Raw genomic sequence first — 72,089 nt, forward strand, 5'->3', positions numbered from 1 at the left:
CTGGCCATACACTTGTATTATGACGGCATGCAAAACTGAATGTCTCTAAAGGCCTTCTGTTTGGCATGTCGGCATTGAATTAGGTTGTGGATTCCATGAGAATGGAATCCCTTACGCAGTTCACTTAAAGGGTTTCTACCACTTGGATTTGACATAATTAGGTGTCAGACACTAGCGCTCCGCTAGTGTCTGCTCTGCCAAACTATCCTGCTATAATAGATTTTGGGGCAGCCGTTTACCTAAAAAAATAACTTTTATTAATATGCTAATGACCCTCTAGGTGCTATGGGGGCGTCATTAGCACCTAGAGGATCGGTCTACCTTCTCAAGATGCCGCCGCTCAGCGCCTCCCTCCAGCCCGCCCATCTGCTTCGGAATGCAGCAAACGGACGACTTCACGCGCATGCGCCGTGCGCGGCTGTATTCGGCGCATGCGCAGTGAATGTCCGACCGCTTCCCTGCTCAGATATCTCCACTGCGCCTGCGCCGATGACGTCATCGGCGCAGGCGCAGTGGAGATATCTGAGCAGGGAAGCGGTCGGACATTCACTGCGCATGCGCCGAATACAGCCGCGCACGGCGCATGCGCGTGAAGTCGTCCGTTTGCTGCATTCCGAAGCAGATGGGCGGGCTGGAGGGAGGCGCTGAGCGGCGGCATCTTGAGAAGGTAGACCGATCCTGTAGGTGCTAATGAAGCCCCCATAGCACCTAGAGGGTCATTAGCATATTAATAAAAGTTATTTTTTTAGGTAAACGGCTGCCCCAAAATCTATTATAGCAGGATAGTTTGGCAGAGCAGACACTAGCGGAGCGCTAGTGTCTGACACCTAATTATGTCAAATCCAAGTGGTAGAAACCCTTTAAACCCTGAATCCGAACTCGAACCTGCCAAAAAGCAGGTTCACTCAACTCAAATTTAGGTCAAAGCATATTCATGTTGTTAGAAGGTCCCAGTTAAAGTCCAGACCTAAATCCCATAGAGAATCTGTGGCAAGACTTGAAAATTGCTGTTCACACATGCTCTCCATCCAAAGTGCCGTGCCCCGGGCACACCTCACCAGATTTATACCCACCAGGGCATCTCTGCGGCTGTGTACATAGACAGCTCATCCATCTCTGCAGCTCCAAGATGCACATTTCGGTAACACTCGTTCAAGCCCAGTAGACGGAGAGAATATTCCGCCTGCATGGCCAGGAGCGTCACTGATCACTTCTATCTGGCTGGTTATATCTGCTGTACAAAAGAAATAAATGAGTTTATGGTATTTTACTCTATCGGTCCTGCATAAATGTCCAGTGATATTCGGAGAGCAGTGTTTAGTTATCTATTGTATTTTTTTCTAATCTATCTCATATCTATCTATCTATCTCTATATCTATCTATCTATCTCTATATCTATCTATCTATCTATCTATCTATCTATCTATCTATCTCATATCTATCTATCTATCTCATATCTATCTATCTCTCATATCTAGCTATCAAATCAAATCAGATTTATTGGCAGGACTAAATACATTTTAGCATTGCCAAAGCAAGTGGGAAATAATTGGGTAGGGTTGGGGGTGGGGACACGTCCAGGGTGGGGGTATAGGAGTCCATGGTATATCAGGCTCCTCTCAGTCTATGGCAGGCAGTAATATATTGTGCTGCTATGGCCATTGTGTTCTCCTCTTCCCCCAGCAGTATGGAGAGTCTCTCTTCCTCCTCCATGGAGGTGAAGTCTGGGCAGAGATCAGACAGTCTCCTGAAATGAGTCTCCCTCACTGCTGAGTATTTGGGGCACCGCAGCAGGAAATGAGCCTCATCCTCCACGGTCTCCTGGTCGCACTGCTGGCACAGTCTGCTCTCCCTGGGCATGTACCTCTGTCGATGATGCCCGGATTCAATGAGCAGGCTGTGGGCGCTCAGTCTGTACCGGCTCAGGATCTGTCGGTCTTTTGGATTGGGGAGTTTCTCCAGATATGGGGCCAGTTTGTACTCCCTCTGCAGGCTCTGGTATACTGTCAGCTTCTGGGATGTTCTTATGTCATTTTTCCAGACGGTAATATACTCCTCTTTGTACTTGTGTATCGTCCTCTGGATTTCGCCCTTTGTCAGGCTATATTGGTTGGTGGCTTGGGCAGGCTGGGTTTGGGTGACTTGTTGCAGGGTGCTTTGTTTTTCTGGGGCTTCTTGGTGTAGCAAGGCTTTGTGATGGTAGGAGCTGGGACTGCTGCTATGAAGATGGGATCTGAATGATAGCGCCCTCTTCTGTACAGCAAAGTAGAGTGGGAATCTGCCCAGTTCTGCTCGACAGGCGCTGTTTGAGGTACCCCTGTGGACCTGGAGAAAGTGTTTGCAGAGTTCTAGGTGGAATTGTTCTGTTGGCCCATAGTCCCACTTTGCCCAGTCTGGGTATATGTCTGGGCCCCAGACTTCGCTGCCATACAGGAGGATTGGGGCGATGATGGTGTCAAGGATTTTAAGCCAGATGGTCACTGGTGCTTTAAGGTGATACAGGCGCCTTCTGATGGCATAGAAGGTTTTGCTCGGCTTGTCTTTCAGTATTTCCATGGCTTTCTTAAAACTCTCTCATTGGCTGATTTCTAGGCCCAGGTAGGTGTAGCTGTCTGTTTCTGAAATTGGACAGTTGTTTAGCAGGAAGGGAGGACGCCCGGCTGCTTTTCGATTTCTTTTCTGGAACACCATGATGTTGGTTTTCTTTGGATTGATGGGCAGTGCCCACGTGTTACTGAACTTCTCCAGGATTTTCAGGTTATCATGGAGACCTTTCTCAGTTGGCGATAGTAGCAGAAGATCATCTGCATAAAGGAGAAATTTCACCTCAGTGTCATGGAGGGTGAGACCAGGTGCTGTGGAGGACTCCAGAGCCGTCGCCAGCTCATTGATGTAAATGTTAAAAAGGGTTGGACTGAGGCTGCAGCCCTGTCTGACTCCTCGGCTCTGCTGGAAATAAGCCGTTCTCCTCCCATTTACCTTCACGCTGCATCTGTTCTCAGTGTAGGAGCTTCTGATGACATCATATGTTTTTCCTCCTATTCCGCTTTCAAGAAGTTTCAGGAATAGGCCCGGATGCCACACTGACTCAAAGGCCTTCTTAAAGTCCACAAAGCAGGCATAGATCTTTCCATGCTTTGTATTGTGGACATGGCTATTGATGAGGCTGTGCAGGGTGTAGATGTGGTCTGTGGTGCGGTGGTTTGGTATGAAGCCTGCTTGGCTTCTGCTGAGGATGTTGTGCTGGGTGAGGAAGCTGAGGATACTGCTGAGTTTTCCCAGGTTGCTGCTGACACATATCCCTCTATAGTTGGCTGGGTCATACCTGTCTCCGCCCTTGTGTATGGGGGTGATGATGCCCTGGTTCCAGCTCTGGGGGAAGTATCCGTCACTCAGCACAACATTGTAGAGTTTTACTAATGCAGCCTGGATATCTGGCGGGCTGTATTTGATCATTTCTGGAAGAATCCCATCTGGGCCGCTGGCTTTTTTACTCTTTATCATTGAGATCCTCTCTGTTATCTCCTGCAGCATGATCGGTGTGTCTAGAGGGTTTTGGAAATCTTTGATTTTTTCCTCCATATCCTTCAGCTTTTTCGTGATTTCTTTTTGTTCTGGGCTTTGATCCTCCCTCGAAATGGCTTTGTACAGGTCCTTGAAGTACTGGAGCCAGATGTTGCCGTTTTGTATGTGGAGGTTGGTGTTCTTGCTGGTTTTGTCCATCTGCTTCCATAGTTCCCAGAAGCAGTTGTCCTGGAGAGCGTCTTGGAGTTGGAGGAGCTTGGTTGAGATGTTGCCTTGCTTTTTCTTTCTGAGGGTATTTTTGTATTGCCTTTGTATGTTGTTGTAGGCTTCCCTCAGACTGGGGTTGTTCGGATCTTGGTGTTTCCAATTTGAGGCCATTCTTAGCGCCTTCCTTATATCTTTACACTCCCGGTCAAACCAGCTGTTGGGTTGTTGCTTTTTTGGCCTTCTGTTGCATCTTTTGAGGTCAGACATTTCTGCCATGGTGCAAAGTATATTATTAAAGTCCCTTACCGCGAGATTTACTCCTTCTGGATTCAGCTCATACACTTTCCTATGGAAGTTATGGAGCATCTCCTGGATCTCTGTGCTGTTTATGGTCTCCATATACTTTGGAGCTGACATCTTGGACCATTTAAAAGATGGAGGTAGGTTAAAGAGGCCGGTCTGCTGAGATGTTTGTGCCGGTAGTTTACTTGTGGATTTTATGTATAGGAGCAGTTGGTTGTGGTCTGACAGGTGTGTCTGTGGGGTGACTATGAAGCTACTAACATTTTTGGGGTCCATATCTGTGATGGCATAGTCTACCACACTGTTGCCTACATGGGAGTTTAGGGTATATCTACCAAGAGAGTCTCCCTTGGTGCGGCCATTGAGAATATGGCTTCGACATAAGTTCAGCAATGTTCTGCCACTTTTGTTTACTGTGCTGTCATAGCTATTCCTCTCGGTGTGTACTGAGCTGTCACAGTCAGTGTCTGCTCCGAATATATAGACATTTCCGTCAGTTGTCAGGTAGTCTTTCTCTCTCCCTGTTCTTGCATTGAGGTCTCCAAAGATCAGAACATTGCCCAGGGCCTGAAAATGGGCGGCTTCCCTCTGTAGGATCTCAAAGCTGTCGAGATTGAAGTATGGAGACTCTGGTGGAGCTATGTATGCTGCACAGAGGTAGACGTCAGCTGGAGAGGTGAGGATGGAGCGGGCTATCCTTACCCAGATGTGTCTCCTCTCTTTACTGGTCTGATCTGCTCATGGAGCTCCTCTTTATACCAGACTAATATTCCTCTTGAGCTCCGGCCCAGCTTGACGTTTTTGTTTTTTAGAGCAGGGACAGAGATCTCCCTGTATCCGATGGGCACCATGGATTTAGTCTCTGTTTTAGTCCACGTTTCTAGGAGGATCTGTATGTCAATGTTTTTTAGTCTTTGGGTAAAGTCTGGATCGTGTGTCTTACATCTGAAGGCTGAAGCGTTCAGGCCCTGAATGTTCCAGCTACTGACAATAAGAGATGTAATTTTTTGTCCGTATACCTTGTAATGAGCTGCCCTGTGTAGGACAAGCTGGATTATAGACTGGTGGCCATATTCTAGCAGTTTGGTCCAGTCAGTGTTCTGTACAGAGTGCTGAGCAGGGTCTTTATCTCCTCAATGTCTTTGCTCTGCATTACTTTATGTGAGGCAGGTGGATTCCTCCATGGTTTGTGCCTCTGATGGCCATATTTTGGGGAAAGGGCACCATTCCCAGTTTGTTGAGGAGAGTATGAGGTTTCAGGTCTATTTGTTGTTGTTGACTTTTCCATAGGCTTTTGTCTTGTGTGGGGACTGGGCTGGGGGTCTCTGTTGAGCACTATGTCTTTGAATTCTTTGGCTAGAAGGCTGACTACTTGGTTATTGAGGTGTTTATTGTCATAAAGGTGATGATGGTTTATGGAGGGGTGTTGTGCCAGGGTGATGTCTGGCATGGCGCTGATTTTAGCTGCCAGCTCTGTGTTGATGCTCTGGATGATGTGTTCAGGGATGTCCTTTCTTGGGAGCAGAGATGACAGGATGATTTTACAGCTGGGGAACTTCTGCTGGGAACCTCTGCTAGCTGGCTCAGTTGTCCTGCTATCTGCTGGTGCTGGTCCTGGAGGTTATTGGTGCCCGTGTGTATGATAATGTGGTTGGGTTTGATGAAATATGGATTATTGATGATGGCTGCTGCTTGTTCGATAGTATAGCAGCGAATTTTACTGACTCTTTTTCCTGGGAAAAGTTGCTTTGTGTTCAAGTATTTACCATTGGAGTCTATAATCAGAACAGTATCAGGGCACTGTGGCTTACTGCTCATGTCCGTGTCCAGCCTGCTGCTCGGGCTTCTTGTAGGAAGCTGCTGTGTTAGGATTCTGGTAATGGTCGGCTCTGTTGTTGGGGTCTGTTGTGGTTGTGTTTTGGGGGTTGTCAGCTCTGGCCCCTCTTTTATTACTCTGCTGTTCTTTGCTTTGCTTTGCTCTCATCTTCTCATTCTATCTCATATCTATATATCTATCTCTATATCTATCTCTCTATCTCATATCTATCTCACTATCTATCTATCTCATATCTATCTATCTCTCTATCTCATATCTATCTATCTCACTATCTATCTCATATCTATCTCTCTCTATCTCATATCTATCTCTCTCTATCTCATATCTATCTATATATCTGTCTGTCTATCTCATATCTATCTCACTATCTATCTAGCTCATATCTGTCTATCTATCTCATATCTATCTATCTCACTATGTATCTGTCTATCTCATATCTATCTCTCTATATATCTCATATCTATCTAGCTATCTCTCTATCTCATATCTATCTCACTATCTCTCTATCTATCTATATCTCACTATCTATCTGTCTATATATATATATATATATATATATATATATATATCTCATCTATCTTTGTGCTGATGTATTCTATTGAGATTCCTTCATAGCAACTTCCATAGAGATCAGTCCACTGAGAGGTGGCATCGTCTCCAGCAAGTGGCTAGTGCCTACTAATATAAGAACAATTAGGGGTGTGCCTTTTAGCAGCTGGACATTGATATTAATTATCATTCATGACTATCTCAGAGCTTTCCCCTACTGGCTTTAGGTGATAAAGATTTTTGCTAATCCCAGCAATGAGTTTTTGGCTCTATACACAAATGAATTTGGCCCTGCTGTTTTTTTTTTTTTTTTTACACTAAATAATATTGGTATAAGTACCGTGTTACAGTGGTTTTTTTGCCAGATGTCCTTGTGGTTCTTTAGTGGCAAGAAAAAGTAGTGCTGTTAAAAGTCTTTAAAAAACCCACAAAGAGCTACAGCATGCTGCATTGTTGACAAGATGCCAGAAACAAAAATGCCAGTAGCACAAAAACAAGTTTGTCCTGCATTTTATATTTCCCATAGATCTTCAGCTGTAACAGTTGGAGCTGTTGTTTTTACAAAAAATACACCCAAAAAATGCCACTAAAAAACACGCAGAAAACCCCCAGCAAAAATCTGTGTGTTAAAGCATCTTTAGGGAGTCTACATCAAAAAGCCAAACGGACATGGAGATCATAGTTTTAAATGGCTGAAGCTAAGTGCACTTTCATTGACTGAGGAGTAGTATAATGAAATGCCATTTCACTCATTAGACATGAAAGTGCTGTAAGCTGCAGTCGTTTAGACCCTCACCAACATTGACACTGTTTTTGGTTGCATCCCAAATGCACAACAGACATGGTGAGCCCAGAACATGTCCACACCAGGTGCATGGTGAGCCCAGAACATGTCCACACCAGGTGCATGGTGAGCCCAGAACATGTCAACACCACGGTGGATGGTGAGCCCAGAACATGTCCACACCACAGTGGATGGTGAGCCCAGAACATGTCCACACCACGGTGGATGGTGAGCCCAGAACATGTCCACACCACGGTGGATGGTGAGCCCAGAACATGTCCATACCACGGTGGATGGTGAGCCCAGAACATGTCCACACCAGGTGGATGGTGAGCCCAGAACGTGTCCACACCACGGTGGATGGTGAGCCCAGAACATATCCACACCACGGTGGATGGTGAGCCCAGAACATGTCCACACCACGGTGGATGGTGAGCCCAGAATATGTCCACACCAGGTGGATGGTGAGCCCAGAACATGTCCACGACAGGTGGATGGTATGGTTATGGAAACTATACAGGAAAGATTCTGATTTCCACTTTTCTGAAGGCACTAAAACATCCCATCAAAAACTGTATCAAATGTATTTTATGTAATAAAATATTGATGTTCATATTTAGGTGAATTGGTAATCCGAAGAGTTATAATTATAAATGATTGTGCACAGCAAGGCAGGAAAACGTATACTGCAATGTATGGCCACTGACTAATGTAAAAAGCTAGCCTGTGTATACAGTTATTAGCCATGTTGTATTTCCAGGATTAATTTAATTATCGAACAACTACAGTGCTGTCTGCCAATCCAAAATGTTAATAAACCTCAAACTTGAATATTTAAAATGCAAAAGTGAAGTTTGTCCTTCATAGAATTTCTGTTCAGAATTATTGGGCAACTACAGTGGTTTGAAAAAACATTCGTACCCCTTGAACCTTTCCACATTACGCCCACAAACTTAAATGTATTTTATTGGGATATAATTGTTCTTATATTAGTAGGCACTAGCCACTTGCTGGAGACGATGCCACTTCTCAGTGGACTTATCTCTATAGGAAGTTGCTATGAAGGAATCTCAATAGAATACATCAGCACAAAGATAGATAGATAGATAGATAGATAGATAGATAGATAGATAGATAGATAGATATGAGATAGATAGATATGAGATAGATAGATATTAAATAGATAGATATGAGATAGATAGATAGATAGATAGATAGATAGATAGATAGATAGATAGATAGATATAGAGGCAGGGCAGAGTGCTGGTTGCAGAGTGCCATTACATTTGTGTTTTTGCGTTTGTATGTGTATTTTGCCATAGCAATCTGCACCTGCTAGGGGTTGTGCTGACTGAACCCACACATTTTTTTCTTTGTGATATAGATATGAGATAGATAAATATGAGATAGATAGATAGATAGATATTAGATAGATAGATAGATAGATAGATAGATAGATAGATAGATATGAGATAGATAGATAGATAGATAGATAGATAGATATGAGCTAGAGAGATAGATAGATATGAGCTTGCTAGATAGATATGAGATAGATATGAGATAGACAGCTAGATAGATAGATATGAGATAGATAGATAGATAGATAGATAGATAGATAGATAGATAGATATGAGATAGATAGATAGATAGATATGAGATAGATAGATAGAGAGATAGATATGAGATAGAGATAGATAGAGAGATAGATAGATATGAGATAGATAGATAGATAGATAGATAGATAGATAGATAGAAGATAGAGAGATAGATATATAGATATTAGATAGATAGATAGATATTAGATAGATAGATAGATAGATAGATAGATATATGGATGATAGATAGATAGATAGATATGAGATAGATTAGAAAAGAATACAATAGCTAACTACACACTGCTCTCCGAATATCACTGGACATTTTTGCAGGACCGATAGAGTAAAATACCATAAACTCCTGCCTTCCTCTTGCACAGCAGATATCACCAGCCAGATAGAAGTGATCAGTGACGCTCCGGCCATGCAGGCGGAATATTCTCTCCGTCTACTGGGCTTGAACGAGTGTTACCGAAATGTGCATCTTGGAGCTGCAGAGATGGGTGAGCTGTCTATGTACACAGCCGCGGCAGAGATGCCCTGGTGGGTATAAATCTGGTGAGGTGTGCCCGGGGCACGGCACTATACTACAGCACACCAGCCTGACTGCTCCCCTGACAGCGATCGTTACATTATCGTGCCCTATGGCACACTGCCCACGCATGGCACAACCTAATCATATCCAACAGGTTCTATAGAACTGGGGCTACATAACGCTGCATTGTCAACCCGATACTTGGGGAAAGCAGCAATTAAAGTATTAACTAAGATCCATCTGCTGCTCAGCTCCATGCGCAGCCTCTCCTTTGTCTGCCGCCCAGGAAAACTAGCGATCCACAAAGTGAGAGGCTGGAAAAAGACACCTCTCTGTCTAGTGTACTGCACCCAAGTGCTGCTCCTGTTACCCTGACGGTGCCCCAAGAGCTGACAACTGCCGAGCACACCGAGGCAGGGATAGAGAGGGCATCTGAGTCACTAACTGACTGTAAGATTGTACAGCGGTGACATGGTAGGAAATTGTAACCAGAGGTAACTATTATAGATAGATATGAGATAGATAGGAAATAGATAGAGGATATATACATAGATAACTAGATGATAAATAGCTAGATAGATAGATATGAAATGAATAGATAGATAGATCGATGACAGATAGAAGATAGATAGGAAATAGATAGATATGAGCTAGATATATATCAGATAGATAATAGATATGAGATAGATAGATTAGATAAATTGATACAATTATCTATCTCTAATTATCAAGCTACCTATGTATCTGTCTGTCTTTTTGTCTATCTCCTATCTGTCTATCTATTATATCTAATCTATTCTCTCTATCTGTCTATCTAGTATCTCTCTATCTATAATATCTAATCTATTCTCTCGATCTGTCTATCAGGTATCTCTATCTATAATATCTAATCTATTCTCTCTATCTGTCTATCAGGTACCTCTCTATCTATTATATCTAATATATTCTCTCTATGTCTATCTAGTATCTCTCTATCTATTATATCTAATCTATTCTCTCTGTCTATCTATTATATCTAATCTATTCTCTCTGTCTATCTAGTATCTCTCTATCTATTATATCTAATCTATTCTCTCTGTCTATCTAGTATCTATCTATTATATCTAATCTATTCTCTCTGTCTATCTAGTATCTGTCTATCTATTATATCTAATCTATTCTCTCTGTCTATCTAGTATCTCTCTATCTATAATATCTAATCTATTCTCTCTATCTGTCTATCAGGTATCTCTATCTATAATATCTAATCTATTCTCTCTATCTGTCTATCAGGTACCTCTCTATCTATTATATCTAATATATTCTCTCTATGTCTATCTAGTATCTCTCTATCTATTATATCTAATATATTCTCTCTGTCTATCTATTATATCTAATCTATTCTCTCTGTCTATCTAGTATCTCTCTATCTATTATATCTAATCTATTCTCTCTGTCTATCTAGTATCTATCTATTATATCTAATCTATTCTCTCTGTCTATCTAGTATCTGTCTATCTATTATATCTAATCTATTCTCTCTGTCTATCTATTATCTCTCTATCTATTATATCTAATCTATTCTCTCTGTCTATCTAGTATCTCTCTATCTATTATATCTAATCTATTCTCTCTATCTATCTACATATCTATCTTTCTATGTATCTCCTATCTGTATCTCTGTCCTCATCTCGAGCCATCTGTAGGATGAAGGCAGTAGTATCAGGGCAGATGCTGCTATGTACAGGTACCCATCTGTGGGTCATTTTAGTATCTGCAGTGCAGGTGGGCATCCTCTATGGCAGTCTATAATTAGTCCAGCAGTGGGGGTGCGGGTGACAGTGAGCTGGCACAGATAGGCTGATTGATCTGTGTGCAGAGCAGGGCAGGCCAGGAGACTGTCCTCTGAGGAGGAGAGGTAGGTGTCCCCGGTGCTCTACCTGCTGGATGATGTCATGTGAAGGCAAGAAGAACATTGCTGGCCCTGGAGTGAGCAGAGAGGAGGGGGACGCCCCCATCCCCCTCCTTCCCTGGGCGGGGGACTCTCATCTCCAATAAATGTAGTCGCCTACCACGAAAAAAAAAAAAAAGGAAAAAAGAAAAGGAGGAAAACTTTTTTTTTCCTGTTGACTGTTGGAAACGAATTGAGCAATTATCTAGTTTACCTTCTCCTCTTGGAAGTTAACGATTGGCGAGATCTTTGCTGCGTTATTGACACAACACTTCCTATTGAGCGGCCTGCCAGCGATACGCAGGCGGTTTGGTGTCACTGCTGCCCCATCTCATGGATTGGCACCTGGCCACTAGGCTGCTCCTAGTCAGCTTCTGCATCACCAAGATGATGACTGCCCCACTCTCTGCAGCTCAATGACAAGCAAGGAAGGTGGCGTCTTGGGAAGGAGACAAGTCTTTGAGCAGGTAAGACATGGACAATAGTCTGCAGCACAGAGGAACTAAAGTCCTACCAGCCAGAGCCAACATGATCAGCAACCCCAAGCCCCTGGCCTTCTCCATCGAGAGGATAATGTCAAGGACTCCAGAGCCCAGATGTCTCCCAGTGCCAGGGTTACTGCAGGGGAAGGGGGAGCAGAAGCAAGCCCTTCACCTCAGCTCCTCGTCCATCCCCTGCATGATCCCATTTGTACCGGTGACTTATGAACATTGCCCTAAACTAGGGATGACTGAGCTGAGGAAGAGCCACCAGGAGACCACGCCAGCCTTCAGCTGCAATGAGCTGCTAAACTGCACTGTGGCTTTAAAAGGAGACTTTCCCCCTCTGCACCAGTACAAGCTGGTCCGACCACGAGTGGTCAACCACTCTTCCTTCCATGCCATGGGAGCAGCTCTGTGTTACTTCAACAGAGGCGATGCCCCCTGCCACCCAGCTGCCAGCATCAACATCCACCCGGTGGCCTCCTATTTCCTGGGCTCCCCCCTGCACCAGCCTCAGAAGTCCTACCTGGCAGAGAGGAACAAACTAGCGGTGCCCGCCGTGGAGAAGTATGCTTCAGGGGTCACCTTCAAGGACCTGTCCCAGGCGCACTTCCAGCACTACATGAAGGAGAGCGGCCAGGCCCTGGCCGACAAGATCGCTTACAAATCGTCGGGCAAGTTCGGCAGCGTTTCTCCCAAGCCCAAGGTGTTCACCTGCGAGGTCTGCGGCAAGGCAAGTACCGAACCTGCAGGGTGCCCACCACCTGGCTGCCCTCCTCCCCCCCTAAACCTGCTTCTCTTCTCTCCTCTAAAGGTCTTCAACGCACACTACAACTTAACCCGACACATGCCGGTGCACACTGGGGCCAGACCGTTTGTCTGCAAGATTTGTGGCAAAGGATTCCGCCAAGCCAGTACCCTGTGCCGACATAAGATCATCCACACACAGGTACAAGTCACCAGCCACACCACCACACGGGCAGGTTTTCTGATGCGGTTTTTAAAGCCCAAATTAGAAGTGGATCAAGGACAGCTACCATTTCTCCTCGTTTTGGCTTCAAAAATTTGCATCGAAAAACCCGAACGTGTGGCCATACCCTAAGAGACAAATGGTTACTGAAAAAAAGGCTCAATAAAAAAAAGAAAAATCCACTATGCGTTTTTACAATATGCGCGGCTTGTTCAAAACATATCTTGTATAAAAAGTCATTACAAATAATAATAATAATGATAATAATAATAATGCAATTGATAATTATTATTATTATTAACATTATTAATATATCATCTACCCGCCCCATGTAAACAGTAAATGCCCTTATTATGAGGCGGCACCTGACAGATGAATAGATGATCGTTCAGACAATGCTGGATAATATACCAAGCATTAGTGCGGTAATAGCTAACCACTGTAAAGTGTCTACATGAGAATGAGAAGTCATTGCTCTTACATTAAATACCGACTTCCTTGGGTGAAGATATTGAGGAATGTAAATTCATTCTTTTTTTGATTACTGCATTTTTTTTTTTTTTTTTAGGAGTTTATTCTTTTTAGTATTGGATGAATAGCCTGGTGAATATATGAAATAATAAAGTAAATTATAGCGCACAGCTGGAGGAATAGAATAGGATGATTATCTAATAAATATGATATATACTGCCATAAAGAATAATTATAGTAATAATGATAATAATACGTATTCTTTTTGTTTTCATATTATAATTGTTGTTTTTATTTTTATTATTATTATTATTATTACTATTAATAATAATAATAATAATAATCATCATCATCCCTTTCTAGAATCAAATATTAAGAAACCATTTGGGGAAATCTGTGACACGATCTAGTTATCATGGATAGAAAAGGGCGATTCTAATGTTCGCCATTTTCCAGTGTTTTTGCCGCCGTTTTTGATGCACTTTCTTGTACAAACTGCAGCAGAATGTTATTTTCTTGCGCCATTCATTGCGCTTTTGTGTGTCCTGCAGGAAAAGCCGCATAAATGTAACCAGTGCGGGAAGGCGTTTAACAGGAGCTCCACGCTGAACACGCACACCCGCATCCACGCGGGGTACAAGCCTTTTGTGTGCGAATTCTGCGGGAAGGGCTTTCATCAGAAAGGTACTGTACCTCTCCTGGTGGGGGGTTTATATGTTTGTTGGAATGCTGTGAGGATGATGGGTCTATAATGCGCTGTTAGGAGTAGTAATCATCAGGAATTAGTCTGGAGAGGGTAATGATCACTTGAAGTGAATGGCGCTCTTCTCCTGCTCTCAGGGAACTACAAGAACCACAAGCTCACCCACAGCGGGGAGAAGCAGTTCAAGTGCACCATCTGTAACAAGGCTTTCCACCAGGTCTACAACCTGACCTTCCACATGCACACCCACAACGACAAGAAGCCCTTCACCTGCCCGACCTGCGGCAAGGGCTTCTGCAGGAACTTCGACCTGAAGAAACACGTGCGCAAGCTGCACGACTCCAGCGCTGGAGGGCCACCAGGAGGGCACGAGGACCTGCTGCCACCACCCAGGGACCAGCCTCCCAGAAACCACAGCCCAGACCTCCAGAAGGCCATGTACTGACACTTCTAGCTGCTCGAGGCTTGCCCGTGGACTGTGGCCGCCAGGCTGACCCGACTACACCTGCTCTGCAATATGTCGGTGGCCCGGGTTAGTGCATGCACCTGTTATTACTATGATTTGAGTATTACAATGGTTTGTGCTTGGACTCCTGCCTTGGTGTGTTCCGTGTAGGTGGCACCAGAGGTAATGACTCTGCCCTATTTATTATATGAATATGCTGTATTATTATTTATTGTACATACACAGAAGAGTCTATCCCCTCGTGTTGTCCACAGGACTGACTCCCCTTCTGCTGCTGTCGTGCAGGGTGCACCTCTCCTCTGTATTGGTGATGAGCCCATGTATCATGATGATGCCTTTTATTCTTGCCAGTGAAATAAATGCGTTCCTTGTGGTTCTGACTATACCGGAGGTTTCCAGCAGTCGTGTGTGTACGCATCCCTAATATGTGTAGTGGATGGGAAGGGGGAATCAGCAATCTGCTCCGCACCCGCTGATGGAGGGTACTTGCCAAAACAGAGAAACGAGTGGCGTTCATTAGGAAGGGTAATTAGCAGCTTCTTCAGAGGCATTGTGAGCTGCTGGATTCCTGCATCCGGGAGCCAAACTCCAGAACCGCCGAGGAGGGGTCTGGGCATCCGCATAGTGTACACGGCGGCTAGAGGGACCTGCTCAAGGTGCCCGACAACAGCGGTACTCAGACCGCTATCTATCTGATTGCATCTGGAAGACAATATCTTCATAATATATACTGCTTCTGGAGAAGGCTTCGCATCACAAGCTGCCACAATGTTCTATCCCACATTGCTCGTTCAACTTCAAAACTTCTCTCTGTCCACAGAAAAACATACAGAGATATGACTGGAAGAACGGTCTGTCTGTCTATCTATCTATCTATCTATCTATCTATCTATCTATCTATCTAATATCTATCTAATATCTATCTATCTATTTATCTATCTAATATCTATCTATCTAATATCTATCTATCTATCTATCTATCTATCTAATATCTATCTAATACCTATCTATCTAATACCTATCTATCTATCTATCTATCTATCTATCTATCTATCTATCTCATATCTATCTATTTATCTTATATCTATCTATCTCATATATATCTATCTAATATCTATCTATTATCTATCTAATATCTATCTATCTAATATCTATCTATCTCATATATAGCTATCTAATATCTATATATCTATCTAATGTCTATCTATCTATATAATATCTATCTATCTATATAATATCTATATAATATCTATCTATATAATATCTATCTATCTTATATCTATCAAATAGTTATATACCTATCATCTCTATTCTCTTATATCTCTCTATCTATCTATCTATCTATCTAATATCTATTTATTTATCTATGTAATATATATCTATCTATCTCATATCTATCTATCTATCTATCTATCTATCTATCTATCTCTCATATCTATATATTTCTATATCTAATTCTCTATCTAATTTCATGCCACTAGTTTTTAATTGTCATAATTAGGGACAATGACTGTAGATGCGATAGTTGATAGATATAAATATGTAGAATAATTATATATAGATAGGATAGCTATATATAGTCTATGACTATTGCTTACAGCGCAATGGAGACACACACTGCAATCAGCAAGTAGCAGATGGGAGTTTGTCATGAATAAGTTTCACCCCGCAGTCGCTGTCTGTCCGTCTTTCTTCCGTCATATACTGCACAGGTCTGCACCATGTATAGCTGGTAGGACTGCCATCTACTGAATAGTAATTAAGCATCGGCTCACTGACATTATTACTGCTGTAATTAGTTATCTTTTCTGGACTTAAAATATTAACATTTTTCAAACTAGAGGTTATACTGTAAATAATAGTCATATATTATCTATCTTTCTTATATCTATGTAATATCTATCTATCTATCTATCTATCTGATATCTATTTATCTATTCGTCAATCTTATATCTGTGTAATATCTATATATTTTATATATATGTATTATCTATCTATCTAATATCTATTTATCTTATAGCTGTGTAATATCTATCTATCTAATCTATCTATCTATTCATCTATCTTATATCTGTGTAATATCTATCTATCTAATATCTATTTATCTTATATCTGTGTAATATCTATCTAATATCTATTTATCTTATATCTGTGTAATATCTATCTAATATCTATTTATCTTATATCTGTGTAATATCTATATATTTTATATCTATGTAATATCTATCTACCTAATATCTGTGTAATATCTATCTATCTAATATCTATCTAATATCTATTTATCTTATATCTGTGTAATATCTATCTATCGCTCCATCTATCTTATATCTATGTAATATCTATCTATCTGATATCTATCTATTCATCTATCTTATATCTGTGTAATATCTATCTATCTATCTATCTAATATCTAGCTAGCTAGTATCTATCTCATATCTATCTTTCGATCTATCTGATATCCATCCACCCATTCATCTCATCTATGGCACAAGGCATTGAGAGAGCAGACTGCCGGAGATGGTGCCATGTCTGCACCATGATACAAATGTTCTCTTAGAGGGGCAGGAGACAATGAGGACGCACTGACCTGCTGGGAGGAGTAGAAGAGCACTTAACACCTTAGGTATGTTCAGGTCAATGCCATTGCTTGTAAGTTTAAACAATACAAAACTTGGAAACTCTTAAAACAACAAATACAGTAAAAAGGAAGAAAGGAGGCCCACGCGGCAGATGCCATATCTGGGCTCTCTCACTGTGCTTCACCGCCCGCTACTATCGGAGAGCTCACTGTCCGTTATACCAGGTGGCAAACTCCTCCCGGCTACAAACCCGAGTCAGTGGTAGAAGAAGAACGGGCAATGCCCAGCTCCTGACTGAGATCGGGTAGTAGTGGATGTGACAGAGGGAACTGGAGAGGGAACAGACGGCTCAGCACCCCAGCCAGGGACAAAGGGGCAGAACACCCTCATCACACATGAGAGGAGGAGCAGAAAAGGATCACTGCTAATTGCCAATTAATGAGGAGCTGCTCCTTCCCTGATACTACACCACTTCTTAATAGGGCTCGTCAGTCTCCAGCCATTGTCCTTTTCATGTCCCCCACCTGTTCTTGCTGCACAGCTGGACCTGGGACTTGTCCTCCTCTCCCAGGAGAACCTGGGCTGCTGCTAATGAGCACTGCCCAAATCACTGGGGTCTGTGGGCAGCAGCCCAGTGTTACAGGTGTGATCCGTGCACAGACACACGTACATATATGTGCACACAGCAGCCCAGTGTTACAGGTGTGATCCGTGCACAGACACACGTACATATATGTGCACACAGCAGCCCAGTGTACAGGTGTGATCCGTGCACAGACACACGTACATATATGTGCACACAGCAGCCCAGTGTTACAGGTGTGATCCGTGCACAGACACACGTACATATATGTGCACACAGCAGCCCAGTGTCACAGGTGTGATCCGTGCACAGACACACGTACATATATGTGCACACAGCAGCCCAGTGTCACAGGTGTGATCCGTGCACAGACACACGTACATATATGTGCACACAGCAGCCCAGTGTCACAGGTGTGATCCGTGCACAGACACACGTACATATATGTGCACACAGCAGCCCAGTGTCACAGGTGTGATCCGTGCACAGACACACGTACATATATGTGCACACAGCAGCCCAGTGTCACAGGTGTGATCCGTGCACAGACACACGTACATATATGTGCACACAGCAGCCCAGTGTTACAGGTGTGATCCGTGCACAGACACACGTACATATATGTGCACACAGCAGCCCAGTGTTACAGGTGTGATCCGTGCACAGACACACGTACATATATGTGCACACAGCAGCCCAGTGTTACAGGTGTGATCCGTGCACAGACACACGTACATATATGTGCACACAGCAGCAGAGCAATGTATAGACATGTGTGTAGGTCCTGAGATAAGACTGAACAGGAGTGAATAGGGTCTGGAGATTATATATATATTTATACACACAGTCCTTTGCTGTAGGTATAATAGGATGAGGAGATAGTTGTAGGTGTCCCTTGCACTTGACATTCGTTTCAATTAATTACACTCCACTTTTTTTCAACATTTTCTTGCCTTTGTGAAAGGGTAATAAATGATTGGAAATGTGATGTGCATACACCAGTTCATGTATAACAGTGACGGGCAGGGGGGGGGATTCAGTAGTACGACATTTACAACATTTACTACATACAATTTCTTGGTTGCTTCAATTTGGTTTTGCTATAAGGACATATCAAGTGCGGTAATGTCAGTCACGGTTAGTTCTGATCGATCTATCTATTCAATATCTAGTTATCTATCTATTCAATATCTAGTTATCTATCTATTCAATATCTAGTTATCTATCTATCTATCTATTCAATATCTAGTTATCTATCTATCTATCTATCTATCCAATATCTAGTTATCTATCTAACTATCTATTCAATACCTAGTTATCTATCTATCTATTCAATATCTAGTTATCTATCTAACTATCTATTCAATATCTAGTTATCTATCTAACTATCTATTCAATATCTAGTTATCTATCTATCTATCTATTCAATATCTAGTTATCTATCTATCTATTCAATATCTAGTTATCTATTCAATATCTAGTTATCTATTCAATATTAGTTATCTATCTATTCAATATCTAGTTATCTATCTATTCAATATTTAGTTATCTATCTATTCAATATCTAGTTATCTATCTATCTATTCAATATCTAGTTATCTATCTATCTATTCAATATCTAGTTATCTATCTATCTATTCAATTTCTAGTTATCTATCTATTCAATATCTAGTTATCTATCTATTCAATATCTATCTATCTATCTATCTATTTAATATCTAGTTATCTATCTATTCAATATCTAGTTATCTATCTATCTATTCAATATCTATATATTCAATATCTATCTATCTATCTATCTATCTATTCAATATCTATCTATTTAATATCTAGTTATCTATCTATCTATTCAATATCTATCTATCTATCTATCTATCCAATATCTATCTATTCAATATCTATCTATCTATTCAATATCTAGTTATCTATCTATTCAATATCTATCTATTCAGTATCTATCTATTCAATATCTAGTTATCTATCTATTCAATATCTATCTATTCAGTATCTATCCATCTATCTAATATCTATCCATCTATCTAATATCTATCTATATCTATTATCTATCTTATCTTATCTATCTAATATCTATCTTATCTTATCTATCTAATATCTATCATCTATCTATCTAATATCTATCCATCTATCTAATATCTATCCATCTATCTAATATCTATCCATCTATCTAATATCTATCTATCTATCTATCTATCTATCTATCTATATATATATATATATATATATATATATAGCAAAAGGATGAGGCAGCACTCCAACTTCAGGTGAAAACCGTGGATCCTTTATTCCCTTGTTTAGATATATATATATTTCTATCTATCTCTATCTATTATCTATCTATTTATTCAATATCTATCTATCTATCTATCTATCGATGAAGATATTTTAGAAATGTATAGAGGACCTGACTTGGCCACTATGTCAGGGATTTTCTGAGAACTGCATGCAGAAATCGTCATCTATTACCATTGGGCACAAATGAAATGCAGCAAGTGAAGGACAAGTTTAGCTCTGCTACATGTTGCTTTCCTCTGTAAGGCCAGATGTTGTATGGATGCAGGGTTGTCAGCATGGGCAGATCTAATAGTTATGATAGGACAGTGCACACTTAGTGTCACAGATCCCAGACTGGAGGAGTTTACAGTAACATACATATAAGGAAATCACTATTCCATGCTATATACAATTTTCCATAATTTTCGGCTGCCTCATTGGGATTGGTCAGATTTCTGTTTGTAAGAAAATAAATGTAGGGCATGCCATATGGCACCCCCTGAGGTAATGTATACTGGTTATAAAAAGAGACATAACATTTTCATGTTTGCCATTAAATACATGTAATGGGAGCACCTAGAGCTTTGAAATCTGATCACTACTTAGTAAATCAATATTCTCCATGGACGCTAACAGTGTGTTGTAGTATCTTACCTCCATTTTACAACTAATCTATAGGGGCTTTATTATCAAGCAGCATGCACACATATCTAGTGAAAGTATATCCAGGTGTCAACACAAAACAATGCAAAACAAGGCCTAGAGAGAATACATAATGAATCTACAAGAAGCCACATCGGGACACATTTTGTAGACACTGACATTCAGCAGCCCACCCAAAGCCCCACTAGGCTCTAATTAGTTCACGCGCTTTTGCAATTGCAGCGCTATCAATATTGTAAAGTCAAAGTTACAGGCTCCACCTAGTGGCAGAAAGTGTAATAGCATGCTAGAGTAAAGAACCCAAGTTTGTCTGAATACTGTATTTTGTCAAGGAAAAGACAGACAGATTAATCCTCTGCACCATATGGTCAGGGCAGCACACGTGGCGCTCAGTGGCACTGTAATTGCATAGTGGTTCTGTGTTGGAACATGTACTCCCATCTTTACTTCACTTTCATGCAGTTACTAGTGATCTCCCAGGTTCCCTTAAGTGTAGGCAAGTTTGTTATGTGCTTTATTATCAGGGCCCCTTCAACAGTATTATATGTTATATACAGTGACATGGCATAGAGTATATACGTGTAGGAAACGGACAGAGCGGCTGACAGGCCGTCTGAGAGAGCGACCTTGACTAGCCACAGGAGTTGGGGTTGCGTGGACGGAGGTGTTTGAGAAGAGGTTGCACCACTGCATGCATACCAGTTGTTTTGGTGCAAATCGTGCCAAAAAGATGGCATATTTTCATTATCAAACCTGCCACAATGTATATTTAAAGTTCAAGTTAGCAGAGGCAAGGCCCCCAGTGCAAGATCGGTATCATGCACTTCACTTACCACCTGTCATTCATAATTTTGGTGTCTTGTATGAAAGACATCAGGGCCATGGTGCGAGGGTGCGAGGGCTACCTCTGCACCACCTATGCTCCCTGTACTTTATGGGACCTTTATGAAGGCTGGCATACCACAGAGCTGCGCGCTGCACAGTCAAAACTACTGCTCTATAAATGTGGCAAATGTTGGGAATTTTTGTGAACTAAAGTAAATGGCACTTTGAAAATATATTTCGGATTCAGAAATTTGGGAAATTCATAAATGTAGGTTTTCAAGAATGTTTGATGGCTAAAGCTCTGAATAAGTGATTGAATAAAAGAAAATGATTGGGTACAGGGGGTCTGTAGAGTTCAGGTCGGAGAAACAGAACAAGAGGAAATGTTTCCATTATACCTTATCTTGGTGTAGGATTCGTTCTGGTTTTGGCTCACAGTCACTCATGGAAATCACTGACCGAACACTGACGTATTTGAAAAACCAGAGATAAACTGAGTTTTGTAGTCATGACATAATGATAGTGATGGATTGTTTAATGCATTAAAATGTAAAAGTATTTGCTTAAAGAATGCACTTTTTTTTTTTTTTTTTACATTTTATACTAAAAGAAAATGAGAAGATACACTTGGGGACATTTATAGGACACAATGGATGCTAATTTTAGAAAATTTGTAAAATTGTAGAAATACTAATCACTGTATGGTCCAATTTAATATTATAGACAAACTTTATTTTACATCACTTTTTCTATATAAATAGTTGTTAAGGGCAATCCAAACTGTCCCAGGTGTAAAGAAGGGGATGTAGGCTTTCTGCATATTCTTAGTATTATTTTTGGAGTGCTCCTAATATTTAGGTATTTTGCAACCTATTGATCAATGTCAAATGATGTAATAGAAGATAAGTACACGTTACTTGGCCCTCTGGGGTGCGCCATGTCAATTAGTCTTTCACTCCAAGTAGGATTTCTCTTACGAGATGGTTGAGGATTGTAAGGGTTTAGCTGTCTAACTCTGGAAAACTGGTTGAAGGAAAGTGAATTTCTCTCTTACTTATAATCAGTATTCAAACTTGATAAATATGGGAGTGCAGGTTTTAAAATAATAGAGTCTATATTTTTTTTCCATGTCTGGACCTAACGGATGAGGAGATATGATATTTATTGTATATTGTGTATGAACTGTATCATATTTTCAGCACAGTAAAATGCAGGTATAAAAAAATGCTACTATAAATGCAGAAATACACAAATGCGCCATTAAAAACCTATGTTAGCACTGGTGACTGGTAATAACAAAATCACTACAATCACCAAAGGCTTGAAACTTGTAACTATTCAGTTAACCAGTAAATGATATATTTGATATTTCTATTTCTAGGCTTTTATCAGTGGATAAGAGGTGATAGCGCTCGATTGCTTTTTATCCTTATTAAGAAATGAGTTGAACTCTAGTCCCACTTCATTTTCACCAACTCCATTTCACATTGACAGCGAACAGGTAATATGCTGCATTAAGATAAAAATACATTTATTTTTATTATTTTTTTGCTCACGACCAAATTGACAATTTTTATGATTTTTAAATAGAATTATGTTTTTATATTTATTTGGTATATACTTAGTGTTTCTTTATATATATTTTTTTACTAGATTTTTATACATAAATGCATAAAAACAGTATATAAAATGCAGTGCTATATCAGAAATACATGGGTAGGTGTTTCACAACACTGCTAAGTTTTTCTCCAGAAGTGAAAACTCTCTTGTAAGTAAATTAAAAACTTGTAAGGAGACTGCAGCACTCACTTGTCTTCTGTAATCCAAACTTTATTCACCAACTTAGTGCAACGTTTCGACTGTCATGGTCTTTTGTGCTCGTCATGGTCAGTTAATGAATAAAGTTTATATTATAAAAGACAAGTAAGTTCTGCGGTCTCCTTACATGTTTTGCGTACTGCCGGGGGAGCTTCAGACTGGCACCCAACACTGCTGGCACCACCACCAAAAGGTTGTATTTACCTTATTTTTCTATCATTGTGCTGCTACACAATTTTTTTTTTCTATTGTAAGTAAATAAGACATTTGAATACAAAATTATTAAAGACAGGGGTGTACATAAAAATCATTGGGCCCTATAGCAAGAATCTGAATTGGGCCCCCATGCCTCATCCTCAGCCCTTCCCACTACCTATTCCTGGCCTGCTTGCTGCTGTGTGTTATGTAGTGTGATATCAGGGCTGGACTAGGATTACAAAACAGCCCCGACTCGCAAACCATGCCAACCACATATGATATTGCATAAAAATAATGGTGCAAAATGCACACTGCGGAGATGAATTTAGCTTTACTTGGGCATGATCCTATGTAAGACATCAATACAAAAAAGAAAAGTGGAACACAAAAATGCCTAATTACATGGTCAAGGACATACGTTACCCTCCCCAATAGCAACTCATGCCATGATAAAGCTCCAAATACTGCCATACAGCCCAAAATACCTCCACACAGTATAAGATGCCAGCATGCATCCCAAAATACCTCCCCAACTTCATCATATTAATACTACATTGCAGCACAAAATATCTCCCCTACAGCACCATGTAAATAGCACCATGAAGTACCAAATACCCAGCCTTACTGCCTCTTGATAACCCCTCCCCCACTGGCAGCAGCACTGTCCCCATTTAAATCTCTCACCTCTGGTTGGGACTTGTAGGATAGAAGCAGTGAGGCTGGAGCTGGAGGGAGATAGCCTTCTGGTAGAAGGCAGAATGAGGTGCATAAAAGGAGGTGTGACATCACAGGTCACATGTTGCTGATGGTCAGACAGTAAGAGGTATAATAGATGCAGCATGTACAGATACAAACAGGTGAAACTAAAAAAATTAGAATATTGTACAAAAGTTCATTTATTTCAGTAATGCAACTTAAAAGGTGAAACTAATATATTAGATAGACTCATTACATGCAAAGCGAGATATTTCAAGCCTTTATTTTCTATAATTGGGATGATTATGGCTTACAGCTTATGAAAACCCCAAAGTCATAATCTCAGAAAATTAGAATATTGTAAAAAGGTTCAATATTCTAGGCTCAAAGTGTCACACTCTAGTCAGCTAATTAATCCATAACACCTGCAAAGGAGTCCTGAGCCTTTAAATTGTCTCAGTCTGGTTCAGTAGGAATCACAATCATGGGAAAGACTGCTGACCTGACAGTTGTGCAGAAAACCATCATTGACACTCTCCAAAGCCTCAAAGGTAAGTTAAATGTTCCCAAAGTGCAGTAGCAAAGCACATTAAGGCCCCTTTCACATGGGCGAGAATTCCATGCGTGTGTAATGCGTGAGGTGAACGCATTGCACCCACACTGATTCCGGACCCTTTAACTTCACTAGGGCTGTTCAGATAAGCAGTGATTTTCACGCATCACTTGTGCGTTGCGTGAAAATCGCAGCATGTTTTATATTCTGCAATTTTTTACACAACGCAGGCCCCATAGAAATGAATGGGTCTGTGTGAAAATCGCAAGCATCCGCAAGCAAGTGCAGATGCGGTGCGATATTCACGCATGGTTGCTAAGGAGATGATGTAAGTAAATTGATAAAAGTCAATTTACTGTATTATTTTCCCTTATAACATGGTTATAAGGGAAAATATTAGCATTCTTAATACAGGGGTTAAAAAAAAAAGTTAACTCACCTCGTCCTGTTGTTTGCGCAGCCGGCATCTTCTTCTTTCTTCTTCTTTCAGGACCTGCAAAAGGACCTTTGATGACGTAATCTGAGTGCGGTGACGTCAGCGCAGGTCCTGCTGAATGAAGATAGAAGATTACGTCATCAAAGGTCCTTTGGCAGGTCCTGAAAGAAGAAGATGCGCGAACAACAGGATGAGGCCCCATGCACACGGCCGTGTTTCACGGCCGTGTGCGGACCGTGGAACCGCGGCCTGGATCCCTCCTGAGAGCAGGAGCGCACGGCGTCACTGGTTGCTATGACGCCGTGCGCTCCCTGCTGCCGCCGCAATACAGTAATACACTGGTATGATCTATGCCAGTGTATTATTGTACTGTGCCGGCAGCAGGGAGCGCACGGCGTCATAGCAACCAGTGACGCCGTGCGCTCCTGCTCTCAGGAGGGATCCAGGCCGCGGTTCCACGGCCCGCACACGGCCGTGTGCATGGGGCCTGAGGTGAGTAATTTTTTTTTGTTTTTAACCCCCAAAGCCACATTTTAGTAAGCATTCTGTATTAAGAATGCTATTATTTTCCATTATAATCATGTTATAAAGGAAAATAATAAAATATACAGAACACCTAACCCAAACCCGAACTTCAGTGAAGAAGTCCGGGTTCGGGTCTGGGTAGCACAGTCAGTTTTTTATCGCGCGCGTGCAAAACGCATTGCACCCACACAATAAAAACTGAACATTGGAACGCAATCGCAGTCAAAACTGACTGCAATTGTGTACCTACTTGCACGATTTTCCCTGATCGCAGACACAATGCATCCGGACCTAATCCGAACATGCTCGTCTGCATGGGGCCTAATAGAAAGTTATGTGAAAGGGACAAGTATGGAAAAAAAACAACAACCAACATCAGAAGCGTCTTACCTGGGCTAAAGAAAAAAAGAACCGGTCTTTTGCTCAGTGGTCCAAAGTCCTCTTTTCTGATGAGAGCAACTTTTGCATCTCATTTGGAAACCAAGGACCCAGCGTCTGGAGGAAGAATGGAGAGGCACACAATGCAAGATGCTTGAAGTCCAGTGTGAAGTTTCCACAGTCCGTGTTGATTTGGGGAGCCATGTCATCTGCTGGTGTTGGTCCACGGTGCTTCAATAAGTCCAGAGTCAACTCAGTCGTCTACCAGGAAATTTTGGAGCACTTCATGCTTCCTTCCGCAGTCGAGCTTTATGGAGATGGTGACTTCATTTTCCAGCAGGACTTGGCACCTGCTCACACTGTCAAAAGCACCAAAACCTGGTTTAATGACCATGGGATTACTGTGCTTGATTGGCCAGCAAACTCGCCTGACCTGAACCCCATAGAGAATTAATGGGGCATTGCCAAGAGAAAGATGAGACATGAGACCAAACAATGCAGAAGAGCTGAAGGCTGCTATTGAAGCATCCTGGTCTTCCATAACACCTCAGCAGTGCCATAGGCTGATAGCATCCATGCCATGACGCATAGAGGGGCCCAAACCAAGTACTGAGTACATATGCATGATTATACTTTTCAGAGATCCTACATTTTTCTATTTAACATCCTTTTTATATTGATTTCATGTAATATTCTTATTTTCTGAGATTGTGAATTTGCGGTTTTCATAAACTGTAAACCATAATCATCCAAATTATACCAAATAAAGGCTTGAAATATCTCGCTTTGCATGTAATGAGTCTCTCATATGTTAGTTTCACCTTTTAAGTTGCATTACTGAAATAAATGAACTTTTGCACGATATTCAAATTTTTCAAGTTTCACCTGTAGTATATACAGCAGTGTACTGATATGTGAGATACGAAGTATAATAGATGTAGTATATACAGATATATTGTCGTATACACAGAAGTATACTGATATATAAGATACGAGGTATTATAGAGTGTGTACAGATATATAGTGTACACAGCAGCCCACTGGTATGTGAGATACAAGGTATAAATGACACCTCGTACCTCGCATATCATTACACTACTGCATATATTACATGTCTGTAGCAACTGCATCAATTATACCATGTACATCACATATCAGTACACTGCTGTGTATACTATATATCTGTATGCACTGCATCTATTATACTTTGTATGTCTTATATCAGTACGCTGCTGGATATATACTATACATTTGTACCCACTGCATCTATTAAGCTAATGCAAACCCTGCCCATAAGTGGTTGTTCCCAGGAGGGGTTAGGGCGTTCCCAGGGGCAGGGCCTATATGCCCTGATTTTACCAACTGAAACGCTGGTACAATGTGTATAGCTAGATGTATGTGGTCAGTTACACTTTATGGTTATTGTGTGAGCTACATGAGGTAGCGGTGGTTGTAACTGTCTGCAGTACTACATATGAGGGAGATATGAGGCACTCTTACAATGTGGCCCCTTTGAGGTATGAGAATCAATGAGGCATAAGGGACTACTGAGTAAAAAAGGGAATGGGAGGCAAATAAAGATAAAAGGGGAAGATCTCCTTTTACCACTCCATTCTAGTCGCAATGGAGAGCTTATCTTGCAGTTCTTCTCTGTGCTGTTCTGGGTTGAAGGCCTGTATTAAATGTAATTGAGGGTGGGGTCTTTCATACACCACGGGCTCCCCTCCCCTAGCGGCCCCTAATAGCTGCCTCCATTGGAGGTACGCCACTGATTAAAGCCTCAAACTCTTACAGCCTGCTTAGTACAAGTATGTTTGTGTTTAAACTCCATCCATGGTAGGGACCTTGTGATGTCACATGGTCATGTGACATTCAAAGCCTCAATCTCTAAGGTAACCACGCATCTCACCCTTAAAAGCATGATTAGGGTTGGTTATTATTTTTTTAATGATATTATTAATGTTTATCACCACAGAGCAGGGGATCTACTGTAGATATTACCCTTCTTCTCCTACATTCCCCAGCTGCTTCAAACACATGTGACTTCAGCATGTCACATGACCGTGTGACATCACAAGATCCTTGCCAGTGAGGAGTTCTAGCCTACAAGGTATACAGAAAGGGAAGCAACAGAATCCTATTAATCAATAAATGAAATTGTAATTTGCACCTTTTCACCTTTTTGATGATCTGATGTTGCCCTTTCATTTTTTATCATTTTTATCCATAGTCAGATGTGGGGAAGGAAGCTCCATACTACATGACATTCTCTAGTTCTCTCTATCTCCCTTAAAGGGAACCTGTCACCGGGATTTTGTGCATAGAGCTGAGGACATGGGCTGCTAGATAGCCGCTAGCACATCCGCAATATCCAGTCCCCATAGCTCTGTGTGCTTTTATTGTGTAAAAAAGAGTCATATTTTCAAGCTCTGACTCATCGCAGGTTAATTTGTATATGTATCAAATTGTTGTTGTTTTTTTACACAATAAAAGCACAGAGAGCTATGGGGACTGGGTATTGCGGATGTGCTGGCGGCGATCTAGCAACCCATGTCCTCAGCTCTATACACAAAATCCCGGTGACAGGTTCCCTTTAACCACTTCAACCCCCCTAGCTGAAACCCCCTTAATGACCAGGCCACTTTTTACACTTCTGCACTACGCTACTTTCACCGTTTATTGCTCGGTCATGCAACTTACCACCCAAATGAATTTTACCTCCTTTTCTTCTCACTAATAGAGCTTTCATTTGGTGGTATTTTATTGCTGCTGACATTTTTTGTTATTAATCTAAATGTAACGATTTTTTGGCAAAAAAATGACATTTTTCACTTTCAGTTGTAAAATTTTGCGACATCCATATATACGACATCCATATATACATTGTTCGCTAAATTTATTGTTCTACATGTCTTTGATAAAAAAAAAAAATGGTTTGGGTAAAAGTTATAGCGTTTACAAACTATGGTACAAAAATGTGAATTTCCGCTTTTTGAAGCAGCTCAGACTTTCTCAGCACCTGTCATGTTTCCTGAGGTTCTACAATGCCCAGACAGTAGAAAACTCCCACAAATGACCCCATTTAGGAAAGTAGACAACCTAAGCTATTCGCTGATGGGCATAGTAAGTTCATAGAACTTTTTATTTTTTGTCACAAGTTAGCGGAACATGATGATTTTTTTTCCTTACAAAGTCTTATATTCCACTAACTTGTGATAAAAAACAAAAACTTCCATGAACTCACTATGCACATCACAAAATACCTTGGGGTGTCTTCTTTCCAAAATGGGGTCACTTGTGGGGTAGTTATACTGCCCTGGCATTTTAGGGGCCCAGATGCGTAAGAAGAAGTTTGAAATCAAAATCTGTAAAAAATGACCGGTGAAATCCGAAAGGTGCTCTTTGGAATGTGTGCCCCTTTGCCCACCTAGGCTGCAAAAAAGTGTCACACATGTGGTATCGCCATACTCGGGAGAAGTTGGGGAATGTGTTTTAGGGTGTCATTTTACATATACCCATGCTAGGTGAGATAAATATCTTGGTCAAATGCCAACTTTGTATAAAAAAATGGGAAATGTTGTCTTTTGCCAAGATATCTCTCTCACCCAGCATGGGTATATGTAAAATGAGACCCAAAAACACATTCCCCAACTTCTCCTGAGTACGGCGATACCACATGTGTGACATTTTTTTGCAGACAAGGTGGGCAAAGGGGCACACATTCCAAAGAGCACCTTTCGGATTTCACATGCCATTTTTTACACATTTTGATTGCAAACTACTTCTCACGCATATGGGCCCCTAAATTGCCAGGGCAGTATAACTAGCCCACAAGTGACCCCATTTTGGAAAGAAGACACCCCAAGGTACTCCGTGAGGGGCATGGCGAGTTCCTAGATTTTTTTTTTTTTTGTCGCAAGTTAGTGGAATATGAGACTTTGTAAGAAAAAAATAAAATAAAGAAATCAGCATTTTCCGCTAACTTGTGACAAAAAACAAAAAATTCTAGGAACTCGCCATGCCCCTCATGGAATACCTTGGGGTGTCTTCTTTCCAAAATGGGGTCACTTGTGGGGTAGTTATACTGCCCTGGCATTTTAGGGGCCCATATGTGTGAGAAGTAGTTTTCAATCAAAATCTGTACAAAATGACCAGTGAAATCCAAAAGGGCTCTTTGGAATGTGTGCCCCTTTGCCCAGCTACGCTGAAAAAAAGTGTCACACATGTGGTATCGCCGTACTCAGGAGAAGTTGGGGAATGTGTTTTGGGGTGTCATTTTACATATACCCATGCTGGGTGAGATAAATATCTTGGTCAAATGCCAACTTTGTATAAAAAAATGGGAAATGTTGTCTTTTGCCAAGATATTTCTCTCACCCAGCATGGGTATATGTAAAATGACACCCCAAAACACATTCCCCAACTTCTCCTGAGTACGGCGATACCACATGTGTGACATTTTTTTGCAGACAAGGTGGGCAAAGGGGCACACATTCCAAAGAGCACCTTTCGGATTTCACATGCCATTTTTTACACATTTTGATTGCAAACTACTTCTCACGCATATGGGCCCCTAAATTGCCAGGGCAGTATAACTAGCCCACAAGTGACCCCATTTTGGAAAGAAGACACCCCAAGGTACTCCGTGAGGGGCATGGCGAGTTCCTAGAATTTTTTATTTTTTGTCGCAAGTGAGACTTTGTAAGGGGAAAAAAAAATAAAAAATCATCATTTTCCGCTAACTTGTGATAAAAAATTCTAGGAACTCGCCATGCCCCTCACGGAGTTATACTGCCCTGGCATTTTAGGGGCCCATATGCGTGAGAAGTAGTTTGCAATCAAAATCTGTAAAAAATGACCGGTGAAATCCGAAAGGTGCTCTTTGGAATGTATGCCCCTTTGCCCACCTAGGCTGCAAAAAAGTGTCACACATGTGGTATCGCCGTACTCAGGAGAAGTTGAGGAATGTGTTTTGGGGTGTCATTTTACGTATACCCATGCTGGGTGAGAGAAATATCTTGGCAAAAGACAGCATTTCCCATTTTGTTATACAAAGTTGGCATTTGACCCAGATATTTATCTCACCCAGCATGGGTATATGTAAAATGACACCCCAAAACACATTCCCCAACTTCTCCTGAGTACGGTGATACCACATGTGTGACACTTTTTTGCAGCCTAGATGCGCAAAGGTGCCCAAATTCCTTTTAGGAGGGCATTTTTAGACATTTGGATCCCAGACTTCTTCTCACGCTTTAGGGCCCCTAAAAAGCCAGAGCAGTATAAATACCCCACATGTGACCCCACTTTGGAAAGAAGACACCTCAAGGTATTCAATGAGGGGCCTGGCGAGTTCATAGAAAAAAAAAATTGGGCATAAGTTAGCGGAAATTGATTTATTTATTTTTTTCTCACAAAGTCTCAATTTCCGCTAACTTGGGACAAAAATTTTAATCTTTCATGGACTCAATATGCCCCTCAACGAATACCTTGGGGTGTCTTCTTTCCAAAATGGGGTCATTTGTGGGGTGTTTGTACTGCCCTGGCATTTGAGGGTCTCCACAATCATTACATGTATGGCCAGCATTAGGAGTTTCTGCTATTCTCCTTATACTGAGCATACAGGTAATGAGATTTTTTTTTTTCGTTCAGCCTCTGGGCTGAAAGAAAAAAAATGAACAGCACAGATTTCTTTATTCGCATCGATCAATGTGGATGAAAAAATCTCTGCCCAAAAAAAAAAAAAAAGGAGGGGAAAGGCGTCTGCCAGGACATAGGAGCTCCGCCCAACATCCATACCCACTTAGCTCGTATGCCCTGGCAAACCAGATTTCTCCATTCACATCAATCGATGTGGATGAATAAATCATTGCCGGGATTTTTTTTATTTTTATATATACAAAGTGTTTGCCAAAGCATATGAACACCGCCGCCTCCTCAGCTCATAAGCCTCGGCAAACGTATCTTTTACTGCAGAGGAGAAATCTCGTCTTGCAGCGCCGCATACACTGACTTGTGTGTAATCTGACAGCAGCGCAATGCTTCTGTCAGAATGCACATCAGTGCTGCAGCTAGTTGATCGGTTGGTCCACCTGGAAGGTAAAAAAAACAAAACAAAAAAGAAAAAAACCAGGCCGCAACGCAATAAATTTTATTAACTTTATAATAACTTTAGAACTGAACATATAAACTTTTTTTAACTTTTGAAACTGAACTTTAACTTTTTTGCTTACTGGTGTTTTTTTTTTTTTTTTTTTTTTACCTTTATAGGACAAACCTCTCCTTCCCCATGGGACAATGTGCAAAGCGCAAATCGCCCAAAGATGTGGCGAAGTACATTATGCACTTTGTACCAGGTGAAAGGAGAGGTTTGCAGCAGCTCTGTGTGTGAATGGGCCTTAATAGCCCTGTGTGCCTGTCCTCTGAGATGCAATCCCTATGCTAAGTGTACCTGTGTGTGTTACTTCCGGAAACACTCTCCAAAGCATAGGGCAGGGTGGTCAGGGCAGTCAGGACAGAAATAGCGGGTGTCACGCCTTATTCCACTCCTGCTACAGACACGACATCTTTTTCGGGGTGACGGTTGGGTTGAGGTACCAGGAACGACACTGGGGAAATGTCGCTCGTGTAGACGGCTAACTACACTGGTGGATGGGGCCACGGAACCTCCTGGATACAGGAGGTTCTCGATGATCTCTTCCTGAAATTTGAGGAAGGATCCTGTTCTCTCAGCCTTACTGTAGAGAACAAAACTATTATACAGAGCCAATTGAATCAAATATACAGACCCCTTCTTATACCAGCGTCTGGTGCGTCGGGAAACTAAATAGGGAGACAACATCTGGTCATTGAAGTCCACCCCTCCCATGTGAAGGTTATAGTCGTGGACTGAGAGGGGCTTTTCAATGACACGGGTTGCTAGCTAAATTTCGTGTCTGCGTGAATGGAGGAGAGCATGTAAACGTCACGCTTGTCTCTCCATTTCACCGCGAGCAGTTCTTCGTTACACAAGGCAGCCCTTTCCCCCCTTGCAAGACGTGTGGTAACGAGCCGTTGGGGGAAGCCTGCGTGTCTAGATCGCGCGGTGCCACAGCAGCCAATCTGTTCTAGAAACAAATGCCTGAAGAGGGCCACTCTTGTGTAGAAATTGTCCACATAAAGATGGTACCCCTTGCCAAATAAGGGTGACACCAAGTCCCAGACTGTCTTCCCACTGCTCCCCAGGTAGTCAGGGCAACCGACCGGCTCCAGGGTCTGATCTTTTCCCTCATAGATCCGAAATTTGTGGGTATAGCCTGTGGCCCTTTCACAGAGCTTATACAATTTGACCCCATACTGGGCGCGCTTGCTTGGGATGTATTGTTTAAAGCCAAGGCGCCCGGTAAAATGTATAAGGGACTCGTCTACGCAGATGTTTTGCTCAGGGGTATACAAGTCTGCAAATTTCTGGTTGAAGTGGTCTATGAGGGGCCGAATTTTGTGGAGCCGGTCAAAAGCTGGGCGGCCTCTGGGACGGGAGGTGGTGTTGTCGCTAAAGTGCAGGAAACGCAGGATGGCCTCAAAACGTGCCCTGGACATAGCAGCAGAGAACATGGGCATTTGATGAATTGGGTTCGTGGACCAATATGACCGCAATTCATGCTTTTTGGTTAGACCCATGTTGAGGAGAAGGCCCAGAAAAATTTTAATTTCGGAAACTTGGACTAGTTTCCACCGGAAAGGCTGGGCATAATAGCTTCCCGGGTTGGCGGATATAAATTGAGTGGCATACCGATTTGTTTCTGCCACAACTAAGTCCAAGAGCTCCGCAGTCAAGAACAGCTCAAAAAATCCCAGGGCCGAACCGATCTGAGCTGTCTCAACCCAAACTCCAGACTGGGCGGTGAAAAGGGGGAACTACAGGTGCGGCTGAAGTTGGGGACTGCCAATCAGGATTTGCCAGCACCTCAGGGATTCTAGGGGGTCTACGGGCCCGTCTGTGCGGTGGCTGCGACGGGGTAACTACTGCACGTGCCACCGTACCAGCTTCAACTGCCCTTCTGGTGCTCGCCACTTCACCATGTTGTACGGCAGTGCTGGTACTAGGTCCAGGGAGGGCTGCGCTGCTGGTGTATGCCTCACCACGTAATCCGACAGCGCCAGCCCCACTCTGCTGCCCTTGAAGCGGATCCTGCACAACCTGTGGCCTAGCGACACGGGGCCGGGTACGCCTGGTGGTATCAGGGACCTCAACCTCCTCATCCGAACTTTGGGTCAGACTGCCACTGCTTTCTACAGGTTCATATTCTGACCCGCTAGATTCGTCAGATGAGGGTTCCCATTCCTCATCCGACTGGGTCAGAAGCCTGTAGGCCTCTTCAGAAGAATACCCCCTGTTTGACATTTGGGCAACTAAATTTAGGGGTATTCCCTGAGACTACCCAAGAAAAAAAGCAAGCCTGTCTTACAAATGGGAGGCTAGCAAAGTACCGGAGGCCGCTGCGGTTGATAAAAAATATCAAAACTGATTTTTTTTTATCGCCGCAGCGCGTGTAAAGTGAATGTGCAGTGATCAAAAAAAAAAATTTTTTTGTCACTGCGGCGGGGCGGGCGTGGGCGAACGCACCTGTGGGCGACCAATCAAGCCTGATCGGGCAAACACTGCGTTTTGGGTGGAGGGCGAACTAAGGTGACACTAATACTATTATAGATCTGACTGTGATCAGTTTTGATCACTTCCAGATACTATAAAAGTACAAAAGCTGATTAGCGATACGCTAATCAGCGAATAAGTGACTGCGGTGCGGTGGGCTGGGCGCTAACTGATCGGTAAACTATCTAACCAAGGGGCCTAAACTATCCCTAACACCTAACAGTCAATACCAGTGGAAAAAAAAGGTGACGGTTTACACTGATCACTTTTTTCACTTTCACTAGTGATTGACAGGGGCAAGAAGGGGTGATCAAGGGGTTAATTGGGGTGCAGGGGGGTGATCTGGGGCTATGTGTGGTGTTTGGTGCTACTCACTGTGAAGCCTGCTCCTCTGCTGAGACCAACCGACGAAAAGGAACAGCAGAGGAGCAGGGCAGCCATATAACAGATCATATTTACTAATATGATGTGTTAACTGGCTTCTGATTCGTTTATTTTTAAATCACCAGCCTGCCAGCAACGATCATTGGCTGGCAGGCTGGTGACGTGACCCCCCCTCGAACTTTTGCCGGCCTGCGATGTGCATGCGCGGGCCGGCTAAGCGCATCATCTCGCGCCTCGCGAGATGACGCGTATATGCGTGACTCTGCGCAGCGCTGCCGCCTCCGGAACGCGAATCTGCGTTAGGCAGTCCGGAGGCGGTTAAACTGCCTACAATAGACTGCATTTTCCTGATCAGGAATTTTTATTAGACATAACTGCTATGTACACAACCCATGTATGTGGTATCTGCTTTACTTGTCTGAGGAGGAGAATGCCATTGTGAAGTATTGACCAACAAATATGGTCAATACTAGGGGGAGTGCTTAGAAGTACTTTTGTGTATGCTTTATTAACTGACCTTTTTTTTTTTGCTTTAAAAAAAAAAAAAAAAAAAAATTCTCTAAAGGTTTCCATTTAATGAGCATTGCTAAGGAGAATCTGCCTGCAATGTGTACTGTACATGCTGAAGGTGGGTCCCACGTATATGTCTGTGTCCAGTGGTTACTCACCTCAGGATCCAGCACTGTCTGCTGCTCCAATCCTTGGTCCACAAACAGGCTGTCCAAAGCCGAATCCAAGGATCCTACATAAAGACAACCAGGAACAGCTGTGGGATCAAGTTTTACACTTGTACACACATACACAGTATATACACACACACACACACACACACACACACACACAATCTACATACATATATACAACATATACACACATGCATATACACACATCCACCACCATTCATTATGTTTCATTAGTTACATCACAGAGATTCCAATGCACAGAATGCATGTTGGGGGATATACAGATTATTATTATTTTTTTTTACATATGCCCCCAAAACTGGCTAACTTATGCACAAGTAGTGCATATGTCTCCTTTATCACACCCCAAAGTGAATATAGACCCCAACCCAGATTCCAAAGCGTATTCGGACACAAAGACCAGAGTAAATACAAACCTCAGACCCTAAAATAAGTACAATCACTAAAATGAATACAGATTTTAGACCAGACCTTAGTGCAGTGTTGACAACCTATTTATTGTACTAAATGTTTGCTGGACAACAGAACCAAAAATCATGGATGGACCAAACTTTTAAATATATACCCTTTTTAAAAGGCCACAGGCCCACATCACATCCGGTCTGAACCAAGTGAAATAAAATCCTTGACAGGCCTTTAACTCAGACCCCTTCCTCAAAGCACTGGAAACAGAAAAGGCTGTGCACACTTGGCTTTCGCTATGCATGTCATATACAATATTTGCAGTGGAAACTGAAAAAACATATCATGGATGGAAATTATGGAGGGCAGAAACTGAGAATTACACCCTTGAAGAGCCAGTGCAGAGGATAGCAGTGGTAGTGGCCCTGATTAGATAATGTGTTGTGGTATACTCCCTAGACCATTGCTACGTTGGGGTCAGTGCAGTGAATAGGGGATTTAAAGATTAAAGGAATAAAAGTCTCTCTTTACTGAGTGCAAAATAATTAGAAGTAGTTACAAAGTGCAGCTATAAGCTGGCACTTGTGGATATAGGTGTCTACTGTGTAATGCAGGCTTTGAGTTGGTCTGGCCTGGTTGTCCATCTAGGTGATGGATGTCTGAATCGTAGTCCCTCACTTGCAGCAGAGTCTGTAAAGCTCTGGCTTGCTGGTTATTGAGCTGACTATATCATGCTGTAGCTTTTCAGGTATCCTGGTGTTCTTATAGACTCTCTGGAGTAGTGGTCTCAAGGAATAGGATCTTGTCCTGATTCACAAGACTCTTGGAGTAGGAGCAATCGGGCATACTTTCAGCCCTCAAATTTGGTCTATCCTGGACTGAAACTTTGCTTAATTAAAATTTTCAGGATTTTCTTGATCTATGCTGAGAAAGACATGTAATATTATCACAGGGATTACTCTTTGTCACATAGATTAATAAATGTGATTCACTTGCATCTTCAAGAAGTAATGCTGCAAATGTCTTAACTGTACTGAGTCTTTCTGCGAGCACCTTCATATTTTAAAGGAGTGTGGTACAATTACTATAATGACAGTACCCCCATGTGGTCATAAACTGCTGTTTGCTTACATCTCAGTATTCAGAAGAGAAAGTGCACATGTGTATTTGTGGCTTAGTTATATACAGCACAAAAACACAGAAATATAGTGGCAAATCTGGGGGAGCTGCTCAACCCCTAACACTGTAGCGTGTTTTTCATTGGGGGAGCAGCCCCACCGCATGTGGACCGCAGCAAACGACTATCCCCAGCAAAAAAAATATTGCATACGGTGGAGGATGTCGGCGCGGTCCACATGCACCACAAAGGCATCCTACACAAAACGGAGCATTGTGCGGATGAAAATATAATCATAAATCACAGAAAAAATGCACCAAACGGATATGCCACTGACTATACTGGCTAGTCATAAATGCAGATATTAAAAGCTGAGACTTTTGCCAATATATTCCTGTCAGGAAGATATCGGAGCCCACATGCACCACGTCATGACTCTCAGCATGGCAAGGGGTCCTACCACTACGCTACCTATGGTGTGAACAAGGTCTGAAGGTGATGTAATCCAGCTCATAGCCAAGCTTCCACACAACCGCCTAGCAGGACAACTAGTGCAATGTGAACAAAGCCAGACTGTAAGCCACACCCATATCAGACCATGTGATGGAGGCTACCAGGTGCAAAGGAGAGTGTTTAAATGCCAGGTAAAGGCACATACACTACATATAAAACAAGACAAAAACACAGAAATATAGTGGCAAATCTGGGGGAGCTGCTCAACCCCTAACACTGTAGCGTGTTTTTCATTGGGGGAGCATCCCCACCGCACTGGTCAAAAACTGTAGAGGCTCTGCTGTGAAGTACAAAAAAAGAAACCTCGAAGAAGTGTCCCCATTTTGTCTCACGTCTGAGCGCCGCCCAGTGACGTCGGACAAGGGGTGTGCACACAGATATGTAAGCAGGCATTTTCTTGCCGCTGATATGCTGGCCTGACGAAGCGCTGTACACGCGAAACGTCCGTCGCCGCAATTCCTTTGTCCTGCAAGTACGTTGTCCACCCGCTGCCGTCTGTGTTGCAACTAATGGTAAATGCCACTGGACTTTTTTGCTTTCTCTTAAAACCGCACATTATTGTTTCCTATATAGTCTATACAGTGGAGCTCTGCCAGGTTGTGAACTTATGCACCCTTGTTGCCAATCGAGTGACCACCTGTACACCCACATGGGAGTACTATAAAGGAAATCAGTGTGTAGTGCCACTTAATTTTTTTTTTCCTGTTACACTTCATATGAACTGCTGCTATCACATATCTTAAGTAGAGCACACACGCAACTGATCCTCAGGATGGAAAGAAACGCACCAGAGTATCACAAGGCAGGGACACGTATTTTTTGCAGTGCAATCAGAAAGATATATTGGAAACACTCAGCACTAAAGCACTTGAAACAAGGGTGACCCACCCAACTGGCAGAAAAGGAGGTCTGCCTGTACTGGACGGTCAGTTCCCTTAAGTCTTACAGGGATAGCAACCGAGTACCACGCAGCTTATGCATATATAAAGAAATGTCACAATACCAAGAAGATGTTGAATTCATGAATGAATGGTAGCATATACATCTGCAATTTTCTCTAAAGATCTTAGAAACGGTGCTCACAAGGAATGATAAAGAGTATGCAATAATAAATGAAGAACTATTGAAAGCAAAGAAAATGTTACAGACCCGGTTAACAGAAAATCAATTGCAAGTATACACTAAACGCCTGGATAAAAAATTAATAGTGATCCAAGGACACATAAAAGAGAAAAAGAGAGACAAATTCCTGAGAGACAAACAGGACTTTAACACAGGGAAGGTCTTTGACTGGAACCAGAAGAAACAAGCAAGGCAACGTACATGCCAGCGCCGAAAAAAAAAATTACTATTGGACAACTGATTCCGATTCTAGTGCCTCAGACGATCCACAGTCCCAGGGCATGCCCAGTGGCACTGGCCTTAATCGCCCTTTAGAAGGGAAATCAGAAAGGGCCAACACAAAAGGCAAAACAAATATGAAAAAAGGCTACAAAAGTCTCTTGGAGACAATACTTGAAGAGGACACCACCCCATATAATTTGGTTATCAACATGACTGGCTCCGAGCTACCACCAGGCTGTGAGAAGGTCCTCAAACGAGGCCTTAATTACAACCTGGTGGAGCAGTTTGACCCATTCGGGTTTGAAATTGATTTGTTCAAATCCGTGAGAAAGTTAAACTTGAAAAGGTTGTACAGTAAGGTACCGTGCAGTAGTCGGGAAAAGAGTGAGGGTGAGAAGCCAGCGGCCATAAGACCATTGGGGTTCAATATGACTGCCGACTTTAACCCTATGGAAATATCGTGCTTGGAATGGATGACTGAATCCACTTTGGGTACTCCACCACGGGAGGTTCCACAGGAAGAATTTAGAGGGGGCGTGGGATCCACATTCAATCCCCCATTGCCCGCTGGCAATAGTATAGACATCTTTCAACGTAGGGTGCTAGAAGGAATTAAAGCCCTGGTTTACCCTCGGGCACATAAAAATATAGATGTAAAGGAAGAAAAAGCATTAAAGTAGTTACAAAGCCATAATAATATCATTGTCAAACTGGCGGACAAGGGGGGCAACGTGGTTCTCATGACCAGGGAGTACTACCTAGGTGAAGTTCACAGACAGCTGGGGAATACGCAAACATATGAAGAATTGCGGTCTGACCCTACGTTCAAAATACAGGGCCTCTTAAGGAGTCTTCTAATCAAATATGTAGAGCTAAATGTCTTGTCACGTAAGGTAGCTGAAAAATTAATACCGCTCTTTCCAAAGAAACCTACCTGGTATTTTGTGCCCAAGGTGCATAAGTCGTTGACTCAGCCCCCGGGCAGACCCATTGTCTCTGGGATTGAGTCAGTGACTGAACCACTGTCCAAGTACCTCGACTGGCTGCTCAGACCCATGGTGCGGCATGCACCATCTTATTTGAGGGACACTGACGATTTACTCGTGGCACTGCAGTACGTGCAGTGGCATGGGAACTTTCGACTAGTGTCCCTTGACGCTGAAAGCCTGTACATGCGCATCCCGCAGGATGAAGGCATAAAAGCTGTTATAGAAATTCTGGGTAATACAGACAAAAGTGAGGCCTTTAGGGATTTCGTCAATGATGCCCCCAGCCTAGTTCTTAAACATAATGCCTTCATGTTTGGGGATGCATGGTACAGGCAAAAATTTGGGACAGCAATGGGCACGCCAGTTGCATGTACTTTTGCAAATTTGTACCTTGCCAGGTTCGAGGAGAAATACATCTATTCAGTCACAAACCCTTTTCTCCCGTACATACAAACATACCACAGATTTGTAGACAACATATTCATAGTATGGTCGGACACGGAAAATACCTTTAAACAGTTTGTTGAGCATCTCAACCAGACGAATGATATGAATATGGTGTTTACATACAAATTTGGGGGCCTGCAGCTTGAATTTTTATATGTACTTATATCTGCTAGGGATGGCGAGTTGGTGACTGAAGGATATCGTAAACCCACATCCACCAACTCGCTGTTACATTACTCCAACTACCATCCATTAAGTGTGAAAAAAGCAGTCCCTTGTGGACAATTTGTCCGGTTGAGACTGAACAACAAAAGGGATGAAGATTACAAGAAGCAGGCTCTGGATCTACGAAATCGCTTACTGTCCAGAGGATACCCTAGTAGTCTATTGAACGACGCAATGATGAGAGTTACTCATCTATACTTTAAAAAGAAATCAAAAATAGAACAGGCTGAACAGATAACAACACAGAAGAAACAAAATCCTTGTGTGTTTAGTCCTCTAGCTGACCAAATAAAGAAAATCATAAAAGACAACTGGGAGTTAATAGAAAATGACGAGAGTTTAAGTGACATCAGATGCACTCGTCCTATAGTAACGTTTAGGAAGTGTCATACACTAAAGGACAGATTAGTCCGTAGCCGTTTTCTAGAGAAAAAAAACCTGAAACTTGGTTGCGGGGGTGGCGTCCCACGGGAAACCGCCGTTGTGGAAACTACCCCTGCTGCAAGTTTAATCTACAGTGGGAAACTTTGATATTCGGGGTCTACTGCATACGGTGGACACCCTGATCACTTGTAGAAGTAGATTTGTAGTCTACCTCATACTATGTACGTGTGGCAGGTTCTACATCTGTAAAACGATAAGGAGTCTTAATGAGAGAATAAAAGAACATCTTGCCTCTCTCACTTCTGAGAAGGGTTGTCCGCACCTCATACATCATGTAAAACATGATCATGGGGGAAGAAGTGAAATACTCAGGTTTGCAGGTATCGAGATCATCAAGAACCTGCCCCAGGGCGGAGACAGGCATCGGGAGCTACTTAGAAGAGAAAGTAGGTGGATACTGCGCACCGATGCGATGGGTCCCTTGGGATTGAATGAAAAAATAGATATGGGAGTGTTCCTGTAGAATTATTTTGGTCTGTGTTTCTTTATATGTGTTTTTTGGTTTTTGGTTTTAATGAAATGCAGACAGTTTCTGTATGGTGAGCACACCTTTGACCCTAGTCTGACCTCACAGGTGAGTGCCACGTCTGAGTGCCGCCCAGTGACGTCAGACAAGCAGGCATTTTCTGATATGCTGGCCTGACGAAGCGCTGTACGCGCGAAACGGCCGTCGCCGCAATTCCTTTGCACTGCAAGTACATTGTCCATCCGCTGCCGTCTGTGTACTTTTATATTTCACCTTGATTGTGGAATCTACAATAAAGAAAAACTGCAACTAATGGTGAGTGCCACTGGACTTTTTTGCTTTCTCTTAAAGCCACACATTATTGTTTCCTATACAGTCTATACAGTGGAGGTTGTGAACTCATGCATCTTTGTTGCCAAACGAGTGACCACCTGTACACCCACATGGGAGTGCTATAAAGGAAATCAGTGTGTAGTGCCACTTTAACTATTTTTTCCTGTTACAAGTCCCCATTTTATAAGCAATACCCCTCACAGAATTTACCAAGGGGTGTAGCGAGCATTTTGACCCGACAGGTGTTTCGCAAAAAATTAACCTCTTCAACCAGGGTTTTTTGTTTTTGTATTTTTGTTTTTCACTCCCTGACTTTCCAGGGCCATACCTTTTTTTTTTTTTTTTCTATTCACAGAGCCCTATTAGGGCTTGTTTTGCAGGATATGTTGTACTTTCTAATGGCACCATTTAAAAATGCAAACAATGTAGTGGGAAGCTGGAAAAAATCCAAATGAGGTGGAATTGGAAAAAAAACCACAATTCCACCACAGTTTTATTTTTTTATTATTTTTTTTTTACAGGGTTTCCTGTGCAGTACAAATGACCTGTTACCTTCATTTTCCAGGTCATTATGATTACAACAATACCACATTGGTATAGTTTTTCTTCTGTTTTACAACTGAAAAAAATAAAAACCTTAAAAAAATGAATTGTTTCTTTTAAATCTCCATATTCTGACCCCTATAACTTTTTTGCAGATATGTGTACAGAGCTGTGTAGGGCTCATTTTTTGCAGGGTAATGTTTAGTTTTCATTGATATAATTTTGGGCTGTGTATGACTTTTTGATAACTTTTTATTCCTTTTTTTGGGTGAAGTGAAGCGAAAAAAAAAAAAAATGTGTTTGTATTACATGTGGAACTTTAGGAGGAGACAACACAAAGTCAGTTGCTTTTAATTGCTCTGTATCATTGTATTTTTTCTTTTTTCTTGTGTAATCCCCATTAGTATGTGTTCCATTATTGACAACGCAGTCCAGTGCACTTCTTGTCAAATCTATATGCTCCTGGAACAGCCATTTGGGGGTGCATATCTTTTTTCAAAATGTGAGCCTGTTGGAATCGCACATCGTGTATCTAAATGAGTGAATTTCGACACTGAGCAGCGTTGGGAATTTGGAAGAGTTTGCTGCACATTGAGCAGGCACTCTATGGTGTAGACGCGGGAGAGGGTGGTAGCATGGAGGCACAGGAAAGTGAGGTAGGTAGCTGGGTAACAGTTAGAAAGAGGGGTAGAGGAAAGAGTACTAGAGAGGCACACCCCAACAAGTTTGCAAGGTTGGCATATGAGGGGAATGTCAGTTCAGAAATAGCACTGCTGCAGCTGGACCCTTCCTCTGCCAGTCAGGGGAATGTCATCTCCAGTAAGCAGGGGACCAGGAGAGTAGGGCAGGCCAGACAGCTGCTGGTAGTGGGAGACTCAATTATTAGGGGTACAGATAGGGCCATCTTTCACAGACCGTGATCATCTTCCTGGTGCTCGAGTTTGACATATCACGGATCGGGTTGATAGATCACTGAGAGAGGCTGGCGAAGATCCAGCGGTCATAGTCCACATTGGAACCAATGACAAAGAGTTATGTGGAGCGTCCTTAAAAATGATTTTAGGGATTTAGGTCACAAGCTCAGGGCAAGGACTTCAAAGGTAGTATTTTCCGACATACTACTTGCACCATGAGCCACACCAGATAGATGGAGGGAGATTAGGGAGATTAACAAGCGGCTCAAGAACTGGTGTAGGAAGGAGGGGTTTGGATTCCTGGAGAACTGGGCCGACTTCTCTGTTGGCTACAGGCTCTATTGTAGGGATGGAAGGCTCCTCAATGAGAAAGGTGCAGCTGTTTTGGGAAGGAAGATGTTTTGGATGAGAACATTGGGGACTTGAATAGGCATTTTCTATTATGGTTGGGGCCATGTACGGTCCGCAAATTGTGGAACGCACACGGCCGTTATCCGTGTTTTGCACATCTGCAAAGCACCCCGGCCATCTGAATTGACCCTTATTATGAGGGGTACATACCTTATGAGTATAAAAGGGTAAGAAGCAAGAAAACACCAATGTGGATAAATAAAAGTTTAAAGGATGCAATAAATATAAATAATAATAATAATTTGGATCACTAAAACAGGAGGGTAGAGAGGAAGCATTCAAAAATTATAAGGAAAAAAAGGAGAATTTGTAAAAGAGAAATAAAGATAGCCAAAACTAGAGACAGAGTTTCATTGCCAAAGAGAGTAAAACTAACCCTAAAATGTTCTTCAATTATATAAATGGTAAAAAGTATAAATCTCAAGGTGTCGGCCCTTTACATAGTGATGAGGGGGGAGTTACAGAGAGCGATGAGGAGAAAGCAAAGCTATTTGTCTGACCCAGGAAGAAATGCAGCGGTGTTTTAAATAGATTAAAATAGACAAATCACCAGGACCATATGGCATACACCCCCGTATCCCAAGGGGATTAAGCAATGTCATAAACAGACCCTTATTTCTGATATTTCAGGACTCTATATTGACATGGAGTGTTCCACAGGATTGAGGCTTAGCAATTGATGCCAATATTCAAAAAGAGGTCAAAAGCAGAGAATCCCGACCCATTCATTTCTATGGGGCTGTGCATATGAGCACACATCACTTGTGCGTTGCGTGAAAATGGATGGGGACCCGATCAATCTTTATTATTTTCCCTTATAACATGGTTATAAGGGAAAATAATAGCATTCTGAATACAGAATGCATAGTACAATAGGGCTTGAGGGGTTAAAAAAAAGTTGAATTTTGAACTCACCTTAATCCACTTGTTCGCGCAGCCCGACTTCTCTTCTGTCTTCTTTCTTCAGGACCCGGGTAAAGGACCTGTGATGACATCACTGCGCTCATCACATGGCCCGTCACATGATTCATCACCATGGTAAAAGATCATATGATGGACCATGTGATGAGCGCAGTGACGTCACCACAAGTCCTTTACCCGGGTCCTGAAGAAAGAAGACAGAAGAGAGGCCGGACTGCATGAACAAGTGGATTAAGGTGAGTTAAATTTTTTTATTTATTTTTTAACCCCTCCTACCCTATTGTACTATGTATTCTGTATTCAGAATGCTATTATTTTCCCTTATAACCATGTTATAAGGAAAAATAATACAATCTACAGAACACCTAACCCAAACCCAAGCTTCTGTGAAGAAGTTCGGGCTTGGGTACCAAACATGCCGATTTTTCTCACGCACGTGCAAAACGCATTACAATGTTTTGCACTCGCGTGGAAAAATTGTGCATTTTCCCGCATCTTATCCGGGCAAAAAACATGACACCCGTGTGAAAGAGGCCTAAGAGATGCTATCTTGGAGTACCTAAATGAAAATATGTGAATAACACCATATCAGCATGGCTTTATGAGGAATCGGTCATGTCAAACTAATTTAATCAGTTTTTTTAAGGAGGTAAGTTCTAGACTTGACCGCGGCAAATCAATGGATGTCATATATCTGGACTTTTCCAAAGCATTTGACAATGTACCGCATAAAAGGTTAGTATATAAAATGAGAATGCTTGGAATGGGTGGAAATATGTGTATGTGGGTAAGTAACTGGATCAGTGATAGAAAACAGAAGGTAATTATTAATGGTACACATTCAGATTGGGTCACAGTCATGAGTGGGGTAACACAGGGGTCAGTATTGCGTCCTATTCTCTTCAATATTTTTATTAATGATTTTGTAGAAGGCTTGCACAGTAAAATATAAATTTTTGCAGATGACACTAAAGTATGTAAAGTAATTAATACGGAAGAGGACAGTATACTACTACAGAGGGATCTGGATAGATTGGAGGCTTGGACAGAGAAGTGGCAGATGATGTTTAACCCTTTCATGACCAAGGGTCATTGATGCCCCAGTGTCCAGGTCAAAATTAACAAATCTGACATGTGTCACTTTATGTGGTAATAGCTTTGGAACACTTTTACTTATCCACGCCATTCTGAGATTGTTTTCTCGTGACACATTGTACTTCATGATAGTCATATATTTGAGTCAATATATATTCACCTTTATTTATGAAAAAATCCCAAATTTGCCAAAAATTTAGAAAAATTCACAATTTTCCAAATTTCAATTTCTCTGCTTCTAAAACAGAAAGTGATACCTAATACAATATTTATTACTTAACATCCCCCATATGTCTACTTTATGTTGGCATCATTTTGGAAATGTCATTTTATGTTTTTAGGACGTTAGAAGGCTTAGAAGTTTAGAAGCAATTCTTACAATTTTTAAGAAAATTTCCAAAACCCACTTTTTAAGGACCAGTTCAGGTCTGAAGTCCCTTTGTGGGGCTTACATAGTGGAAACCCCCATAAATGACCCCATTACAGAAACTACACCCCTCAAGTTACTCAAAACTGATTTTACAAACTGTTAACCCTTTAGGCGTTCCACGAGAATTAAAGGAAAATGGAGATGAAATTTAAAAATTTCACTTTTTTGGCAGATTTTCCATTTTATATATATTTTTTCTTTAACACATTGAGGGTTAACAGCCAAACAAAACTCTATATTTATTACCCTGATTCCGCGGTTTACAGAAACACCCCACATGTGGTCGTAAACTGCTGTACGGGCACACGGCAGGGCGCAGAAGGAAAGGAATGCCATACAGATTGGTTTTCTAAACCCCATATGTTTTTTATTTTTCTGCCGATCGTCTTGTGCAGAGGCTAGTTTTTTGCAGAAAGTATTGAGGTTTTTATTGGTACCATTTTTGGGTACATAGGATTTTTTGATCATTCATTATTACACTTTATGGGGCAAGGTGACCCAAAAATTGGCTGTTTTGGAACAGTTTTCATTTATTAATTTTTACAGCGTTCATCTGAGGAGTTAGGTCATGTGATAGTTTTATAAAGAAGATCGTTACGGACGTGGCAATACCTAATATGTATACTTTTTCTTATTTATTTAAGTTTTACACAATAATTGCATTTCTGAAAACAAAAAAATTATGTTTTAGTGTCTCTATAGTCTGAGAGCCATAGCTTTTTTATTTTTTGGGCGATTGTCTTAAATAGGGTATCATTTTTTGCAGGACGAGGTGACGGTTTGATTGGTACTATTTTGGGGGTCAAGCCTTTTTGATCGCTTGCTGTTGCACTTTTTGTGATGTAAGGTGACAAAAATAGCTTTTTTGGCACAGTTTTTTATTTTATTTTTATGGTGTTTATCGGACGGGGTCCATCATGTGATATATTTATAGAGACGGTTGTTACGGACGCGGTGACACCTAATATGTGTATTTTATTTTATTTTTTCATTTTTTTTATAGGAAAAGGCAATGTCTTTTTTTATTTACATTTTTATTTATTTTTACTTTTATTATTTTCACATTTTTTTTAATCAGTTCTCACTTGGATCTTGAAGATCCAGTGGGGCTGATAGTTGTACTATACTTTGCAATGCTCTTGCATTGCAAAGTATAATACTTCCAGATTGCCTGTAGGTGGCAGCACTGGACGCCTTTGCCATGGCAACCATCGGGTGCTGCAATCACAGCGCTGCAGCCCCGATGGTGGAGAGAGGGAGCTCCCTCCCTCTGTTAACCCATGGATGCCGCAACCGCACCATCTATGGGGTTACAGGAGAGTGTCAGCATAGAGCTGACACTCTCTGCTGATGGTGGCGTCTCAGGAATGGAGCCGCCGCCATCACACACAGAATTGGGAATCGGGGGCAGCGCTGGAAGGGGGGGTTCGGGGGGTACAGACTACAATGGGAGGGGCGGCTCGAAAATTAATGCATGGGGCGGGGAGGGGGCGGATCGCATGCCAGGAAGGAGATGAGCAGGAAGGAGATGAGGGCACAGATCGGCGGGGCACAGATCGGGGGGGCCACAGAGGGGCACCATGGGCTTAGAGCGGCACAGATGGGGGGGTGGTCATGAGGAACACTATCGGCTTTCAGGCTCTGATCTGCAGAGCGCAGATCAGAGCCTGAAACCGGCATTTTAACACTGCCGTGATCCGATTGGTTAGTCTGCACAGACTAACCAATCGGATCGATTGCCGTCAAGGGGCCACTCTGATTGGTCCCTTGCCGGCATTACTGCACTGTATGCTGTCCGTGACAGCATACAGGGCAGGGGCAGAAGCTTTAATCCAAGCGCTTTGCAGCGCTTGGATTAAAGAGCTGCCAGAACGTATATATACGTGGTAGCTGCACGGGGTATGTGCAGCTATCACGTTTATATACAGATTGCGGTCGGGAAGGGGTTATCACTGACAAATGTAAGGTTATGCACATGGGAAGGAATAATGCAAGTCACCCGTACATACTAAACGGTAAAACACTGGGAAACACTGAAATGGAAAAGGACTTAGGAATTTTAGTGGACAGCAAACTAAACTATAGAAACTAGTGTCAGGCAGCTGCTGCCAATGCTAATAAAATAACGGTTACATCAAAAGGGGCATAGAAGCACACAATGAGAACATAGTCCTGCCACTTTACAAATCCCTAGTCAGACAACACATGGAGTATTGTGTACAGTTCTGGGCTCCTATGAACAAGGCAGACATAGTAGAGCTGGAGAGGGTTCAGAGGAGGGCAACTAAAGTAATAACTGGAATAAGTGGACTACAGTGCCCTGAAAGATTATCAAAATAAGGTTTATTCACTTTAGAAAAAAGACAGCTGAGGGTAGATCTAATACCTATTGTAAGGGATTAGGTAGCGGGGCTGTCGTCTCCTGGGTAGACAGGCACAGTTTAGCAGGCACACCGACGAAGTTACAGTCCACACGGCAGGAACTTTGTTTAACTGACCTCAGCCAGTTTTATTGTCAGGTTGAGGTACAGAACATAAAACATAGCAAACAAAAATCCTAAGCCTGTCCGGCTCTAACTATACAGCATGAAACCTCCCTGACCAAGTGCCGGCCTAATACCAAGCACCCAAACAAAATAGCAAAGTCCGTACCTCTTGTAGTGCTCTCACAGGCTCCATGCAGGTAACCTGTTCCCAGGCTGAGAGAGCTGTGTCTGCATTCTCAGCCTTATATCAGGCTAGCACACCTGAGGAGTAATTACCTGACAGCCCAAAAGCCGGACTGTCCGGATGGAGTGGGGCCCACCCTTCTCTCCCCACTCCAGCAACACAGGCCCTAAGAACAGGTTTTATGCAAACCCGAATTGCACAGACCTCTCCTGAACATTTCCCTGGTTGCTTTTAAATGACAGAAGTGAGAAATCTTGGGCACACATAGACCCCATCCACTACTTCTCCAGACACTCTGTCACATATCCTCCCCCCCTGTTTCAGACCCGGGGCTGGAACACATCTGGACATCAGACAATGTACACGGGACAAGGCATCTGCATTTCCCATTTGGGTCCCTGGCCTGTGCTTTACGGTAAACTGGTACTCTTGCAGGGCTAAGAACCATCTTGTTACCCTCCTATTTTTTTCCTTATTCTCACACATCCATTTTAAGGGAGCATGATCCGTGACCAATTCAAAGTGACGGCCAAGCAAATAGTAGCGGAGTGCTTCCAGGGCCCATTTAATAGCGAGGCACTCTTTTTCCACAATTGCATATTTTTGCTCATGGTCATTAAGTTTCCTGTTCAGATACAGTACAGGGTGTTCCTCTCCATCCCTTACCTGTGACAGTACTGCCCCCAGTCCCACCTCAGACGCATCAGTCTGTAGGACAAACCCTTTCTTAAAATCTGGGGTTATCAGCACTGGCTGAGCGCACAGGAGGGTTTTTAAAGTCTGAAATGATTTTTCAGCCTCTTGTGACCACTTGACCATGACAGAGTCTTTCCCTTTTGTCAGGTCCGTTAATGGGGCTGCAAGGGAAGCAAAATTAGGTATAAATCGCTGGTAATAGCCTGTAATCCCCAAGAAGGCACGGACTTGCTTCTTGTTTACCGGTTGAGGCCACCTTTGTATGGCTTCGATTTTGTTTAACTGGGGCTTTACTAGGCCTCGGCCTATGATGTAACCTAGATACTTAGCATCTTCAAGACCAATGGCACATTTTCGGGGATTAGCTGTGAAGCCTGCCTCACACAGGGAATTGATAACCGCCTGCACCCTAGATAGATGGGATTCCCAGTCTGGACTTTGGATGATGATGTCATCCAGATATGCGGCTGCGTACTGTCTGTGGGGTCTTAAAATCTTATCCATCGCCCTCTGGAAGGTTGCAGGGGCTCCATGCAAACCAAACGGCAAGACCACATAATGAAACAACCCATCAGGAGTGGCAAAGGCAGTTTTTTCTTTGGCCTCATTTGTCAGGGGAATTTGCCAGTATCCCTTGGTTAGGTCTAGAGTGGTTATATACCTGGCATTTCCGAGCCTGTCAATGAGCTCATCAACACGGGGCATTGGGTACGCATCAAACTTAGATATGGTGTTCAACTTTCGGAAGTCATTGCAAAACCTCCAGCTGCCATCTGGTTTGGGGATCAGAACTATAGGGCTGGACCACTGGCTATGGGACTCTTCAATTACCCCAAGTTCCAACATTTTCCTCACCTCTTCAGCGATAAGCCCTCTCCTGGCCTCTGGTATTCTGTAGGGCCGCAGCTTAACCCTTTTCCCCGGTTCTGTAATGATGTCATGTTTTATGACAGAGGTGCGACCTGGGATCTCTGAGAAAAAATCCCTATTCTTAAAGAGGAATCCCTGCACTTCTACCTTTTGTGTCTTGGCCAGGGAGTCGGGAATTGTTACCTCTGGCAACAGGGGCTTCCCAGAGCACCGCTGCTCTGGTGGGAAGGAGGTGTCAGCTGCAAGTGATAGTCGATCTTTCCACGGTTTTATAAGATTAACGTGGTATATTTGCTCAGGCTTCCTCTTACCTGGTTGATGGATTTTATAGTTTACCTCATTTACTTTCTCTATCACCTCAAAGGGGCCTTGCCACTTAGCCAGGAACTTACTCTCTACTGTAGGGATCAGTACCAGAACCCGGTCACCTGGTGCAAAGGTACGTACTCTGGCACTGCGGTTATACACCCTTTGCTGTGCCCCCTGAGCCTGGGCCATATGTTCTCGTACAATAGGCATCACCGCAGATATACGGTCTTGCATTTGTACCACATGTTCTAGGACACTTCTATAGGGGGTAGCTTCTTCTTCCCAAGTTTCTTTTGCTATATCTAGCAGACCCCTAGGGTGGCGACCATATAGCAACTCAAATGGGGAGTAGCCTGTAGAGGACTGAGGCACCTCACGGATGGCAAACATGAGATAAGGGAGAAGGAAATCCCAGTTTTTCCCATCTTTGTCTACCACTTTTTTAAGCATGGCTTTTAGAGTTTTATTAAATCTCTCTACCAGTCCATCAGTCTGTGGATGGTAGACAGAGGTACGCAGCTGTTTAACTTTGAACAGTTTACATAACTCCTTCATTATGCGTGACATAAAGGGGGTACCCTGATCTGTTAGGATCTCTTTTGGTAGTCCCACGCGACTGAACACCTGCACCAACTCTTTAGCTATGGCCTTCGATGACGTATTACGTAAGGGTATAGCTTCCGGGTAACGAGTAGCGTAGTCCATGATTACGAGAATATGTTGGTGGCCTCGAGCAGATCTTACAAGGGGCCCCACCAGATCCATGGCTATTCTCTCAAATGGTATTTCAATGATTGGTAGAGGTACCAGGGGACTACGATAGTGTGGCCTAGGAGCCGAAATTTGGCACTCGGGGCAGGTGTCACAATAGTCTTTAACATCTTTATGGACCCCGGGCCAAAAGAACCTTTGAAGGACTCTGTCTGTAGTCTTTTCAGCTCCCAAATGCCCCCCCATAAGGTGACCATGAGCAATGTCTAGTACCGTGCGTCGGTACACTTTAGGAACCACCAGTTGTTCCACCAGATCCTCTCCCCTTTTTACCACCTGGTACAACAAGTCATGTTTCACAGCCATATGCGGGAAACAAAGTCTGCCATCCGGTTCCACCAGTTTACCATCAATAGACTTCACATTTTCCCTGGCTCTAGTAAGGGTGGAATCTTTTAATTGCTCAGCACCAAATTGCTCTTTCCGTACTGCCAGGTCTGGCAAATTGTCATTAAGTGAGTCTTCCCTCTCTGGACTGCTCTGACCCTCTTCTAACCCATCACTATGGTCAGAGACCTCAGGCTCCCCTACCATGACAGACAAGGGAAACGATTCACCATCAACAGAAGTCTCTCTTAAATACCCACACCTTTCGGTACCCGGTGGTAGGTCATCTCCTTCCTGACAGGCATTTGAAAGTTTATGTTCCCATAGCTGCCAGAAATGTGGGAAATCCCGCCCCATGACGACATCATGCATTAACTTAGGCACTAAACCAACCATAAATTTTTCTGCCCCGTATCGGGTATTTAGATCTACCACAGCAGTGTGATAATTACGGGTGTCTCCATGTATGCAGGTTACCGCCATGGTTTTAGTTTGCCATTTCCTGGGGTTTACCAAATCCGTTTTTACAAGGGTGACCAGACTGCCTGAGTCCAACAAGGCACTCACATCTTTACCTTCCACCGTAATAACACACATTTGTTTCTCCCCCGCAGTATTTAGTAATGCTACACACGCAGGCTGGGCATACAGTGATAAACGGCGGTTTATATATGAGGCATCACATTGCATTGGTTCACCATACATTGGGCAATTGGCAACAACATGACCTGGCATTTGACATCTGAAACATTTTATTAAGTCCCTATTAAGTCTCTTATAGGCCACAGATCTCCCTGGCATGGCTTGCCAGCTTCTAGAGCCTGGGCCTCCAGTCTCTCCACTTGCACCCACAGATACATCGCTTCTGCCAGCCCCCTTTTCCCTTAGAACAGTCTTACCAGGTAGTCCCGGAGATCTCCGCTGCAGGGCTGGGGGGCGCTGCGGCAGACTCAGTAGCTCCTCTGCAGATGTGTACCTCTCCACCATCTCCACCATCTGGTCAGCATTCTTGGGGTCACCGTGGCTCACCCACTTGCGCAAGGTAACGGGGAGGGCCCTTAAGTACCGGTCCATCACAACCCGTTCCACCATCTGAGGGCCTGTCAGGAACTCCGGCTGCAACCACTTCTTGGTCAGGTGTATGAGGTCGTGCATTTGGGAACGTGGAGGTTTATCCATACTGTAGTCCCAGTTGTGCACACGCTGAGCACGGACCGAAAGAGTAACCCCAAGGCGTGTAAGGATCTCCCTTTTTAGCATAACATAGTCCATAGCATCCTGATTCTCCAGGTCAAAATATGCCTTTTGGGGTTCTCCTGAAAGGAAGGGGGCCAACAGTCCGGCCCACTGTGCCTTTGGCCAACCTTCTCGCTCGGCAGTCCTTTCGAAGGTGGTAAGGTAGGCCTCCACGTCATCTGCGGTTGTCATCTTTTGCAGAAAGTGACTAGCCCTTATGGCGGCATGAGGGGCCTCTGCCATCCCTGGGACCCGTCCAGCGACACTGGTCAGTTGCTGCACCACAACTGCTAAGGTCTCCCGATCTTTTCTTTGCGCCTCTTGTGCAGCCTCCAGTTGGGCCGTCAGCCTGTGGCTGGTTTCCTCAAGCGCCTTTTGCTGTACTAGGGTAGCCTCCCGCTGCACTCGGGTAGCCTCCTGTTGAGATGCAACAGCTTGCAACATAGCTTTAACCACATCCTCCATTTTCCAAGAGGCAGAAAACAGTCTTTGGTGCACCGCACAAAAATGGACTCTGTCCCTTTAAATGTTCAGTTTTTTTTTTTTTTTTTCTTCTCTTATGCCAGAATTTGGTGTGCGCGCATCCTCCACCACATGTAAGGGATTAGGTAGCGGGGCTGTCGTCTCCTGGGTAGGCAGGCACAGTTTAGCAGGCACACCGACGAAGTTACAGTCCACACGGCAGGAACTTTGTTTAACTGACCTCAGCCAGTTTTATTGTCAGGTTGAGGTACAGAACATAAAACATAGCAAACAAAAATCCTAAGCCTGTCTGGCTCTAACTATACAGCATGAAACCTCCCTGACCAAGTGCCGGCCTAATACCAAGCACCCAAACAAAATAGCAAAGTCCGTACCTCTTGAAGTGCTCTCACAGGCTCCATGCAGGTAACCTGTTCCCAGGCTGAGAGAGCTGTGTCTGCATTCTCAGCCTTATATCAGGCTAGCACACCTGAGGAGTAATTACCTGACAGCCCAAAAGCCGGACTGTCCGGATGGAGTGGGGCCCACCCTTCTCTCCCCACTCCAGCAACACAGGCCCTAAGAACAGGTTTTATGCAAACCCGAATTGCACAGACCTCTCCTGAACATTTCCCTGGTTGCTTTTAAATGACAGAAGTGAGAAATCTTGGGCACACATAGACCCCATCCACTACTTCTCCAGACACTCTGTCACACTATGTATAAATATATCAGGAGTCAGTACAGAGATCTCTCCCATCATCTATTTATATCGAGGACTGTGACCCTGACGAGGGGACATCCTCTGCGTCTGGAGGAAAGAAGGTTTCCACACAAACATAGAAGAGGATTCTTTATGGTAAGAGCAATGAGACTATGGAACTCTCTGCCTGAGGAGGTGGTGATGGTGAACTCACTAAAAGGGTTCAAGAGGGGCCTGGATGTATGTCTGGAGTATAATTATAGTTAAACCTACAACAACCCACAATTGCAACGCATCAATCCTCAAAAAAGGACATGAATAAACACCAAAAAAACGAGGATGCTATTTATATAAAAATAAATACTTTTATTAGATTACATAGAACAATAAATATCACTGTTAGTCAAAAGGGTTAGGAAATGAAGAAACGAGCGTCTAGAAGAGGGCTCAACAATGCAGAGAATCGCACTTGGGGGGGATTGCACCTTGAGTAGCCACAGTTGCCAAAGTATCGAAGAGTCGGATAACAATGGAATAAGTAGTGGATAGCGATTACAATACCACATCACCTCAAACATATAACATGACCATCCAAACTATCTTTGCATCCTCCTCAATCCAAGACTCAGGCAAAATGTCAGACTGCGGCTGTATAATGATATAACTGGTAGCTTAATGACTACTGAATAATAACTAATTCTGCCAGTCCAACCGACACTGAGTCTCACATTACATACCCATATTGCTGCTGCTCGCGGTGTCAATGGATCCCCAAATGCCTCAACCTCGACACGTGTTTTGCCACGTAGGCTTTGTCAGGAGTATAATTATATTCAGGGGTGCATCTACCCTTTCTGCTGCCTTAGGCGAAAATTTAAACAGCGCCCCCCCCCCCCATGCCAAATTCTTTCTTCCCTCCTACATTATATACAGCACTACAGAACATACAGGGTAATACAGCGCCGCCTTACTTCTTACCTTCCAGTGATGTCTCCTCAGATGCAGATATTCTCTTTTCTCATATTCTCCTTTCAAACCAGACCACCATGATGATTTCTTTCAGCCGTGTCTCATCTCTGCAGAGATTGACAGACACGTTAGTTTCTTACTTTTCTATCATCCTCCCTACCTTCTGAACACTCCATCCTGTCACCCCCAGTACTGTACCTGCAGTGCTCCCCAATACTATACTGCAGAAAAAGAAACAGCATATAAATGCCCCTTATAATGTGTGCCAGTACAAAATAATTTCCCCATGATGTGTGCCAGTACAAAAAAGTCCCCATTGAGTACCAGTACAAAAAAATGGCCCAATAATGTGTGCCAGTAAAAAAAATACCTTCCCTGTGCCTATGCCCCTACTCTGTGTCAGTACATAAAATACCCCCTCTTATTGGCCTCAGTATAGCCATTGTCCCCATAGTGTCTCCATAACATGTGCCAATGCCCCATTGTGTTTGCCAGTACAAAAATACCCCCTCTTAGTGCCTCCAGTAGAGATAATGTCCACATAGTGCCCCTACAATGTGTGTCAGTATAAAATACTCCTATATAGTGCCCCCAGTAGATGCCCCCATAGTGCCCCACACAATCAGTGCCAGAATAAAATTCCTTTATATAGTGCCCCAGTATATGCCCCATAATGCTCCTCTCCCTTCTCCATAGTGCCCCCCACAATCTATGACAGAATAAAATTCACCTATATAGTGCCATCATAAAATTCCCCTATGTAGGGCCCCCATAATCTGTGCCAGAATAAAAATCCCCCTATATATGCTCTCCATAATCTGTGCCAGAATACAATTCTCCTATATAGTGCCCCCCATAATCTGTGCCAGGAGAAAAATCCCCCTATATAGTGCCCCATAGTCTGTGCCAGAATAAAAATCCCCCTATATAGTGCCCCCATAGTCTGTGCCAGAATAAAGTTCACTTATACTGTCCCCCCAGTAGATGCCCCCATAATGCTCCTTTCCCCCTTCCTCAAGTTGACCAAACTGCAGGGTGCCAAATAAAAAATAAATAAACACACATACTTACCTCCATGGCACTTTCAGCGATGCGATGCAGGCCTCTTCCGACTTGTGTCCCACGCTGTGTGCTGCCCGGCTCAGGCGGGTGATGATAATGACGTCATTGCCATGACTGCGCCGGCCTCTGATAGGCTTCAGGCCTTGTGCCTATCAGAAGGAGCGGGGCAGGGAGACAACGCTCCAGTGCCCTGCTGCAGCCTTCAGCTGCCACCCCCACTTAGATCCAGGGCCGCGCTGCCTGAGGCGATCGCCTCACCTCTCCTAATTGGCGATGTGGCCCATATAATATTATAGGTTATAGTTTCTATAGATGGGTTTTTGATACAGGGAGTTATTCTGATTGCCTCATTGGAGTCGGGAAGGAATTTTTCCTCCTAAAATTAGGAAATTTGGCTATTACCTTACATGTTTTCTTGTCCTTCCTCTTGATCAACTTGCAGGATAAGGGTACTTTCATACTTGCCTTAAAGTTTTCTGGTATTCAGTTTTGTCCTGGCGGCTCAATACCGGAAAAAAAATTGGTCAGTTTTATCCTAATGCATTCTGAATGGAGAGCAATCCGTTCAGTATGCATCAGGATGTCTTCAGTTCAGTCACTCTTACGGTATTTGGCCGGAGAAAATAACACTTGCCGGAATGCCGTATCCGGCATTATTTTCCATTGAAATGCATTAATGCCGGATCTGGCACCAAGTGTTGCAGCAAAACGGATGCGCAGACCTTTAAAAATGCAACAACAAAAAAAAGTACCGGTTCCGTTTTTCCGGATGACACCGGAGAGACGGATCCAGCGTTTTCAATGCATGTGTTAGACGGATCCGCATCTGGATCCGTCTACAAATGCTATCCGTTTGCACATGGATTTCTGGATCCGGCAGGCAGTTACTGCGACAGAACTGGGGCATGGGATACGCATGGAATTTGGAAACCTTGTTACGTTTTCTAAAGTTGTTACAAAACCACAACGTCCCGTCCGGCTTGGGTATCAATACTATAGGACTGGCCCAGTCACTTTTTGACTCTTTGATGACGTCTAGCTGCAACATTAGCTGCACCTCCTCCGATATGGCTTGTCGTCGAGCCTCGGGTACCGAGTATAGTTTTAATTGTACTTTTGCCTGAGGCTCAGTGACAATGTCATGCTGGAGGTCCGAGAACACAACCGTGTTCCGAATAACGAACTCCCTGGCCTCCTGAGTCTGTTTAGAGGAGAGGCTGTCAGTACCTTGTAGCTTACATCTCCAATTTTCTCGAGTAGCTTGTAGAGCCCCTGCCACCTAGCCAGGAACATACTGTCCACGATCACCCGGGTTTAAGATCCGGACCCGAGCTCTCTAAGGGAACACTGTCTCTATCCGATCTTGCATCTGGGTAACGTACTCAATGACACTTAAAATGTGGATTGGGTTGTTGTTTCCACGCCTCTTTGGCCACGTTCAAGAGACCGCGAGGGTGTCTGCCATATAGCAGTTCGAATGAGGTCCCAGTCCTTCCCATCTTTAGCCACCACCCTTTTCAACATATTTTTTAATGTTTGGTTAAACCTTTCTACCAGACCGTCCATTTGAGGATGGTAAACGGACATCCGTAGCTGTTTTATGTCCAGCAACTTACAGAGTTCCCTCATCACCTTGGACATAAAAGGGGTCCCTTGGTCGGTTTGGTCAGAACCTCTTTAGGAAGTCCTACTCAGGAAAACATCTCCATTAATTCCTTAGCTATGAGTTTGGCCAAGGTATGTTGCAGTGGCACCGCCTCCGAGTACCGAGTAGCGTAGTCTAGAATAACTAAGATGTGTTGATGCCCTCTAGCGGACTTCAGTATTGGGCCTATGAGGTCCATAGCTATTCGGTCAAACGGTACATTGATAATTGGGAGAGGTATCAGGGGACTACGAAATGTGGCTGGGGGCTAGTTATCTGGCCGGTCGGGCAAGACTTACAAAACTCTTCCACTTCTTTGGATATGCTGGACCAGTAAAACCACTTTAGAATACGATCCTGAGTTTTCTGCAGCTCCAGGTGACCCTCAAGAACGTGTTGGTGGGCTAGATCTAACACAAGCTTGCGATAAGCCTTGGGGACCACCAACTGTTCAATAGGCTCACACCGTAGTTGATTTACCTGATACAACATATCCTGATGAACCAAAAAACAGGGAAACACTGACTCTGCCCCAGGTTGTTGTGGTTCACCATCTACTATTACCACATTTTCCCAGGCGCAGGATAGGGTTGGGTCCCGACATTGGATGGTACCAAAATTATCCCTGGAGACATTAAGGTCTGCCAATTCAGGACCCAGAGGCAAGTCCTCCAAGTCTCCCACATCACACTTAGCGGGGTTGTCTCCCCCTCTTCCACCAAAGTGGCGGTTACCCCTACCGCTGGCCCTTCGGTCTCAGGTTCCCTGGGTTCTGGTCTCCCCCTGTCAGGACACTCTGCTAGGGTTACCCCTGTCTTATGGGTATCAGTCACTCTCATAGCAGGCCACAGTGCCGGGAAGCCCGGGAAGTCTCTCCCTATTATGAGTTCATAATGTAGATTTCTGGTGACAGCCACCTCGTGGGTCCATCTACCGGCCACCGTAGTTAGAGACACCAGGGCAGTGGCGTAGTCTTTTAAGTCTCTGTGGATGCACATTATCCCGACATTCCGGCCAGTATACTCAGGGGACCGCACCAGGGTAGCCCTTACTTGGCACATCAGACTCCCTGAGTCCAGCAGAGCCTCTGCCGGAGTGTCTCCCACTTCCACCTGGCACAAATGATCTAGAGACTCTGGGGTACCTGTTGCACAGATCCTCCTGGCATATAGCGACTGATGGTAGCCATAGTTAGTGTCCATGGGCTCAACCCGATGGGGGCAGTCAGCCCTTACATGGTCAGGCTCCTGACACCACCAGCAGACTATTGGAGCCAGGTCTGCCGTGGGTACATCCTGGGCCGGTTTTATCGGCTCAAATCTCTGGGCCTGGGGTGGAGATCTCTGGGGTTTGATGACCCCCCCTCCTGACAGAACCCTCCTTTAATTTCCTGGTATCTTCATAGCGTTCCACCAGGTCAACCATCTGAAGGTCATTGCCAGGAGACACCTGACCTAATCCAGTGCTGGAGAGGGTATGGCAAAGCCCTCCAGAACATATCGGTTAACATACAATCCAGCATAGCAGTGGGACTCAGCACATCAGGCTGTAGCCATTTTTGCAAGAGGTGAAGTGAGTTATAATACTGGGTGTGACGGTATCATCTGTGTCACCGCCTAGTATTCCCTTCTTCCCTTGAACTAGCACAGTCAAATAATCCACAGAGCAATAATTGCTATTATCGCTAGTATCGCTGGTATCTCCAGTATCGCTGGTATCGCCAAATAAGTCCATACATGAGCCAAAGCTGAATGCTGAAACAATACTTTACTGGAAGCAACACAGGCATTCAGAACTACACTTTCTTTTATGCCCTGCTCCCATGCAAGGGAGACACCCACAACAAATATACATTAACCCATAACACAAAGGTACAACCTACATAGAATCCTCCCCTCTGCCTGTGATATAATTATGCCACACAATGGTTAACATAATCATCACAGGCAGGAATATACACAATGTCTTCTGTCCTGGAGACAACCGAGGTGTAATTCAATTATCTCTCAGGACAAAGGGAAATCGCCAATACACACAGGGAGACAATAAGACAGACATCCATACTGAAATATACAATGTCCCACCCTTTATAGTACACATAGACATTTAACATCCCAAAATGGCATGAATTAGATCAGGGGTTCAAAAGTTAGTAAAAGTCTCTTTGGCCTGGCTGTACTCATGGCTTTTCTGCCCAAAACCGGCCCTATGCAGTCTTTTGTCCTGGATAATTGAGAAGTGATCCACTTATCTCCCAGGGACAGAGGCCAGACTCCATTAGCCACATGGTAGCAAAAGACAGCAAAATACCTGAACTTATATAACTATGCAGCTATTACATAAAACAGGTACATTCAACATGGGACTGTAATCCTATGGTAAGAGGCTGGCAAGTAGTCCTCTCCAAGTACTTGTGGCAAGCTCAAAAGAGGGGGATTTGTCACACTGGGGTCTTGCAGGCTCAGCTGGGTTAAACCCCCACTGATGTACTCGCTGGGCCCGGACCAACACATTCACCCCCAGTTTTACCAGAATCTCAATTTTGACTTTCTGGTAGTTGGCCGCTTGATCGTTCGGCAAGTCAAAATATACCCGAAATATACCCTGGAAATCGGATGCCAGGAACGGAGCGATGACCTCAGCTCACTGGTCACGGGGTAGCTTTTCCCTGATGGGCACTTTCTCGTACATCGGCAGGTAGGTTCCAATGTCATCTGCGGGGGTCATCTTGGGAACCGCGGCACGGACTGTATTTGCAAAGCCATCATGTGTTGTAGCAGCAACTGGTTAGTCTCTTGCTGCTTATTAGCCTCGCGTTGCTGCAGGTTTGTCTTTTGCTGCTGCAGAGTAGCCTCCATGAGGGCCTTCACAACAGCCTCCATTTTGTCGTGGGGCGCTAGTTGTAATACAGCTGGTTTAATGTACGACATGCCACCATACCTAAAAAATGCAAAAACTAAAAAAATCGGCGTTCACGCCAGCCTCACTGCTGATGCACGCATCCTCCACTAATTGTGGGATTTCGCTCTGGTAGACAGGATTAGCGGACGCAGTATAAAGGCAACAACAAGTTCTTTGGATCAAACAGTTCAGTGTTTTATTCACACTTTAGGCAAGTGACAAAGCAAGCAGTCATAATCAAATAAAAAGTCACCTTGCGGTGTTGGTGGTAATTCACACCATGCAGCAATTCTGCCTCAAAGAGTCTTTGACCATAGCAGCAACAACCTGTTTTCACGCCAAACAGGTAGCAAGCCTTCATCCAGACACAAGGCTCCCAGATCCCAACACAGAGACCTCGCTTTTGAGCCCAGCTGCCTATTTAAGGACAGCCAGGTGCTGCCAAAACCCAGACCAGCACTTAAAATCTGGTCCGGTATTTAACCTCATCTTGCTGAACATCAGCCCAGCAGCACATGCTGGGAGCATAATACCTGTTTTCCCAGATAAAAACTCTCACTTTGTCACACTATGTACACAGCTCGGTTCTATTACTGTAGCTATGTACACAGCTTGGTTCTATTACTGTATCTATGCACACAGATTGGCTCTGTTACTGTATCTAAGTGTAGCTGGCCAGCAAAAACCTGTACTAGGTTGATAATATAGCTTATATGTTTATACAGCTAAACCTGCCAATAACCTTAATACAGTTCCTATGTTTGTGTGTTAAAGACTAAAGCAGAGTTATTTACAGTGACTTTATGTTTGGATGTCATAAAACTGTTATATATTGTGTTCACAGAAGCAGAAAATATTATATGCCTTTAAGATTCATTATATAATGTAAGGTAAGCTCAATGACACAGCAGAAACAACAGAAAGCATAGAGTTAAACTGTTGTTTCTGGGCAGGAGTCTTGACCAATCACAGCTAGCCTCACATAGCCCAGGAGTTTTGACCAATTACAGCCAGCCTCACACACAGCTTATAATTCTAGCAGGAGCTGCTAGAATTATTCACCAGAGAGAGAAGCTGAACAGACATTTACTCCTCTAAGTGCTGTGTTTTATGGAAGCAGAGAGGCCAAAATAGGTATTTAAAACAGCTATATAATGTTCCTACTGTTAATATAGTGATTCGAACTGTATACTGAACCAATTATATGTGTGTTTACTTACAGTTCCATCAATTGCAAACTACAAAGTTCACAATCCAAATTCAAATTCCATATTGCAATCCAAATTGCATACAACCATACCAGATCATACTCAACTAATCTGCAAATAGTTACTGCTAACTGCAAACTGCAAATTGCGACCAAATTCAGATGGTAGAACTATTAGTTAGACCTCAGATATGCCTCTCAGAGAAATCATAAAGTGCTTAAAAAACTTAAAGTAAGATACTTAAGAGAGAAATATATCCACCATTTTATGTTGAATGACAAGATTGAACAGTTGAACCACCATCTTATGCATGCCGCCATTTTATGATACTTTATTCAACACATGTTTTGTACATAGACTATCTGCTGCGGAGGCAGCAGTGTTATATATGAAGAAAAATTGAAGTTAATAAATAAGTTATTTCAAGCATTTGGTGTGCTCTTTAAACCTACTGTTTCCATAGAACGGCGCTAGATGAATTACAGAGTAATAGACAATCTGGTTAGACTAAAAAGTCAGAGATATCAGAATTCTTATATTGCCACCGCCCAAAAGGCACTTCATAGTGCTGCGCCTGCCACAGTGGAACTATTGCCCTCAGAGGGCGAAGTGATAGCGCTCCTCAACTTGCACAGTAAAGAGCGCATTAGAACAGCAGAGCGCCAGCATATACTGCTGCGCAGCAACTGTTCCCCGAGTGAGCAAACAAAGACACCTCAGCAGAGCTACCATAGAGTCCATAGAATGTGTGCATTAGTCAAACTGCAGCCGACTCTTAAAGTGGCAGAGCGGCAAAGGCAAAATAGAGTGGCAAACCTCCTGCGATCCCTAGAGAGAGAAAGAGACGCATGGTGGGAGGCCAAGGTCCATAGAGGGCCCGCACCACTATCCACGAAGAGGCCACGTACTGCAGACAGCTAGTTTCCCGCTACTAAACCGAAAGCCTGCAACAGCGTATCCAAGCTAGCACATCGCATGTCTGCACAGAGCATCGCAAGTCTGCACAGGGCATCGCAAGTCATCGCAGGGCATCACAAGTCAGCGCAGAGCATCGCATCATCAAGAAAAATCATGTCTCCTTTAAGACAGACATTTGTTCCTGCTCTTCAGAATAAGGTCAGAGCTTTTCTTATTACTTATCATTGTAACATTTTCGTGTTCAGGAATAAAAGACATGGACTCATTTAAAGTGAAAGTAATTTAAAGTGAAAGTAATTTATTTCTGCATTTTGTCAGTATTGCATTTAAAGTGAAAGGCATCTTAGTATTAGTATTGATTGTTATAGCATTTTAAGTAAAATGTCAGAGCCTAGTATTACCATGCCACTGTTAGAGGATACAAAGATAGATAGGGTAGAAGGTGAAGAGCAAGAGAACCTGTCTGAGTTAGAAGAGTGTAATGCAGCACTAGTCTTGCCTCAAACAAATCTAGCCCATACAAATGAACTAAGACGTTCTTCATGTGCCAGAAAGCCGACCCCAAAAATGCTGGAAATTTTGGAGCAAGAAGCAGCACTGAAGAAGACAAAGTTCGCCCGGATGTATGATAGGTGGAAATCATACATTAAAGACATTCGTAGAAAGCTAAAGCAAGAAAGTATAAAAAGGAACTTGAGTGACATGGTGGAGATGGTAGAAGAATCTGAATCAGAGCTTATGGCAGCATATGTCAACCTGCGGTCAATATCTTCCCAGGATATTGTAAGGAAAATAGACACATGTACTGTGGTCACTAAAGATTTAGTAAATCTCATGAGAACTTTCATCTGCAGCAAAACTATGATGAAATTAAAGCAAGAAAGAGAATGAACAAGCTTTTTATGAGAGACTATGCTAGGCCCTTAGGGGGAACCACAATCTCAAGTTGACTTCCTTCGGTAGCAGAAGTGCCACCCACATATCAGAGTCCTCAAGTACTTCAGCCAAAATAAAGGAATTAGCAGAACAACTTGCTGTCAAGAGAGCAAAAATTTAGATGGAAGCTGCCATCGAGGCACAACGCTATCAAATGGAGGCACAGCGCCATCAAATGGAAGCTGAAATGGAGGCACATCACCAACAGATGAAAAGTCTGGAAAGGCAGAAAGAAGTTAAGATCATAGAAGCCAGACTCAGAGTATACGAAGAGGATGTGAATCAGAGTAGTCATAGGTTCAAATCTGTACCAAGTGAAGAAACAGACTCCTATTTTCCTTCATATGCCCAGGAGGATGGAAGGGAATCTCCAGCATGTAGTGAAGAAATAAGTTATTATCCTTCCATCACTAATCAGAAAAACAAAGAGAGGCCTAGTCCAGGGTCAGGAAAAAGGTGTGCGAATTTACCCTCTATTTCTACCAGAAAAGATAAAGAATGGGACTCACCTAATTGAGAACTAAGTGAGAAAATAGAACAGGATGATTCTATTCCTAGATATCACAGCAATGCTCAGGAGAGTGTTACAACCATTCTCCCAGCAAGACAACAGAGAACAGTCCTAGCTAGACTTCCCATTCTGGAACCTACTGTATTTTCAGGAGACATACTGAAGTTCATAGAGTGGAAGGCAAGCTTTGAAATGATCATTGAGCATCATTGCTTCAGTCCAGTTGACAAGTTGTTCTAACTTCAAAGATATGCTGGTGGAGAAGCCAAGGAAGTTCTTAAAGGTAACTTCTATAGAAAAGACGATGAAGCCTACAAGCAAGCTTGGGAAAAATTCAATGCAAGATATGGTCATGTTTCTTAGTACAAAGAGCCTTTAGGGAGAAACTGAATAACTGGCCTAAAATAGGTCCTAAAGAACACTTCAAACTCCTAAAGTATGGTGACTTCTTGCAAGCATACAGCAATGCCATCCCACATGTACGAGGACTAGAAGTACTGAACAATTATCTAGAAAACCACAGGATGCTAACAAAGCTACCTGAAGAAGTGGCTTCTAGATGGACTCACTATTTGACTGAACAGTTAGATCTAGATGAGGACTTCCCAAGTTTTAAAGAGTTCTCTGAGTTCATCAATAAGGAAGCACTGGGATCAGTAGAGAGACAGAACCGAAAAATCTTCAGACTACCTTCAAATGTATGTTCTGTGGAGAGAACCACTCCATACACAAGTGCCAACAATTGAAGAAGTCCCCAGAAGAAAAGAAAAAATTTATACTGGATAACCAACTGTGTTTCGGCTGCCTAAGAAAAGGCCATGTTAATAAGGAGTGTAAGAAAAAGTCCACATGCAGCGTTTGAAAAGGATGCCATCCTACACCACTACATGAAGAACATCCAAAGAAAGATAAATCCTCAATACATAAAGATACTGAGAAAGGAAAGAAAGTATTGGTATTCTCTTGCAGAGTGAGGGAAGTTTGTACCAGTGTGCATTTCAAATCCTAAAGGAGGAACAAGAAGGTATATGCCTATGTGCTACTGGATGCCCAGAGTGATGTCACCTTCATTGATCAAGAAATCTGCAAGAAATTACAAGTGGCTACAGAACCAGTGAAGCTCAAACTCACTACAATGACTGGGAGAGACACATTAGTGAACAGTCAAAGGATCAAAGGATTGAGAGTTAGAGGACTTCATTCAAACTTAACATTAGATCTACCTCCAGCTTATACAAAAGACGATATACCTCTAGATTGAGATCGCATACCTACCTGTGAAACAGCCAATAAATGGGAACACCTATCTGTCATATCTCATGAAATGTCCCCGCTGAAGGAGTTTGGTGTTGGACTGTTGATAGGCTATGATTGTCCCGAAGCCTTGGTACCACGAAAGGTAATCACAGGAGGAAAGGGTGAACCCTACGCTGTTCAAACTGATCTTGGATGGGGTGTTGTTGGAGGAAAACAGCAAATTGCAAACTCAAGACAGGTGGCAGGATTGTGTCATCAAATATCTGTCCAAGAGTTAACAAGTAACAACTGTAAGTCCAGCAAAACTAATCAAGATCCTTGAATCCGACTTTGCAGACATTAGTTCTAAAGATAAATGTGTATCCCAAGAAGACATAAAGTTCGTACACACTCTAGAAGAAAGTATTCAGCAGAATCAGCAAGGTCATCTTGAAATGCCCTTACCTTTTAGAGAACGACCTACTCTGCCAAATAACAGAAATCTTGCCCTAGCAAGATTGAAATGTTTGAAGAAAAGGATGGGAAGAGATCCAAAACTCAATAATGATTATTTGAAATTCATGGAAGGCATCCTTGAAGAAGGAAATGCAGAGAAAGTTAATAACCAACCTAAAGAAGGAGAAGTGTAGTACATCCCACATCAAGGTGTTTACAACTCAAATAAACTTGATAAGATTAGAGTAGTATTTAATTGCTCAGCAAAGTACGATGGTGTTGCATTAAACAATCATCTACTGAAAGGACCAGATCTTACAAACACTTTGCCTGGAGTACTCTGTAGATTCAGAAAGTATCCCGTAGCAGTCATGTGTGATGTTGAAAAGATGTTCCACCAGTTTCAGCCAGCAAAATACAGAATGAAAGTACACTTGTTTGGAGCAGCATCATCTCCAGGTTGCACCAGTTATGGTATGAAGTACCTGGCCAATCAGAATGAAAAGGATTGCCCATCAGCATCAAATTTTCTGAATATTTTTTTTTTATGTAGATGACAGTCCTATAAGTCTAGAGTCCACAGAATCTGTAATCAAACTAGTGAAAGAAAGCCAAGAGTTATGCACAAGAGGAAACCTGCACCTTAACAAGTTTATCTCAAACAATCCATCATTGACTCTGAACGAACAGCAATAATGAAGAATGTAGATCTCAATTATGATCATCTTCCAGTTCAGAATGTACTTGGATTGGGATGTAATGTAGAGTATGACAAGTTCTTCTTAGAAGTATCTATTGAAGAGAAAGTTGCAACTAGACGCACCATTCTTTCCGCAGTGGCTTCTATATATGATCCATTGGGATTCTTGGCTCCAGCAATCCTCAGAGCAAAATAAATGCTACAAGATTTATGCAGACAGAAGTTGGGATGGGCCGAATCCATACCTGAAAATTTGAGGCCAAGGTGGGAGAGTTGGATAAGAGACTTGCAAAACTTGAGAGAAGTTCGGATACCCAGACGTTTTGTACATCATGATTTCAGAAAGTACAAGAAAATAGAACTTCATCACTTTTCATATGCCAGTAGTTATGGTCAGTGCTCTTACATCAGAGTGATAGGAGAAGAAAAGATACACTGTGCCCTGGTTATGGGGAAGTCCAGAGTTGCACCTACCAGTATTCAGACAATACCAAGACTTGAACTGACAGCAGCTGTAGTTTCAGAATCAGTAAACACGTTTCTGAGAGAAGAATTGGAATTGAAAATAGATGAAGAATATTTTGGGGCAGACTCACAAGTTGTCCTAGGATACATAAACAACGAAGCTCGAAGATTCCATATCTTTGTCGCCAACTGAGTTGAGAAAATTCAGGAAATAAATCCAGAACATTGGCATCACATTGACACAAAGCATAACCCAGCAGATCATGCTTCAAGAGGCCTTAATGTAACAGAATTGAAAAGATTTAACTGGTTCACAGGCCCAGAGTTCCTTTGGGAAAAGGAAATCACGCCCAGTAAAGGTTACACAGAATTGTCTATGGGTGATCCAGAAGTAAAAGTTGTACAAACATTGAGCACCACTGCCAAGTGTCAAGATGACATACTTGGAAGACTAGCCAAATGTTCAAAATGGAATATAGTCATAAATGTAGTTGCTCAAATTCATCGTTTTGGCAAAGGGAATCGGAAAGAAGGAATTGTTGAATGTAGAAGAAAAAAATGAAAGCTGAAGAAACAGTCATAAGACTCATTCAATAGCGATTCTACAGTGAAGATTTGAAGAGACTTAGTCAAGAACTTAAAAGGCTTCCAAACAACCACCCATTGTACAAGCTTAATCTTGTTCTTCAGAATGGTATACTGAAGGTGGGAGGGAGACTGGAAAATGCATAGTTACCTAGCAGAGTGAAGCATCCACCAATTCCACCCAAAAACTCTACCTTCACAAGATTGATTATTGATCACTACCACAACAAATCCTTGCATCAAGGAAGAAGTTTTACTCAAAGCTGTTTGAGAGAAGGTGGTTACTAGATTGTGAAAGGAAGCAAAGTTATAGCATAGTTCATAGTAAATGTGTACAGTCGTTCTCAAGTTTTGAGAATTACATAAATATTGGAAATTGGAAAAGTTGCTGCTTAAGTTTTTATAATAGCAATTTGCATATACTCCAGAATGTTATGAAGAGTGATCAGATGAATTGCTTAGTCTTTCTTTGCCATGAAAATTAACTTAATCCCCCAAAAAAACTTTCCACTGCATTTCATTGCTGTCATTAAAGGACCTGCTGAGATCATTTCAGTAATCGTCTTGTTAACTCAGGTGAGAATGTTGACGAGCACAAGGCTGGAGATTATTATGTCATGCTGATTGGGTTAAAATGGCAGACTTGACCTGTTAAAAGGATGGTGATGCTTGAAATTATTGTTCTTCCATTGTTAACCATGGTGACCTGCAAAGAAACGCGTGCAACCATCATTGCGTTGCATAAAAATGGCTTCACAGGCAAGGATATTGTGGCTACTAAGATTGCACCTCAATCAACAATTTATAGGATCCTCAAGAACTTCAAGGAAAGAGGTTCAATTCTTGTTAAGAAGGCTTCAGGGCATCCAAGAAAGTCCAGCAAGCACCAGGATCGTCTCCTAAAGAGGATTCAGCTGCGGGATTGGAGTGCCACCAGTGCAGAGCTTGCTCAGGAATGGCAGCAGGAAGGTGTGAGCGCATCTGCACGCACAGTGAGGGGAAGACTTTTGGAAGATGGCCTGGTGTCAAGAAGGGCAGCAAAGAAGCCACTTCTCTCCCAAAAAAACATCAGGGACAGATTGATCTTCTGCAGAAAATTGGTGAATGGACTGCTGAGGACTGGGGCAAAGTCATATTCTCCGATGAAGCCTCTTTCCGATTGTTTGGGGCATCAGGAAAAGGCTTGTCCGGAGAAGAAAAGGTGAGCGCTACCATCAGTCCTGTGTCATGCCAACAGTAAAGCATCCTGAGACCATTCATGTGTGGGGTTGCTTCTCATCCAAGGGAGTGGGCTCACTCACAATTTTACCCAAAAACACAGCCATGAATAAAGAATGGTACCAAAACACCCTCCAACAGCAACTTCTTCCAACAAACCAACAACAGTTTGGTGAAGAACAATGCATTTTCCAGCACGATGGAGCATAAGGCAAAAGTGATAACTAAGTGGCTTGGGGACCAAAACGTTGACATTTTGGGTCCATGGCCTGGAAACTCCCCAGATCTTAATCCCATTGAGAACTTGTGGTCAATCCTCAAGAGGCGGGTGGACAAACAAAAACCCACTAATTCTGACAAACTCCAAGAAGTGATTATGAAAGAATGGGTTGCTATCAGTCAGGAATTGGCCCAGAAGTTGATTGAGAGCATGCCCAGTCGAATTGCAGAGGTCCTGAAAAAGAAGGGCCAACACTGCAAATACTGACTCTTTGCATAAATGTCATGCAATTGTCGATAAAAGCCTTTGAAACGTATTAAGTGCGTGTAATTATATTTCACTGTAACGGAGCACCTGGCACCCCGACTGAGTACTTCCGTTGACGGATGCTCCTAGCGTTTTCCTGAGGTTTCCAAGCACTCTGGCAGACACCACAATCACCGAACCGAAGCAGCATAGAAATCCTCTTCAAGCATATGAATGCTGTAGACAGTTGAATAGGAAACCATACGAATAGGTTTACGCTCCTAGCAGTCAAACTGGGACAGCATTCAATAAATCCTCCCCCGAGAATGAGACGACACTTGAGGGTTAAAACAGGAACTGACTGTCCTGGGGCCTACAGCCTCTTTTATTCACAATCCACAAACCTAGTACTGCCCACAGGGTTTTGAAATACAACCAATCAATCCGTACAATACACACAGACACTCCCACACAAAATCCTCCCCTCTGGCTGTGATATGATTACTGAAAACAATGGGTAATATAATTATCAAAGGCAGATAAATACAGTTTTATAAAACATATCACAGGAACCCCAAAATATGCAATAACCCCATAACAAGTATATCCTCGGAACCGGGGGGTCTGGGTGAACCACATATCCAAAATTCACCCAGATCCATTTAGTAGTATGGAAGATACAGTTTAATGCAGATTCCACAGAACATATACAGGCTATATCAAAAATAATTACTGTATAATGTGTCCCCTGTTGTATAGTTTAAAACTACTGCCTGATGTCTTTGTGCACCAAATATAGGCGAGATGGCACCATGTAGAAAAGTCCAAACAGTGTCTGTGAGTTAAAAATGGCCGCCATCCATTGTTCTCACCATGTGCTTCATCCATTGTTCTCACCATGTGCCTCTGATACATGAAATGGTGGCCATCCAGTAACTCCACAGTATGTCCCCAGATGATTCTTAAAGGGCCATAATCCAGGGGCAGGAGGCGGGCAAACAGCCCCCTCCAAAACACCGTGGCGAAGTGGCTTTCACCACATATCTTCCCATTCGGGGGGAGACTAACCAGGTAGCTGACCTTCTGTCGGTCAGTGCCTGAGTTAGTCGAGTCACCCACCCACAGTAAATTACAATCAACAAGGTAGCCCCCCCACAATAATATACAATCCACAGTGTAGTCCCCCCCAACACTTGGTTACTGCACCCGGGCAATTTTGTAGCTTGTTTCGGTCCCATGGCTTCACCATGGCTGTGTTGGGCACTGGTCTCTTGCCTTTGTGGGTCGCTAAGTGAGCAGATACCGGCGGTACTCTGCCCTGGTGCCAGCGCTTCAGCTAGTGGGACCTGCAGATAAACAAGCCTGGGACAAGGGGACAAAGGAGGGCAGAGGCCAACTGTGTTCTGCTCCGTTGCCAGCTCTTCCGCTGGAGCAACCGGGGTATAGTCCTGCCCGGTGAAAAAAGGGAAAGTTAGGGCAGAGGCCAGCGGCGCACTGCCCAGATGCCAGCTCTTCTGCTGGGAATGGGTCAGAGGAAGTTAACGGCTCCTCTACTGACCTCAGTACCTCGGTAGGGGTTAGCTGTGGAGGGTAGGGATCGCTTACCTCCTCCTCCTGGTACTCACACTGCCGCTGGAGATCTGGGCCGACTGCCCAGCATCCCTGTAGGGCCGGTAGAGAGGCTTCGGTCCCATCTCCCCCTGCCCGGTACTTCTGGTTCCTGTTGGGGGAGAGGACCGACTGTCTCTTCTCCCATGAATACACACTAGCGCTGGGGAGAAAGGATGGCACCTTCCGCTCCCTGTAACTCACACTGCCGCTGGGGAGCAAGGACGGTACCTTCCGCTCCCTGGGACTCACTTGGCTGCTGTGAAGAGGGACCAACTGTCTCCTCTCCAAAGGGTGGGCTAGGCTGCCACTGGGGAGGGGGAACGAGACTCTCCCCTCCCGGTGGAATATTCTGCCGCTGGGGATCTGGGCCAACTGCCCAGCATCCCTGTAGGGCCGGTAGAGAGACCTCGGTCCCATCTCCACCTGCCATCTGTGGGTCCTCCCAGGACCAGTCGATAAGGTCCCTCATTTCTGGAGCTGGTTGGGGAGTAGGAGGTACTGAATGCAAGTCTCCTGATGACGGGCTTAGTTGTTGGGGAGGGGGAACGAAACTCACCGCTCCCAATGGTGTACAGTCCATAAGCCCCATCAGGTTAGAGACAGGCGGTGTCACTTGATTATATGAGTCTGCATAATTCTGTTCGACCTCCCACTGCTCTGGTGGTACTTGCAGGGTATAGGGTGACTGACTGGAGCTGAACAGGTGCTGGTAATCCTGCTCCAGTTCCCATTCCTGGACAGCTAGTTCAATCAGGTCTGGTCTTAGGTCTTCGGCCATAGGGGGATCCAGCACGGCCTCTCTGTAGTCAAATATGTCCCAAAGCTGTGACTCTGCCGCACTCCCAAATTCCGGCTCTGCAAAGGCCCCCCATAATAAGCCAGGGCCATTATAATCCTTGCCCTCGGGTTTGTCAAATTTGGCCATTCCGGGAACCCGCT

At 43.2% G+C, this 72,089-nt stretch overlaps 1 protein-coding gene across 1 annotated transcript; it reads left to right on the top strand.

Annotated features, from left to right (window-relative positions):
• The first annotated feature begins 11,740 nt into the window (after positions 1-11,740).
• Positions 11,741-14,337, top strand: LOC122925832 (fez family zinc finger protein 1-like). The gene is made up of 4 exons (XM_044277188.1): positions 11,741-12,481; positions 12,563-12,697; positions 13,741-13,873; positions 14,030-14,337. The coding sequence occupies exons 1-4, from the start codon at positions 11,741-11,743 to the stop codon at positions 14,335-14,337; spliced, it is 1,317 nt and encodes a 438-aa protein (XP_044133123.1).
• The last annotated feature ends 57,752 nt before the right edge of the window (positions 14,338-72,089 follow it).

Source organism: Bufo gargarizans, chromosome 2 (assembly GCF_014858855.1).
Source record: "Bufo gargarizans isolate SCDJY-AF-19 chromosome 2, ASM1485885v1, whole genome shotgun sequence".
NCBI lineage: Eukaryota > Metazoa > Chordata > Amphibia > Anura > Bufonidae > Bufo > Bufo gargarizans.

Bases quoted from the DNA above. Each gene is read 5' to 3' on its own strand.
- LOC122925832 (XM_044277188.1), top strand. From the start codon at position 11,741: ATGGACAATAGTCTGCAGCACAGAGGAACTAAAGTCCTACCAGCCAGA. The intron at 12,698-13,740 runs GTACAAGTCACC...TGTGTCCTGCAG, and splicing joins ATAAGATCATCCACACACAG to GAAAAGCCGCATAAATGTAA. The intron at 13,874-14,029 runs GTACTGTACCTC...TCCTGCTCTCAG, and splicing joins GAAGGGCTTTCATCAGAAAG to GGAACTACAAGAACCACAAG.